General features: G+C 32.0%; 9 protein-coding genes across 12 annotated transcripts in view; 5 read left to right on the top strand and 4 right to left on the bottom strand.

The window, feature by feature from the left end:
- The window catches only part of LOC115706101 (polyadenylate-binding protein 1), a 3976-nt gene extending 716 nt beyond the window's left edge, over positions 1 to 3260 (bottom strand). The window contains exons 1-5 of one of the 2 annotated variants that reach the window (XM_030633626.2): positions 2928 to 3260; positions 2743 to 2845; positions 1907 to 1977; positions 453 to 644; positions 217 to 338 (exon numbers count right to left, since the gene is read on the bottom strand). In XM_030633626.2, coding sequence (XP_030489486.1) covers positions 217 to 338; positions 453 to 644; positions 1907 to 1977; positions 2743 to 2845; positions 2928 to 3053 — 614 coding nt within the window. In that variant the 5' untranslated portion in view covers positions 3054 to 3260. Of the gene's footprint in view, positions 1 to 216; positions 339 to 452; positions 645 to 1198; positions 1271 to 1906; positions 1978 to 2742; positions 2846 to 2927 lie in introns of those variants that run through there. The other variant, XM_030633627.2, reaches the window with a different exon arrangement.
- A 2436-nt stretch (positions 3261 to 5696) lies between these two features.
- Positions 5697 to 7430, top strand: LOC115704724 (protein disulfide-isomerase-like). 3 transcript variants are annotated; one of them, XM_061118881.1, is made up of 7 exons: positions 5697 to 5835; positions 5989 to 6074; positions 6165 to 6255; positions 6431 to 6489; positions 6591 to 6779; positions 6828 to 7016; positions 7123 to 7430. In XM_061118881.1, the coding sequence occupies exons 4-7, from the start codon at positions 6487 to 6489 to the stop codon at positions 7210 to 7212; spliced, it is 471 nt and encodes a 156-aa protein (XP_060974864.1). In that variant the 5' UTR covers positions 5697 to 5835; positions 5989 to 6074; positions 6165 to 6255; positions 6431 to 6486; the 3' UTR covers positions 7213 to 7430. The 3 variants fall into 3 exon arrangements, with proteins under 3 accessions (XP_060974864.1, XP_060974865.1, XP_030487791.2); XM_061118882.1 differs by having other exon boundaries at positions 5989 to 6489; XM_030631931.2 differs by lacking the exons at positions 5697 to 5835; positions 5989 to 6074; positions 6165 to 6255; positions 6431 to 6489 and having other exon boundaries at positions 6515 to 6779.
- A 13854-nt stretch (positions 7431 to 21284) lies between these two features.
- Positions 21285 to 24164, top strand: LOC115708098 (cell division cycle 20.3, cofactor of APC complex-like). Its single transcript, XM_030636284.2, has 8 exons — positions 21285 to 21550; positions 21668 to 21766; positions 21880 to 22071; positions 22192 to 22458; positions 22538 to 22640; positions 22751 to 23067; positions 23189 to 23350; positions 23451 to 24164. Exons 1-8 carry the CDS (start codon positions 21452 to 21454, stop codon positions 23592 to 23594), a joined length of 1383 nt encoding a protein of 460 aa, XP_030492144.1. The 5' UTR covers positions 21285 to 21451; the 3' UTR covers positions 23595 to 24164.
- On the bottom strand, positions 23703 to 26648 carry LOC115708099 (superoxide dismutase [Fe], chloroplastic). Its single transcript, XM_030636286.2, has 9 exons — positions 26342 to 26648; positions 26223 to 26275; positions 26043 to 26117; positions 25352 to 25540; positions 24807 to 24978; positions 24586 to 24704; positions 24438 to 24464; positions 24317 to 24340; positions 23703 to 24186 (listed from the first exon to the last, which is right to left on the bottom strand). The coding sequence occupies exons 1-9, from the start codon at positions 26541 to 26543 to the stop codon at positions 23983 to 23985; spliced, it is 1065 nt and encodes a 354-aa protein (XP_030492146.1). The 5' UTR covers positions 26544 to 26648; the 3' UTR covers positions 23703 to 23982.
- Positions 26649 to 45559: 18911 nt separating this feature from the next.
- On the top strand, positions 45560 to 47103 carry LOC115707426 (uncharacterized). The gene is made up of 2 exons (XM_030635388.2): positions 45560 to 46827; positions 46924 to 47103. The coding sequence occupies exons 1-2, from the start codon at positions 46120 to 46122 to the stop codon at positions 47002 to 47004; spliced, it is 789 nt and encodes a 262-aa protein (XP_030491248.1). The 5' UTR covers positions 45560 to 46119; the 3' UTR covers positions 47005 to 47103.
- Positions 47104 to 47193: 90 nt separating this feature from the next.
- Positions 47194 to 49383, bottom strand: LOC115704757 (metacaspase-1). The gene is made up of 5 exons (XM_030631962.2): positions 48766 to 49383; positions 48113 to 48443; positions 47880 to 48000; positions 47544 to 47750; positions 47194 to 47419 (listed from the first exon to the last, which is right to left on the bottom strand). The coding sequence occupies exons 1-5, from the start codon at positions 49130 to 49132 to the stop codon at positions 47360 to 47362; spliced, it is 1086 nt and encodes a 361-aa protein (XP_030487822.1). The 5' UTR covers positions 49133 to 49383; the 3' UTR covers positions 47194 to 47359.
- A 3622-nt stretch (positions 49384 to 53005) lies between these two features.
- Positions 53006 to 53428, top strand: LOC133033733 (uncharacterized). The gene has a single exon (XM_061108803.1). The coding sequence runs from the start codon at positions 53006 to 53008 to the stop codon at positions 53426 to 53428; it is 423 nt and encodes a 140-aa protein (XP_060964786.1).
- A 2612-nt stretch (positions 53429 to 56040) lies between these two features.
- Positions 56041 to 58432, top strand: LOC115706484 (putative pectinesterase 63). The gene is made up of 4 exons (XM_030634145.2): positions 56041 to 56813; positions 56948 to 57154; positions 57775 to 58016; positions 58109 to 58432. Exons 1-4 carry the CDS (start codon positions 56301 to 56303, stop codon positions 58266 to 58268), a joined length of 1122 nt encoding a protein of 373 aa, XP_030490005.2. The 5' UTR covers positions 56041 to 56300; the 3' UTR covers positions 58269 to 58432.
- Positions 58433 to 61817: 3385 nt separating this feature from the next.
- LOC115705836 (protein S-acyltransferase 21) lies at positions 61818 to 66175 on the bottom strand. The gene is made up of 10 exons (XM_030633280.2): positions 65776 to 66175; positions 65210 to 65323; positions 64985 to 65105; positions 64573 to 64769; positions 64423 to 64491; positions 64094 to 64165; positions 63862 to 63990; positions 63633 to 63713; positions 63343 to 63549; positions 61818 to 62989 (listed from the first exon to the last, which is right to left on the bottom strand). Exons 1-10 carry the CDS (start codon positions 65818 to 65820, stop codon positions 62066 to 62068), a joined length of 1959 nt encoding a protein of 652 aa, XP_030489140.1. The 5' UTR covers positions 65821 to 66175; the 3' UTR covers positions 61818 to 62065.
- Positions 66176 to 71012: the final 4837 nt, after the last annotated feature.

Here is a 71012-nt window from a genome sequence, read left to right as displayed (position 1 = left end):
ATATTCTACATGCTACATAGTCAATAGCAACATAATATTGTAATTGGTCTAGCTAGCAGACAGTAGCCTTAAAATGGGGTCAAATCACACCACCAAATAATTGAGATAACTCTATTTAGTAGATGATCTTAATAATTAGACAATCACAAGGTAGTAAGTATACTTTAATTAACTTCTATACAGAAACAGAAGCAGTAAAAACAATCTAGTGCTCACCCATAACCATATGAAGGATAGAATGGAGAAGCAGGCGCAAATGGCCTTCGAGATCTGAAGGGGCCAGCTCTCCTTCCTCGAAACTGTTTCATTCCAGGAACATTTGTCCGCTTGGCTGAAACCTATAAGTTAATTAAAGAAAATTATAACAAAAAGAGTAAAGCATAACAAAAAAAATACGTGAAAAAAAAAAAACAATCCAAGCACTTCAATTGACAGTTTAAAAAAGAAAAAACCTTTAACTGACGACCATGCAATTCTGATTCATTTAACAGAAGAGCATTCTGAACAGCTTCAACCTCAACAAACTCAACATAAGCAAATCCTTTTGGCTGGCCAAACTTATCTGTCAAAATTGTAACTCTGTTGACAGTTCCACAAGATTGAAAATGCTGCTGGACTTCCTCAGGAGTGCATGCATAGTCAACCTGAAGTAACAAAAAATAAATAAAAAAATTAGGCCTGGCTTCAATACTTTGCACTGGTATCATTATCAAGCAACAAACATTCTGAAACTCACAAAGAGTCAATCCCAATGAACTTCGATGAAACTTGGAAAGAGCCTGATCAATTAAAAAACTTATTTAAGTTTTTAACATAAGTATTTTAGGGTTATTTCTTTACCTTGCCTTCAGTCAAACTTTATTTGTAATCAATATTACAAACAAACGTACACACAGGGAAGCACCTAAACAATTTTTCGTTTTATTTTTTAAGTAGTATGACCTGTGACACTTTTATTATAAGAAACAGTTATTAAAAACATTACTCAAATTAGCTCAGGTTGGGGTTTGATGCCCACACTCTTACTTCAACACACCCACCCAACCACTTGAGCTAAAATCAAGTGGCGAATGACCTGGGACACTAGATTGCTAAGAGATAAACGAAGACCTACCAACTGATCAGATGAAACCTTCAATAATTTGTAGATGAATATAAACAATTATATTTGCCTACAAATAAATTGCAATATGCGTACCCAAGAGGGGCTAAAATGGTTAGACATATGGTTTGCTCCCACAAGGTCTTAGGTTCGAGTCCCACCTGGGTACCTACATAGCAATCGTTATAGTTTCCTCGTCCCCAAATATTGTAGGGTTAGGCGGGATCCTAGTTTTTTTTCTTAAAAAAAAAAAGAAGAAGAAGAAGAAATTCTATAAGCATGAATAATTACAGAAATTTTCTTTTCATTCAAGGAAAATGAATGAAAATATATGTTTAGTGAATAAACAAAGAAAATTCGGAATACAAAACTACATAGACTAATGCAGAGTGAATTGCCAAAAAAAGAAGATTTTTTTTTAAAAAAAAAAAGTATATGTAGTGAATAAACATAGCAAATTCAGAATACCAAACTAGTAACTACATAGACTAATGCAGAGTTGAATTGCCAACTATGTGGGTCTAACATTTGGTGAAGCTGATCATGATAGCATGAACAACGTACTTGCAATGTTTCCCAATGTTGTGAGAAAGTAGCAGACTCCTTTTACACACATCAAGTGACAGAGACCTTGAAACTAAAGCAAACAACCAGACAGGGAAAACCTATATCAAAATATCAAGTCATTCTTAAAAATATGTAATGACACATAATACTTGCATAAATTTCTTAGAGACTGCGCAAGAGTAAATAATCAACAAAATCCAAAATGCAAAAGAATAAGTACAATGATAGAAACCTTACATTGCCAACATAAATAGAGCGGGAATCCACCTCCTCTTTCTCAGCTTGGGTTGCAGAAGTACTAGAGGAATCTGCATACATATTCAATAGGATAAAATGAACAAAAGTTTCTCTTGAGACTAAACCTAGAAGTGAGATTCAATTTGCACAATCCAACTAGTTCAGAAAAATTGGACAAAAGAAATTTTGGACCGGGTCAACACTAATGTGTACAATTCAAGATAATAGTTAACGCAAGTCATTCATCCAGCTTCACGACTTTCTAATAGCTAATTGCCACATGTCTTAATAAAATTCCTCTCAAATGGGTTCAGAAATTAAAGACACCATATTTCACTCGAACTGTTTTAACCAACAACCACCATAATAGTTTGCAACATACTTAGGTGGAAGAACTCTGAGCAACGAAATACATGGTAGAAATCTCACATTACTGATAGTAAGCCTATATCATATCATATCACATTTAATTTTTTGGGTTTCCAGTAAGCAAAGCAATGAAACTAGTTCCAACATACAAAATTGATATTCTCAAATTTCATCAATATAAGATACTTCTTAGTTATCAGTGTTCTACAACTTCAATTTAGCAGTAACAGCTATAGTATTCTCCAAAAGTTGAATAAAAGAAAACCCTTTCCTACATGTGACTTTTAGATCACCATAAATATGGCAAAAAGAAAACGACACTCAAAACCATAAAAGAAACTAAATTCAAGTTAAAACCTAAAGAATAACAAAAATAGAATTCAAATAGGTCAAAGTAATAGCATAAAACTAGATAAATATAGGAAAATACAGACACGATACAGGAAGCAATAACAAAAAGTAGTGACCTTGAACAGCGCCCATCTCCTTCTCAACCTTAGCCTGCATCTCGCGGAGAGCACCTGCTTCTTCCTCCATCTCCTTAAGCCTCTTCTTCATATCCTCCAACTCCTGCGAAACCAAACCAAATCAAGCTGAGCACCAAGAGCAGATCAAGAAAAAAGATAACAGGAATAAGTAAAAGTGGCGGTACCTTAGAATTAGGGTCGTCGACGTCGTAGTCCTGGCCGTCGCCGTCGATGTCGGCATCCATATCTCCATCGTCTCCGGGGATCTCTCCGCCATAGACCTCGTGCTCTTGCTCGTCGTGCTCGTCCATAACTATCTAAATAATATACCTATATTTATTTAGTATAGATAATAAATATATAAATACATATATATATATAGAGAGAGAGAGAGTGAGTGAGAGTGGGAGCTTCAATGGTGTATCGATTTCTTTGCTAGGTCCAGTTTTGAGGTTTTCCTCTCGTTTTGGGAACATATATCTGGGACCTAGTGCTGCGTTTGGGATGTCGAAGGAAGAAGGGCGTTTTTGGAATTTCATAATCGGCGGGGCTATTTTTGACATGAGAAATTTTATTTACACTCCAAAAATTTGTAAAGACACCTCCATTTTAATAATTTTTATTTTATAAAAAATTTATATTTTTAGTTGTACTAAATTTTTTTAACTTTTTTCTTCCCATTCATATTTACATATCAAACAAAATTAAATTATATTTTAAATTATTTCAAAAAAAATTATATTTTAAATATTATGACAAAAAAATAAAAATAAAAAATATATTTATATATGAGTTAGAAAAAATTATGAAAATAAATAAAATAAGTATTGAAATTAATATAAAATAATGTGAGGAAAAAATTTTAAAAAAACATTAAGTGTGATTTATAAAAATTATTTAAGTTTGTATTTTTTTTTAATAATGGGGTGTAATTATAATTTTATGTGGTGCAAATAGAACTCCCCTTTTGACATTTCAAGCTCATTCTAGTAAAATTTTATTTACACCCCAAAAATTTCTAAACACACTCAATTTTAATAATTTTTATTTTATATAAAATTTATATGTTTAATTATACTAAGTATTTTTAACTTTTTTTCTTTCAATTCATATTTTTAAAAAATATTAGAAAAAAGCTACGTGCAAAGCATTAGTTACCATTACATTTAAAGTTGATTATTTTATAATAATATTTGGGATGATTATAGAGTGTCACATCATCGTCTTATACTTCTCATTTATATATATAGATAGATTATAAATAATATAAGAAATAATTATATATAATTTAATTTATTATTATGATCTAATTGAATTTTCTTAATAAAAAGTGATTAAGACAATAAAAAGTAATATAATTATTTTGTGAAGTTATTGTAATGTATATTCAATACATGTAAATAATTAATTCTTGGATGAAGAATATTCTATCATTCTTTATAAAAAATGTATCTTCTAATGCATATAATATGTTGTTTGCCAAGTAATAAAATATTTACTCTAGTGTATTAATGTCTTAAATGTTCTGTCTAAAAAGAAACACACAGTATTTCATAATTTGTGCATATACATATACATATATGGAACACTTCTTAATGGGTATTACCCATAAATGGTTACTGAGCAAATTTAACTATAAATATTAATTTTAAAAATGTCAAACCATCCAATTTTGATCTAACAACGAATAATGAAATCACAAATTTGAATTTCTATGCTTAATTTAACTACTTAATTAAAAAAAAATATTAAAAAATATCTCTTTTGACACTATATCAAAAATATGTTCATACAAAAATATTTAACTCAAACTCAACTTTTTCTTTTCTTATTTTTCTTGCTAAAAAACTTTTTTTTTTCAAATTTTTTTTATTTCTATCAAAAAGAAATATCTTTATATATTAAAAGTGCCTATCTAACGGCAATTCTTGGTTTAACGATTCTTGGTTTAACGATTTTTTTTTTATTTTGAAAATAGACGGAACGTAAACGGAAGGGTAACGTGAGCGTCTCAATTGAAACCTCCTGAAGAATAGCTCAATCAGTTCTGTAAATTGATCGGCCGCACACAATATTTTATCCAGAACGTTAACCTTCTCTTTCAAATCGCCTCCTAAAATTGCTCTTTTTCTCCATCTCCTGAAATAGAAATTGAAATTGATAAATGAATTTCTCATTTAGAATGGATTTTCAAATTTTAATTTTTAACACTCAAATGAGAAATTGCATCACCACTGGCCTCTGCCCAATCTCTTCACCACACTTCGGTCTGATCTGGTCTTCCCTCTCGCGCTCTCTGTCTCGGTCTCATTCTTAATCGCTACTTTCTAATCGAAAGAATCCAAAAACTGTGGCATTTTGAAATCGACTCATCTTATTCTCTGCCCGAGTCTCCTTTAAAACCCCACTTAGTGAGAGAAGCTTTTCTCAGAAGCTAGAGAGAGAAACAAAATCAACAGAGTAGAGAGAGAGCTTCGATAGACAATGGCGTATAGGGTTTGTATTTCCTTTCTCATTTGCATTCTCTTTGTTTCATCGTTGAATGTGATTTCAGCTGAGGAGAATGAATCGAAAGAATCAAAAAAGGAGTTCATTCTCACTTTGGATCAGTCTATCTTCTCCGATACTATTAGAATTTTCGGGTCTGGAGGATAATTCAGGTATTATGTGGCTTCCGTTGTTGTTGACTGATCAATGTAATTGCTCGTGGTTTTGATCGCAAGAGAATAATTATTATGTTTGCTTGGAACTTAATAGGTAATGAACTTAGGTGTGTTTGTTTGTACAAGAATTGCGTGTGAATTATAGTGTATATATGTTTATATATACTTGATGAGAATATGTTAAGACTCATGTTACTGTTATGACATTCAAGCTATTTACATTGTACATTAATTATAAACTATTTTGAATTTTTGATTTTATGGGGATTTTTTTTTTTGGAATTTTGATCAATATTCATGAGTCATGGCATATGTGGAATATAGTTTAAATGATCAATTTTATGCATATTCTAATAAAGAAAAAATTGTTATTGATTGTGCTTATTGTCAGGCAAATGATGCTCAACTTAGTACAATGGTTGTTGAGCAGGTGAGTATTCAAACTTAAACTCGAAGCTTAAAAGAACTCCAATTAAATATTTAATTCAGATTATATGATCTCTTATAATTTGAGTTGAGAACTTTGGTAATTGAATAATGGCAAGCCCATAAATTTAGTAACATAATCCTTTTTCGACAACAGGTTGAGCAAGCAGCTGGGCTTGAATCATTAGTTTTATCTGTGAAGACAATAAATCAGCTTCGTGAAAGTTTTGTTTCTATTGATAAGTATGTGTTCAATTAAACATGTCTGAGGGTCTATGTTTAGCACCATTCAATTGTTATTTATTTTTGACTTAATTAATTTATTTGTATCAGTTTGTGTCAAGAATGTCAGAATTTAATAGACAATCATGACCAGATAAAGCTCCTTAGCAATGCAAGGAATAACTTAAATACAACTCTTAAGGTAGGTGAGCTTGACCTTGCCGAAGTTTTAAGTAAATGCATAACACATCTAATTTTATGCGCATGTGCTTGTAAGCATGTTATCTTTTCTTGTTTGAGCTGTATGTGAATTAAATTTAATTGCTAAGATGAGGTCGCATTTTTCTTTTTCATGCTCATTTTTTTTTTGTCCACAGTTCTCTTTAAAGTGCTGCAGTACTGGTCACTACAATGATGCCTGCACAAGAAACTTATGGTAGGAAAGAAATGAGATACTTTTGAACTAGAAGCCTACTAATCTATGTGTTGATTTTAACTTAATTTGGTAAAACAGTCTATTTTTTCATTAAATTTCAGAACATGACATCAAGGGTTTCCCCACACTTAAGATTTTTAGGAATGGTGGTAAGAATGTTCAGGAATACAAGGGACCACGTGAAGGTTGGTATTGTTGAATATTTGAAGAAACAGAGTGGCCCCGCTTCTGCTGAAATTAAGACTGTTGAAGATGCCAGTGGTATCATTGAAGACAAGAAGATAGTCATTGTAAGTGCTCGCTGCTTATGTTATACCCTTATATTTTTGCATTTGCAGGTTGGAGTGTTCCCCAAATTTTCCGGTGAGGAGTTTGAGAATTTCATGGCTGTTGTCGACAAATTGCGTGCAGACTATGACTTTGCTCATACTACAGACGCCAAGCTTGTCCCACGTGGTGAATCATCAGTCACTGGGGCTTTGGTTAGACTTTTGAAGCCATTTGACGAACTTTTTGTTGATTCTAAGGTACTTTTTATTACAAATTTTGAAAAAGTTCAATCATTCTTCAAAATTCTCCATGAATGAAGTGCACCTCATCTTGCATTTTATGCTCTTTGTTGCCTCTTACTAGGTACTATTGGTGGACTTCAAGTCGGGCTCATTTCATAATCCAGTTCTTCTCGAGATTGATGTCATTTCATATGTACTACTTTGTCACTAAACTAATCTATTACACAACTCTCATTTTAGTACATAAACTTTATATTACGTGTTAAATCATTTTGGCCTGTAATTTTAACTACTTAGGCGGCCTACCTAGCCCCTAAGAATAAAGACCACTACTTTTGATTCTAAGTTGACCAAGTCCTAATTTCTATAAGTAGCAAGTTCAACAACATTTGTTATGGCATTTTCATTATTCTTGTGAAGTTTTTTTCTCCTCAAGAGGTTCCCTATTTCTTATTGTGATGTTTCTTTCTCTAATTCGATATGTATATATATATATATATATATAATTATATCCACACATTTGATTCATCTTATTTTTTTGTACTATAAATTCTCTATGTAGCTATAGACCTCTCAGGAGTGTGGCTGATTTTTGTAGTTTGGAAGAACATCAATTATTGTGTTCATTCTTTATGGTGTGATCTTTTCCTCATAGTAATTCTCCTATAGCCTATATACAGTAGAACCTCTATTCAAGAATAGACTTTGGACCAAGCAAATTATATTCTAATTGAGAGGTTATAACTAAATAGAGTTATACTAGAAAAAAAAATTAAAATACTAAAAAATATCAATCTAACCATAATAACAATAAATAATTATTAATACTATATTATAATAAAATTATTTTAGAGTAAATATAATGGTAATACATATGTTACAATTTGGAATAAAATTATTAATTTTATGTAAATAAATTTACAAAACATATGTATATATTTTATTAAGATGTAATTATTCTTATATAGAGGTATATTTTGTTAATACGGGACTTAGAAAATGTATAACTAATTACAATTTAGAGGTTATTCTTATTTATAACTGGCCCAAATCGGGACTTGATTTTTTTATAACAAATTAGAGGTTATTCTTGAATAGAGTATTCTTAAATAGAGGTTCTACTGTATATGGACAATTACAAGCATTGATTTTGGACAAATCAAGCTTAAATTGGTGTTGGAATGAGTTAGAGGTTGTGTATATTAGGAGTACGCATATTGAGATTAATGTCCTGTTTTTTTATTAATAAATATACTTAACATTTCTTTTATAAAACATTATGTTTTACTTATTAAATACTCGGTTTGTCTTTACAAGTACAATCGTTCATATGATAATATCATTTTACACAGTTTTTATAAATTTAAATTTACATTACAATGCTATGCTAAAAAAAAAAAACTAAATAGAACAATCTAACATTTCAATATTAGTTACATTAAAATAACATTTAGAGTATAAATATTTTTTTTCAAACAAGATATATTCCTTAAACAAAAAATATAGACAAAATTTAAAAAAAAAACCAAGACCAAAACCCCAAATAAAACTAACAATACGTGCCTCGGCACGTAACATTCAACTAGTATATATATATATATATATTTAATGAAACACATTGTAAAAGATACCTAAGTTGATGTGACGTGCAATACGCGTATAATTAGTTTTTTTTTTTTAATTAGGTGATGTTAAGTGCAATACATGTATGTTTAATTTTTTTTAATTAGGTAATGTATTTTTTTTATTTTTAAATGGGGTTTGAGATTTTGATCTTTTAAAAAAAAATTAGCTATTGTTTAATTTTTTTTTAATTAGGTAATGTATTTTTTTTTTAATTTTTAAATGGAGTTTGAGATTTTGATCTTTAAGAAAAAAAAAATTAGCTAGTGCTACATTAGAATATCATTTGGTTATGATTATATAAATATATATATTTTTAAAAGTTTTCAATTTTTTTTTAATTAGGTAACGTATCTAATAATGCATATACTGTAATTTACTATATTCTTAACTAAAACTCACATAATTAAATTTGAGTGTATTTATACATAGATTAGATTCGTAAATTTGATATAAATGTTTTTTATTCCTTAACTTTACGAAAAATATGGTGTGTGAATCAGTTTACCATAACTAAAATGGAAAGCAATCAATTCCTTAGTACAACCATTTTAATTTAAAATATAAAATAAATAATAATGAAGTTAAAAATATTTATAATATTTTAAATTTAAATTTCTTTATATAAAATATTTACATAATTTTTTTTATTTTAATTCAAAGTTAAACCAATAAATTTAAAAATATGATTAAAAATATCTATAACATTTTAAGTATTTTAAATTCAAATTAAAATTTCTATATATAAAATATCTATATAAATTTTATTTTTAAATATATATAATAATATTATAAAATTAATAAAGAATAATCTGTTAATTAATAGGATATTCTGTTAAAGTTAACGTAGAAACTCAAAAAGCATTGTTAAACCAAGAATTTTGTTACATAGTTACATTTTATATGGAATAGATACCTTTCAAACAAAAATAAATTATATTTTAAATATTATAACAAAAAAATTAAAATAAAAAATTATACGAAATTTTCTTAGAAAAAATAAAAAATATATATATAATTATGAAAATGAAATCAAAATAAATATTAAAATTAACATAAAATAATGTGAGGAAAAAAATTTTAAAAAAATATTAAGAGTAATTTTTAAAAATTATTTAAGCTTATAATTTTTTTTTTTTAATAATATGATGTATTTATCATTTTATAGGTTGCAAATAAAACTCCCCACATTCTATTCTAAAGAAGGAAAAAATAGTTGGAACATGATCCTTTATATTCTATATAAAATAAGAACAAGATGATGAAAAAATCATATTAATCATCTTTGAACGCTAAACCACTTATCCCCCCCCCCCCATTCGTCACAGCTTTTTTAAAAGTTTAAAGTTATTTTTTTAAAAAAATATATATATTATGATAAAATTATGTTTAGTAAGCAGTTAAAATTAAAAGCTAAAAGCTACTATAAAAGTTATTTTAATTAAAAGACTATAATAAATTTATTTATTTTTAAATTATATTTACTTATCTATTATACTAGTTAAATATTACGTGCAAGACATGTATACTTAATTATATTTTAGATTTTTTTAAGTGTTTTAATTTTTAAAGGTTAGAATAAAAATATCATATATAATTTAATTAAATAAATAATATTATTTTAGTAGAAAAATATTTATTTTAAAGCTTTATAAAAGGAAATATAATAGTATATTTTTGAAGAAAAAAAATAAATTAATTTTTATGTATCAATATCATATTACTATCATCAATTTTATGTATGGGAACTATATATTAATTTTTATATTAATATATGCGTTATATAGTATGATAATAATATTATTTATTACTATTGATGTGGAAATTATTATCATCTATATTATGAATAAAAGGAATTTGGAATCTATTTTCTAATAGTGATTTTGAGAAAACACAATTCACTCTCTCTGTTCCCCTCACCCCCATATTATATAGGATGCAGGTGATAGTACTCATCCATTGCTCATCTTTGATTATATCAGTACCTCCCAGAAACGTTGGAGGCTGCAGCTTCACAAAGCGCTCAAATACCGAATCTCTATGCGGCAATATAAATCCCTGGTTACACACCACTGGCACAGGAGCTGGTGATAACACTTATTCTACAAGGGCTGCCGGTGTTGGTTGCCTCAACCGACATAATTCTTCTTCTTGACGAAGTATGACACCTCGTATTTCTTGAAACATCTACTGCCAATCAGCAGGTGGATTCGCATTGCCAACCCCCGCATTATCCCCGGATTTTGCGGAGGCACAAGCATTTTCGGTGGATTGGTTTGGTCTACATTAGGCTCTACTTGCTCACCCTGTGGTCTAGATGATTGCTGAGGGTCCATTCTCATAAATAACCCTGTAATCAACAACCCCAGCAAGTCAGGCACCAATACCACACTTACGCACTTATTAATTTTAAACACTAACTCGACCATTCAATTTCATAAAAATAAACATTTATTAATTTAATATACTAAACATGGCTTTCATATCACATAAATACTAAATGCTCACATACTGCCTAAATTGGAAAGCAGTAAATAAGTAATCACATAAGCAGTTAAGCATTTACTCTCAACACTTACTACACCACGAGTCGAGCTTATCTTTGACGATGATTGTACATGTTCAGCCGGTCTATAGGAAGTTTAAAAACATTGGCGCTCTAATACCATACTGTAACGCCCTAACAATTAGGCACGCTACGACATTCGATATAGAAACCCTAATCTCGCTAATCTAGGATTTCTAGAATGAAAAGCGCGGGTAAATTTAAACTTTATTAACGATGGAATGAAAATATAACTTGTAATGATTTTTTTAAGTTTACAATAAACCCAAAAGATACAAGTTTTGGGATCCCATAAATATTTTCACAAAATATTACAAGTTTACTTCACGTGCCGACCTAAGCGGCAAAATCAAAGGTTACAAAACACAATCACTGGTAGACGCCAACCCGCTTGGTCTAGTGTGACCCGAACATGTACAAGCACCACCAAGCTCTCGCACTCATGGCTGATCACAGACTGATTTACCCTTTCCTGCACATTAGAGCACCCGTGAGCCAAGCCCAACAAGACAATATAAATATCAATAATCACAATATACATTTCACATATGTAATAATTGTTGAGTTTTATGCCCTAAATAAAACTCTTTACAATCTGATTAGTTATCAATATAAGAAATTTGAAGTGATTTATGTTTGCATGAATTTTACATGCTAATGGTTTAATATGTTTATTACATTTATACACAAAATCAGTTAAATCTAGATCATATGTTTATTCACAATTACAGTATCGTCAACACAGTGAAATGTGATTGTGATCATATGAATCAAAAGACTAAATCCCTATTTCATCAGTGTTTTGGATTTACACTAATGTGATAATCAACGATGATGTGTACTTACACTTGGAGTAAGTGTTATGTTATTTCCAGGACATTAGTAAAGTATACTAGTTTCGAATGTATGGAGTATACATTGGACTGGACCGATATTGCAACTTAGTTAAGATATTATAATCTTACCGTTATATCTTTCCAAGTCAATATCAGTAGTTGATCTTAAGATTAAAAGAATCTAAATCCTGATATGCTTAGGCTTAACTCAGGAGTACTATTCATGTTCTTTGATTTATTAGTTAAGCCTACTTTTGGGTCAGGGTGATACGTATATTTTGGGAACATGATAGTATGATTGAGTGGGAGTGCTGAACATAAATATGGAATCTATAGCTTCTACTGGTGTATAGAAATTAAGTGATGATTCCCTTCGAGCTTAGCAAATAGAAGTAAATGGATGAGCTCTTGTTTAAGTGACTAATTCTTAGATCGCTAAACATCATTTACAGGTAGCTAAGTGTTTTAAGGGGCAAAATACTTTGAGGGGTGAGAACAGTAAAATTATCCCATCTCGATGTAAATCATCTATATAGAGGATCTTTGATCACAATAAGATTATAACAATGGTTAAATGAGATAGCATATCTATATCGTGGAACATATAATATGCTCTATATAAGTCTGAGAGTGCAATTCTAAGTTCTAAAAGTGGATTCAACGAAGAATTAATAAGTAGGAATTTACTTAGTAAATTCGGTTCACTTATTGGAAGCTCAGCATAAAGATCCATGGTCCCCATTCTAGTTGAGAACATACTGCTTGTAAGACTCAATAATTGATTTGTGATTAATCAATTATAATTCTAAAGTTAGACTATGTCTAATTTGTGAATTTTCACTAAGCAGGGGCAAAATTGTAAAGAAAAGAGATTCTAGGTTTATTTTTTTATTAATAGACTTTATATGTCTAATTAATAATTAAATTAAATGACAATATTATTTAATAATCTATTTTAGTTATTAAATAATTAGTTTTGGCATTTAAATGGTTAGAATTGGAAAATTGACATTTTTGAGAAAATAGAAATAAAATTTGTGAAAATTGCAAAACCAAGTGGGGCCCATTACACACACCATGGTCGGCCACTTTAAGTGGTTTTTTCAAATTGATATATTCATTATTTTAATGCCAAATAATTCCTAACCTAAACCTAGTACTTGCCTATAAATAGAAAGTGATAGCTCAGTCAAATCATAAGTTTTCATAAGCTTTTCTGTCAGAAAATTTTCTCTTCAGAAAAACTGAGCCTTCCCTTTCTCTTCTTTGGTCGAAATCTCTCTCTCTCTTTTCTTCTTCTAAATTTCTAACCTTAGTGATAGAGTAAGTGCCCACACACAACAAGTGGTAACTCAATCATAGATTGGAAGACTGTGAAGGATCACACACAAAGAGAAGGACATTCGGGCTCAGATCTTGATAATACTCTGCGACAGAAAGGATACAAGGGTTAGAGATCTGAGTGGAAGGAGATATTAATTCAGCTGCATCAATGTAAGGTTTTCTTAACTTTATATGTGTTTATTTTATCGTTTTAGAAAGTTCATATTTAGGGTGTTAAACAACATACTTGTGAGTAGATCTAAGATCCTAGTAAATTAAATTCCAACAATAATAATGCCATTACAATTATTGTCTATTTGACATAAACCTGTGTGTTACGCTCACATGCCTAATTACGTCTATGTGACATAGACCCACGTGTTAAGCTCATACGTCTATTTACAATAAGACCTTAGATCGGTTCATCTTGGCTCTAATTATCGAGTCCAACCAAATTATGTCTTGAACGCATAATTCTTTAAATCAATATATAAAACATGGCATAGCATTTAAAAATCCATAATCACTAGGGTAATAACCCTAGACCATATAACCGCTCACTTTAGGGTAATAACCCTAATCCCGATTCTTAATTAATCACATTTATAATATTCAACATGAGCACCACCACGCTTAACTCTACGTGCTAACTACTATCTTACCTAATGTCCCAAGTACATGGAGATTCCAAATCCCCGAGTGCTCATGAACAAGTGCCGATAATCCTAGTCACAATTCTTAGGATTTCACAAATAGAGTTAATCCTAAAATTCACTTTCAATAATCACATAATTATAATTCCATTTATAGATTAACATATAGAGCTCAAAATGAGCTTCCCAACGATATAAAGAACGTCCAAAACAGAGTCCCGAGTCAAAAGTTATGGCTAAAATAAAATCGCGAAAATGGGATTGCTCTCTGCTAGGTTTTGGCCGCGACGACTAAAAATTTAGCCGCGGCCACTGGGTTCAGAAAACCCAGAAATCCCATTTTTAAGGTCTAAAAATGCCAATTTTTTCATATCTTCGAATTTCAACCAAAACATCCCCAAAACTCAAACAAAATCATACAAAATCCAATTTTTCAACTTAAACCAAACCAATATAACATTGGTGATTATATGAGCATCACACCAAGCTTAAAAATCAAAACAACAAAAAAAAATCAAGCATACATCAAATACCAAGGTTGCACACATATGCTCAAGTTTGAAGTTCAAAGCTTTAAGATAAAACCCAGAACTTCAAAGCCTTACACCAGAATTTGAACAACATATACCAACCCTAAAATCAACCAAAACCATCTAGATGCAATATACACAATCCTAATAGCTCAAAACTCACAACAAACACCAAAATCACCTTCAATTTCACATCCATAATTTAAAGGACATCAAGAACACCTTAATTCATTACATAACATCAGAAATTAATAAATAAAAAAGCTAAGGATCATTACCACAAGTTCCTCAAGTTTCTCCAAGCAAGAACATCCACAAAGTTACACAAATTCAAGCCTTTTCTTCCACAATTGAAATTTGAAAATACCAATTCAAGAGAGAAAGACAGAGAGTTGGTCATGGGGGTTCAAACCCAGAAATTGTTTTTCTAATTAAATAAAAATCAGATTTTTCCTTTTTGTTGAAAATGGATTAGATGGTCAAATGACCAAATTGCCCTCAAGACACTCAAATAAGCATAAACACAATAAAAAGGTATACATGTCATTTCAAACACACACATACAAATCATACGCATTATAATTTCAGATTTTCAAAATTATCATATTAATGCCAAATTAAACCCTGAAAATATATTTTGGGCCCCAAACCCAAATCAGCTCAAAATATCTGATTGTGACTATACCGCGTCAATGTGTCAAAAAATACATGTTGAAAGACAGAACGAATATACTATATAATAATATAGCCCATAAGCACGATATAACATTAAAATTACGGTTTTACCATTCTCGGGTCAAAATTACAAAAAATGCCCCTAGCTCACCAACGGGGTCTTAACATGTCATTTATCAATATAATTCATATATATATATATTAAATTATATAATAATATAATTTTACATTAATATACATTTAACTACTTAGAGTTTTGATAATCTATTTTCTAATGTATTACAAATAAATTCTCAAAAAATATTAAAACTAAACAATTACCAACATCTTGAGTTCAAGCCATTTATCACTACTGTTAAACGTATTAATAAATTTGTAAGAGAATACAAGGAATTTAATTAAGAATATCGCCCAAAAGTTCTACATTCTCAGTACCTAAAGGAAACTGCTCCATTGAAACATTTACAAGGGTTCATATAACTTGAACAGCTAAATTCTCTATTTTATGAACTTAAACATGTTGGGTTTTATGCCCTAAATAAAACTCCAATTCAATGTAATCCATTTTATTCAACATCAATAAAGAAACAGAAGTATTTTTCATTCATTTGTGTATGTTTTGGTTCACCTTATCAATTGCTTGTCTATTTGATTTATAAATTCATCCGAAACCCTTTTCACATACTTGATCCTGTTTACTGTGTTGTCAACACATTGGAAAGTAAACATGACTATGTGAATAAAGATTCCTAGATTTATCAGAACACGGGGTTTTACTGATATGACAATCTACAACAGAGTTTACTTGCATTTGGAGAAATGCTATGTTCTTTCCAGAGCATTGGTTAAAGTAAAGCTCAGGTTGGGTGCATGGAGTGTGCATCGGAAGGGACCAATATTGAACTTTGACATAGATTTATTAAACTTACCGTAATATCTATTCAAGTCAATATCGCCTAGTTGATCCTAGATCAAATGATCTTAATCCTAATATGATTAGGCTCAATCTCAAGAGTGTTATTCATGTTCTTTGATTTGTTAGTTAAGCCTACTTTTGGGTGAGGGTGATACGTACATTTTAGGAACACGGTAGTGCAATTGAGTGGGAGCGCTAACATAAATATGGAATCTATAGCTTCTATCTGGCGAATAGAAGTAAAGGATGATTTCCTTCGAGCTTGACCAAACGAAAATAAATGGTGGAGTACTCATTTCACATAGATGAAATATCATTTATACGGGGTTAACTGTTTTAAGGATAAAATACATTGTAGGGTGTTACGGTAATCAAATCCCTTTACAGTGTAGATCATTCATATAGAGGATCATTGATCAAATTAGGATTATAACAATGGATAACTAATGACGTGTCTATATGGTGGAACATATAGAGCTTTTTATATACTGAGAGTGCACTTCTAAGTTCTATGCGTGGATTCAACGAAGAATTAATAAGTCAGTGAATTTAGGTTATAAATTCTTGATCTGCTTATTAGAAGCTCGGTTATATAGACCCATGGTCTTCCCACTAGTTGAGACAATATTACTTGTAAGACTCATTTAATTGGTTTTGATTAATCAATTATAATTCTCAAATTAGACTATGTCTATTTGTGAATTTTTCACTAAGTAAGGGCGAAATTGTAAAGAAAGAGTTTTTAGGGCATATTTGTTAATTAAGATACTTTGTTTGGTTCAATTAATAAATATGATAAATGACAATATTATTTAATAATTATTTATAGTTATTAAATAGTTAGAATTGGCATTTAAATGGTTGAATTTGAAACTTGGCATTTTTGAGAAAGTAAGATGCAGAATTGATAAAACTGCAAAATTTGTAAAAGTGAGGCCCAAATCCATAAAGCCTTGGCCGGCCACTTTTATAGGAAATATCATCTGATATTTTTATTATTTTAATACCAAATAATTCAAGCCTAACCCTATGTGGTATGCTATAAATAGATAGTGAAGGCTTCAGGAAATATACACTTTCACATCTTGTTTCCTTCAGAGAAAAACCTGAGCCTTCTCTCTCTATACCTAGCCGCCACCTACCTCCTCTTCTTCTTCATTGTAAATTTCGAACCTCTTAGTGATAGAGTAGTGCCCACACACAGCAAGTGATACCTCAATCATAGTGAGGAAGATCGTGAAGAAAGACATTCAACAAGAAGGAGATTCAACACTAAAGAAAGGAGAGAAAGAGATCCAGGTTCAGATCTTGATAATACTCTGCGACAGAAAGGATACAAGGGTTAGAGATCTGAACGGAATGAGACATTTTATTCCGCTGCACCCAATGTAAGGTTTCTCATACTTTATATGTGTTTAATTTTATAATCGTTTTAGAAGTTCATATTTAGGGTGTTAATCAACATACTTGTGAGTAGATCTAAGATCCTGGTAAAATAATATCCAACAAAACACACATTTCAATACTACTACATAATGGCTGCACAAGAAAATTGCAATTTCAATCATAACCAGAACTCCTCTAACCACAACCATAAAGTTGGTAAAAATTAGCCTATTTCAGGACCCCAAAAAGAAAAATCTCAAAGCACTAAACCTTCTAATACCAACTCGATCAAATCCAACAATTACCATAAACAACTATAACAACAATCAACACTGCCAGCCAGGACTGACCATAGAATCTGAAAAATACTAAATCAATTTCTTTTCGATACATTTATTCGAATTCGCACTTCGCAGCGTAAAAAGTATTTATGGATAGAAAGAGATGGTACCGAGTGAAGGATTTGGAGGATGAAGATGAGAGGAGACGAGCTCGTAACAGTGCAAGAGTCTGCGAGATTATGGACTGTTGAAGTCGCGAAAGCACCATTTTTATTTGTTGGGGTTTTAGACGAAGAAAAAAGAAGAAAGGAAGGTTTATTCGTCAGCTATGGTTTTCTGTTTATTTTTTTCTTCAATCGTCCTTGGCCAACTAGATCTTGTTGTAGACTAGACTAACACTGTCGTCGATCCCTGATTGGAGGTTTGGTCTTCCACGAATCTCGTCGTATATTAGTGGAAGGTTTTGTACAACACGAATGTGGCTGAGGTGGAACTAGTGGTTGGTTTGGGTCTCAGGCGAAAGTGAAAGAGAACGAGAACGAGAGAGACAGAGGGAATTGTTGTTCAAAACTGAAAAACTATAAAATAAAAAATAGAGTAAATGGCGGCAAAACCCCCAATACTTTCGTTTTAGTTTCATTAAACCCCCACAACCCAAATTTCTGCGGGTAAATCCCCAAAACCAGGAAACTGTTAGCAATTTAACACTTCCGTCCAAATTTAGCTGTTAACTGCCAGGTTGGATTGTCCACGTGGACACAATAAACAAGTGGCACAATTTTATTGGTCCACGTAAATAATTATTTAAAAAAAAATAAAAATTTAAAAAAAATTATAAATAAAAAAATAAATAATTTTCTTTTTTTTTTTCCTTTTTTTCTTTTTCTTTTTTTTTCTTTTCTTTCTCTTTCTTTTTCCTATGAAACGATTCCCTCTCTCTCTCTCTCTCTCTCTCTCTCTCTCTCTATCACTCTCGCTCTATCACTCTCTCTCGATCTCCTCTCTCTTTCTCTCTCAGTCCAGATCAACTTCTCAACCTAATAAACTTCTCAACCTCATCATCTTCATCCTCCTCTTCATCTTCATCACCAAGGCTCTGGGACGAACGCCACCACTGCCGGAGATGGAAGCAGCATGCGACTGAGGAACGCCACCACTGCTGGAGTTCGAGATCTCAGATCTCACGACAGACTCCTTACGATTTTCAGTGAGCTCTCTCTCTCACCCTTGCGATTTTCTTTCTCTTTAATCTGAAGTTTTTTTTTTCTTGTGGATTTAATTTGTGTTTATTTATTTTTATGGAATCGGGATCCGAATTTGGGTAGGTGTTTAGGTCTCTTTGATGCGTTTGGATCTGAGATGTGGGGTTTTGGTGGTGGTGGGCAGTTCGGTTGTGGTGGTTTGGGTGGAGGAAGGGTGATCTGGGCGGTGGTCTGGGCAGATGTTGCCTGCCTCTGCATATTAGAGAGAGAGAGAGAGAGAGAGAGAGAGAGAGAGAGAGAGAGAGAGAGAGAGAGAGAGAGAGAGAGAGAGAGAGAGAGAGAGAGAGAGAGAGAGAGAGAGAAGAAAGAAGAAAAAAAAGAAAGAAAAGAAAAAAAGAAAGAAAAAAAAGAAATATTATTTAATTTTTTTTAATTTTAAATTATTTTTTTAAATAATTATTTACGTGGACCAATAAAATTGTGCCACGTGTTTATTGTGTCCACGTTGACAATCCAACATGGCAGTTAACAGCTAAATTTGGACGGAAGTGTTAAATTGCTAACAGTTTCCTAGTTTTGGGGGTTTACCCGCAGAAATTTGGGTTGTGGGGGTTTAATGAAACCAAAACGAAAGTATTGGGGGTTTTGCCGCCATTTACCCTATAAAATATGGTATTTGAAAACTTTATTACAAAACTATGGCATAGAAAATCCCATAAAAATGTAAAAAGAACAAAAAGTCTATAACCCCAATAAATTAAAAAAGAGATTATTTGACAATTATACAAAAACAATAAAAAAAATTACAAAAATACGGTTTTACGGAATTTTAAGTATTTTTACAATTTTTTGATTTATTTATAGAAAATACGATCTTTTTATGTTGTACTCTTGTTAATTTATTGTTGATTTTTTTTTATCTGTATGTTATTTTTTCTTATAATTTTAATGTTATTTTCATGTTACTTTTATGTAGTTTTTTTTGTTGTTTTTGTGTTATTTTTATAAAAAACCGTAAAAATATATATATAAAAAATTTAAACGTAAAAATGTAATTTTTTTACAAAAAAAAATAGTACATTTATGTAATTATTCCATAAACAAATATGCATGAAAAAGTAAAGTTTAAATTTTTAATTATGTACGGTGCCGTTTGGTAACACTTTTGTTTTTTAATTTTTTAATCACAAAATGAAAGTAAAATTTTTGTTTTTAAAAAAAATAATTTTTTAAAAACAAAAATGCGTTTTATAACCACTTTTGTTTTTCAATTTTAAAAACAGAAAACAAAAGTGTGTTCTGTAAAGTTCATTTTTATTTTTATTTTTATTTTTTGATTTTATTTAAGTCGGGTCTAGGTTCGGGGTCGGATTCGGATTCGGGTTCAAGTCAAAAGTCGGGTTTAGCGCCAGGGCCGTAGGAAGGAGATTTGGGTCCGGGTCTGGTCGTAATCTAAAAGATTGATTAAGAAAAAAAACTGTTTAAAAAAATATTGAAAGTGATTTTTTTTGTTTTTAAAATTTTGATTTCTAATTATAAAATTGAAAAGTAAAAACAGTTTTATTGAACATGTTTTTGAAAAATATTTTCACTTTTCTACTTTTAAAAACAAAAAATTGATTAAAAAAGTGTTACCAAATGCCACCGTAATTTCTAATTAATATAGGGAAATTTACATAGTATACTAACTTTTGTCATTTTTTTACAAAAATATTGTCAGGCGGTATTTTTTACTTTTTTACTGTGTTTTTTTATAAGTTTCATACTGCAGTATACTGTGTTAAGTTTTACTTGTGTTCTAATGGTGTTTTACTAGTGTTCTACTGTTGTTTTGAGTTATATTGCTTTGAGTTTTACTGGTGTTTTATAAAAACATAGTATTTTTGAAAAAAATTTCGTGTGACAGTATTTTTGTAAAAGTTAACCCAAATTTTAGTATTTTTGTAAATTTCACTATATATATTGGGGTAAGTTGAAAAATGCCTCTTTTATTCATCAATTAATCAAATTTACCTTTAATTTTATATTTATTTGAAACATACCTCTTTTTATATGTATTATACCCAAAATACCCTTACATAAGAGAATCACATGGATAGTATCTTGAAGTGATAGGGGCAAAATTGGTACAATGTTTAAAAAAAGAGGTAAAAATGATAGATTTTAAAAAAGAAGGTAAAAGTAAAAGAGGACAATATAAAAAGGGTATAGAGTGTAATTTCCTCATATATATTCGTTGGTTTATTTGGGCCTGGATGTCGTTTGGGCCTATAATGGCCCATCTCAAATCGAACCGTTACCAGCGCGCTCCTGAGTCGTCCGTTGACAAATTACCTCTTCTCATATATACAACTAATTTTGGCGGGAGATGTACTTCTTCTTCTTCACCTCCCAACTTCCACGTCCTTTTTTGTTTTCCTCTTCAGTAAAAGAAACAAGTGTTGAATTCCTTAGTCAAAATGACGCAAACAACGGAGCCATACATGTGGGAACTTCAGTCAGATTGGTTCTCACCTACTCGCCTTCGTAGCAATCCCAACACCCCATACGATTTTCCGGTTTAAACTTTTTTGCCTTAATTCTTGTAACACTTCTTTCTTTTTCCTTCTTTACAAGTTTGGTTACTGATTTTATTTTCCTTCTTGATTGCATTTCTTCAACAACTAAAAAAAAAGGGAGATCGGTTTATACCAAATAGGAGTTTGATGGATCTTGATCAAGCCCACAGTTTGTTGACAAACAGGACCAAACCCCATCACAATTCGAAATTCAGTGTACATTTCAAAATGGACTTTCGTGTGTTTAATCGAATTTCATTGAAGGGTTTTTGAGTTCTTTTGTCTTTATGTCATGGGGAGTCTGATTTTCTTGGTGAATGTATTTTCAGGAATCATACCGGCAAAAAGTAGAGGACAATCTGACTTTGGATTCACAAGGTAATCCGTTTAGGATGTTGGTTTTCAGAGGGAGTCCAAAATCTAATCGAAGATCGATTCGATGTGTCGATGAGAAGCGGCGAGATGAGGAAGAGGAACAGCATAGTCATAACAAGAAGTTTCATATTCGAAGTTTGCCAAAGGTGTAGGGAAGAAGCAAGTTCACCTAAAGAACACAACAACTGTTTTTATATTTTTGTTTAGCTTTGGTTTTTTGTGTGGATTATTAGATTACTTTATTAAGTTTTAGTCTGCGTGTGTAGGGAGAAACCAGGATTTTAGATGCACCAAGAATTGTAAATGACTTCTATATGAATATCATGGATTGGGGGAAGAACAACGTTCTTGCAGTGGCATTGGGATCAGAATTATACCTCTGGGACTCCAAGACTCTGAAAGTAGAGAAGCTATTTCAAGATGTTGAGAATGATCTTCCTACAAGTCTAGCCTGGTCTAATGATGCCAAACTTTTGGCAGTTGGATATATGAGCTCCAAACTTCAACTCTGGGATCATGAGACTTCTAAACTTGTAAAGTTCTTGACCATTACCATTAGAAGTTTTTCTTTTACTTAGAAAACTCGTTGTTGAAGCTGTTATTCTTTGACAGGTTAGAAGCTTGGATTATCATACAGATAGGATATCAACTGTTGCATGGAATGGTCACATTCTTACATCTGGAAGTCAAGACAAGTCCATCATTAACCATGATGGTAAATATTGTTCACCTATCTTCAGCTACTTTGATCTGGTTTTTAATGGATTTGTTGATTGAACTTTTTTCACAATTTGTATATTCTGAAATCATTTTAATTATTTGCAGTAAGGGTAGCAAACAAACTGGTTTCCCGATTAGAGGTACACAAAGAAGAAGTTTGTGGTTTGAAATGGTCAGAAGGCGGCAAAATGTTGGCGAGTGGTGGCAATGAAAATCTCATACACATATGGGAATCTTCTAAAATGATCTCATCACAGTTCTTGCACCGTTTCAAAGACCATTGTGCTGCAGTGAAGGCTCTTGCGTGGTGTCCGTATCAGTCTGAATTGCTTGCATCAGGAGGAGGCACCAATGATGGAACTATTAAGCTATGGAATACGCAAAACGGCACCTGCATCAAGAGCATAGAGACCTATGCTCAGGTAAGTTATGGTGTACTTTCATTGTTCTCATTCGTGTTTAAACAATTATTTTTTGGCCGAGAATGCATCGCTATCTTTTTCTGGCTGTGTAAATCATGGCGTTGTTGCTGTGTGGTTCCAGATATGTGGACTTGAGTGGAACAGGCATCACAAGGAGCTGCTGAGTGGACATGGCTTCGGTTATGGCGGCCTTGGTAATCAGCTATGTTTGTGGAGGTATCCATCCTTAACTAAAGTGGGAGACTTAAAGCGGCATGCATCCCGAATTCTCCATCTTTCGCAGGTTTGGATATACTACAACCGATGTTTTATTAAAATCTAGCTGAGATTTCTTTAAAGATTCAGAACATGGAACTTACTTTCTTTTTCTGGTTTGCCTGCAGAGCCCAGATGGGTTAACTGTGGTATCAGCGGGTGCAGATGAGACACTTCGATTTTGGGACCTGTTTGGACCGCCTCGTGCTGACCATACAAAGCTTTCAGATTTAGATGGCCTTTTATCTCTCAAGACTTCTCTTATAAGATAATGAAATCCTACAAACAGGATTATTTATTGCTCTCCAATACAGAGAAGATTAGATTCAATAGTGAATTTTGGTAGTAGATTATTTGATTTTTAAAAAGCAGCCGAACAAGAAGCTCAAGACAGTTACATGATTAAGATTAATATTTTGTACATGACATGTTCAGAGAATGAAATAGTGTTCTCAAATTTATTTCAAATGACAACAGAGAACTACATACTCAAGCATAGACATTCACAATACAATAGAAATAACAAAATCTTGGTATGAGTATCTCATGAGTCCTGAGTAGTGACACACACTGACCTCTATATCACCTTCACATATAATATTTTTTTTACCAGGAATTTCTAAGATTACTATTCTCACGTCACGGCAAAATAGAAAGAAATCATTCAGCTTCTGAGTCATCACTAATACTGTCTACTAATAATTCGTCATCTTCACTGTCTGATGGATTGTTCTCCTCCTTTTTCCTCTCTTTTTCTAACTCTCTTTCAGCAGCTTGAGCCTTTGCTGCTTCAAGTCTAGAACTGACGGAATCCCATGACACAAGTTTCTCCATGAAGAGTGATATGTAATCTGGTCGTCGGTTCTACATGAATAATAAAAGAAAATTTTGTCAGATTTTGCAGCATTAGACACTTTCCAAAGATTTTACAATGAAAAGAAAGGGCAGACTGTTTTTCGTTTACAATTCACGATAAGTCAATAAGAAATCTCACCTGAAAATCAAGGTAGTAAGCATGCTGTTGAGGAAGAAAAAAAAAACAAATCCAGAGGTCAGTAATCAGTAACTAACATTTTTCGATTCAATTAAAAATGAAGACAAAAAAAATTGAATACCTCCCAAACGTCAATGGTAAGAAGGGGCTGCATGAAATAAATAAATAAAATATCATTACACACAAAAGTAACTGGGAATATCAAATTTATGATGCATATCTGTTAATAAATTGAATCATGAAATGGTTTTGTCGATAATAAAACTCACATAGTAATCCCAAACAAGTGGGTTTACAGCATTAGGGCTCTTCACAATCACAAGCTTTTTATCTTGCTCTGTTGGCTTAGGGTTTTCTGCATTTCCGACATCAAGTGTATTTGTTTTGTCTATATCAAAATGCAAGGAAAACCATGAAAGTTAATACAAAAACAGAACTTTTATATTGAACAAACTGCTGATATGATAGCAAAGCTTAATATAACACTCACATGCTAGCCAAGCCCAGCCAGATCCAAATTGTGTAGCTGCAGCTGTCTTGAATTCTCCAACAAACTTATCGAATGATCCAAAATCTCTTTCGATTAGCTCTAGAAGCTCCCCGGATGGCTTTCCTCCCCCACCTGGTTTCATGGATTCCCAAAAGAAATCATGGTTCCAAATCTGCAGCATATAAGCAACTGGAAACTTCAACAAAGGCTACTGAAAATATATAAATTACTTATTGTGCATGTTTGTCTATGAGAGCGAGAGAAACGATGTGAAAGTAAGTCAATGTGTTAAGGTTACTACAATCAAAGCTCTTATGGCATTCATAGCACCTTCTATCAACTACCAAAAGAATACAGACTATATGCCTAATGAGAAAAGTAACTGAAATCATATTTTGAAGAACCAAGTTAAATTAATAAAATAGGAGTTTAACAAAACAGATTCTTCCAATGCTAAATACAAGTTCACAACCATATGATACTCTTGTTTGAATACATTTTCCTAATCCAATCAAAACACTAGCTATCAACTCAAAAACTCTTACCTGCGCTGCATTGTTGAAAGGAGGAAGAATATTCCCCTTGTTGTAGGTAGTGACTATAACATCTTCTAAAGACATTCCTTCTAGTTCTGTTCCTACAATTTGCTTATTCAGGTTATCCACATAAGCCCTATGGTGCTTCCCCCAGTGGAAATCAAAGGTGTTCTTGCTCATATGCGGTTCCAAAGCATTCTGCCACATAATGTATGATGATGAAATTTAGCAAAGTTATTTAACACTGTAATATAGTTTCATTAAGCAACCATGATATCTACAATTGTTTCTTTTTATTTTTTTGGAATAAACTTGCTAGAGTTATCATCATTATGAAAGTTCTCAATACAATCAATAATAATAAAAAAAATGGGATTTACTTGAAAATCTTTAACTTCCCAGTTTCCACTACTAAACAAATTGTACAAAAACAATATTACCTTTAAACTCTATTTCTTTTATTTGTTACACAAAATTCTCCTTTAAGAACATTTGACAAACACCTGAGTGACTAGTTGGGGAGTCAAAAGTTTACTCATGTAGAAGGACAAAATGATATTGAAACTCAACCCAAAATTTAGTGTCCCCAAAGGAAAAAACCAAAGAGGTCCAAACCAAAATAACCTTAAACATGTCAAAGAACAAAAACGAAAGAAAACATCATACGAGAGGTAGCAAGAGAAACTTTATATTAACTTACCAATGGATATGGGGGAGGCTTTAGCTCAAACTGGGCAGTGACTTTATTAAAACTGGCCTTCCTAGTACACTGTCTCTGCTTATTAAAAGTAATTTAGTAAAAAAGAAACTGGAATATTCTCGAAAACCAAACGAGAGAAAATTCAACTTGTCCCAGTACAAAAATAAGGGAAAAGCTCACTTCTTTCCTTGGCCATTGCAAGGTACGAGTTGAACCCAAATTTCCACGAAGTCCTGTTGATATTGAAATCCCATTAAACCATGTTAAGAAAGAAAAGAAAGAGAACAATGGTGAACTACCTTGACATGATGGAACAAGTGAAGAAGGTAGTGGTGAATAAGGCCTAGCAGTGGTAGTGGTTGCTGCTGCTACTGGCGCCACCATTTGTGATATGAGAAACGAGATTGACAGAGTTGCGGGAGTGAGAGGTAGGCGTTTGGGGAAGGTAGTAGGAGGAGTAAATGGAGTAGAGAAATATTCCGTCGTTATCGGTACTAACATGTACTGCACTTACTAAAACAAAGGTACTAGTTCTGGTACTAAACCTTATTGGGTGCGTTTAAATTCTAAGACTTTTTTTTAGGCTTTTCTCTCGCTCCCCCATTTTCTATATCTCACAAAATATTTAAAGTTTCTATTTTTAATAATATAACCCCATTTGTGAGGATAGGGGATAGAATAGGTTACCAATATAGTAATTTTTAAGAAAAAATATAAGGTGATTTTAATGTGCATCTCCTATTTAAGATATGTATTGGTGTACTTTCTATAACTATAGGTATTTAAAAAAAAAATAGAAAAAAAATTAGTCTATTTTTTTTTCTTCATATTTATGTACACTATAGCTATTTAAGACATGTTATAAAATTTTGAAAAATTCAAAATAATTTATAATATAAAAAATAATATTTAAACAATTTATTTTAGGGAAAAAAACAGAAAAATACAAAAAAGGAAAAAAAATTACAAAAATACTTTGGGCCGGCCCATTAAACATTTATACAGTCCACATACAAATATTTACAAAAATACCACATGCACTAAGCCTTCAGCTGTACAGAGCGAACCATGAAGATGAAAATACGCGCTCGTTTCAAAACCGCAAAACAACCAAAATGAAACCAAAACGAGAAAAATACAACTATTAATTCTGGCAAAATCAACTGAAAAAGAAGACCTGCAATGATTTAAACTGAAAATGACGAAAAAAAAAATCGGAAAAACTGTGAAGAAACTGAAATTACACATTTGTTTTCTGTTTTATTCGATCAAAACAACTCCCCCTAATATCGAAATCCAGATTCATGAAATGTAGATCTGTAACAAACAGATCTGGAGCTCCCACCAAATTCAAAACAATGTATGATGTGAAAATTTTTAAAAAAACCTCATGAATAATACATCTACGTTATATACAGTTACATTTTGATTGATTACTGGTTTTCAATATAAATATATTTTTTGAAAAATAAAATAAAAAGAGTAAAATCGAATTAAGGTACAACCAATTATGTATAAGTTTGTTTATTTTTTGTTTTGGTTGCCTTATAGTTGCATTATCGTTTTATGATAATTTATATATTATGCAAGAATTTAATTTGATGGGGACTAAGAAATAGTAGTTATACATAGTAAGTTTTGTGCAAATAGTTGCATATTAATTTTATAGTGAAATAACATATGCAAGTAGCAAAACTATAATAAAACTACAAAACAACTGTATGCAAGTGCAAATAGTTGCCTTATAGTTGCATTATCGTTTTATGATAGTTTATATATTATGCAAGAATTTAATTTGATGGGGACTAAGAAATAGTAGTTATACATAGTAAGTTTTGTGTAAATAATTGCATATTAATTTTATAGTGAAATAACATATGCAAGTAGCAAAACTATAATAAAACTACAAAACAACTGTATACAAACTAAAATACAGGAAAAACTCTTTGAACATCAACATCCATGATAAATCTCATTGTTACCCATTGATGATATAAAAATGGACAGGAAACAACTAGATAAAAAACATATTAAAAAAAATACATACAGAAGGTGTAAAATTTCAAATATGGGAGAAAACCAAAAAGAAACCGAAAACAAACCTCGGTTCGAACATCAGCACCAACATTAGCTTTTTTCCCAGAAACGTCTTCATCCATGATCAACTTCAACCTTCCTTTTCCTATTCTCAGAAGTTGGGGAAATTTTCTAAGAAATATAAACTTTAAATTTCTTCTTCGCAGGTCCACAACCCCCGTTTCAATACAGGCAGAGCAAAGTCGGAGTCATCATCTTCTACAACTGGGTATTTTCCTTTGGGGAAAACTAAAAAGAAACAGAAAACAAACCTCCAACCCGTAATCATCTTCAACCTGCTCATTCTTATTATCAGAAGATGGGGAAATTTTTTGAGGAACATCAACTTTAGCTTTCTTCTTTGTAGGTCCACGATCACGTTTCAATAAAGGAGGAGCAAACTCGGAGTCATCAGCTTCTCCAACTTGTCATTTTTCTTTAGACCTATTAGCTACAGATTTAACACCCATTTTAGAACTTTTTTTTTTTGGCATGGAGAAGGGATGGATGAAGAACGATTAATTAGCCATGATTATATATAGATTCACAGCAATATAAAGAGAGTGAAAACAGTTATAGAAATCGGTTAATGGGAGTTTGGAAAAAAATGGCAGAAAAGAAAGTAGGGGAAAATGGTTTTGGATCGTGGAGGGAGACGAGTTCAGTTATGGAGAATTTAATTTTTAAAAATAAAAAATGAAATAAAATTAAAATAAAAAGAAAAAAAGAGAGGGAAATGATAGATTGATTGATAGAAGTCAATCCTAGACCCCTGACGTGTAAGCAACAAGTGTGATGCATGAAATGTGTGTGCAAGTGGTAAAAGTGTAATAAAATAAACTTGATGAGTAAAAAAGTAACAATAACCGTGTGAGGGTATTTCAGTAATAAAGAATGCATTTTGTATTTTTGGTGTAAAAATTTCTTTATTTTACATGCGTATAAAATAAAATAGTTACTTGTGCAACACACTATTTGAATGTAGTTTTCGGCGTGTTAAACTTTTCTGAATTTGTTAAAATTTTACAGGATGTCTTAAATAACTATAATTTACATGACTATGAAAGAAAATTGGTTAAAAAATTATTTCGGATACTAAAACAAATAGAAATATATCGGTGCATCCCTTTTAAAGAAGTGCATTATAAATTTTTTCAAAAATATATATAGCTAACCTCTTTAAAATCAATTTTTTTTGTAACAATTAATCCCCAATTAAAATTTTCTTAGATTAAAATTTTCTTAGCAATACCTCGCAATCTAAAATTTTGTTGACAAACTTATTTCTATTAAATGCTGTTCTAATAATTTAAATATTATAAAAATTATTTTAAAGTCATTTCAAAAGAAAACTAATTTAAAATTACTTAAAATTAATTTTAAAATGATTTTTTAATTTCAAAAATTATTATTGCTCTATTTATATATATATTTTAAAAAATAGTATTTGGTTTATTTTTAAACCATCAGTTGTAATAAAAATAATTCCAAAGGTAATGTAATAAAAAAAACTATTATAATTGTTTTTCTATTACAAATAATATTATTATTTGTATTGTATCTTCTGGAAAAATCAATCATTTGATTTAAGAACTGAAGCTTAATAATTTTAAAAAAAGAAAAAGCTCAATTTTAATGACACCAAATATTAATTATTACATAACTAAACAAAAAACAAAGTGGTTCAAATTTTAATTGGGAAATTTGAAAAACTATCCATAAAACACTCTAAAATTATTTTCCTAAATCTATATCTATTAAAATTGCCCATATAAGACTACATTTGATTTTTCCCCATAATACCCCTCCCATTTGAAAAATAAATCCCAAACAAAAATCAAAACTTCTCTCTCTCCCTCTTGCTGAAACCTAGACCACGCCCGACCCAACCCCATCAAACACCAGCGGCTTCAGCGCCCGACCACGGCCGGCCACCGACGACCACCCACCACCACCCGACCACGCACGACCACCACCCGCAGTCGCGAATATGTCGAAGGTTAGTTTCCTCGGTCGGTTTTGGGTTTTTTCAGATTTGAAGTTGAAGACATCGGACCTCCTATTGGTCCGATGCCGTCCGATCGTCCGATGGGGTACATGGGGTAGGGTCCAATGGGATCCGATGGGTTATGTGGTTTGGGGTCCGATGGTCGTCTCGTGGGGTTATGTGGGTTGGGGTCCGATGGGTTATGTGGGGGGTCCGATGGTCCGATGGGTTATGTGGGTTGGGTCCGATGGGTTATGTGGGTTGGGGTCCGATGGGTTATGTGGGGGGTCCGATGGTTCGATGGGTTATGTGGGTTGGGGTCCGATGGGTTATGTGGGTTGGGTCTGATGGTGTTGTGGGTTGAAGTTTGAGATTGAAGATTGTTCGGTTAGTGGGTGTCTGTGGGAGTCGTCTCGGTCAGATCGGGGCTATGGGTCTCCGTCAGAGTCGTCTCGGTCGGAGGTGTTGGAAATTATTTTACCAGGATCTTAGATCTACTCACAAGTATGTTTATTAACATCCTAAATATGAACTTTCTAAAACGATGAAATAAACACATATAAAGTTTAAGAAACCTTACATTGGGTGCAGCGGAATATAATGACTCCTTGGATTCGGATATCTAGCCCACTTGATTCCTTTACGTAGCGAGCATTATCAATATACGAACACGGATCTCTTCTCTGAATCTTTGATGCTGAAGCTCCTTTGCTGATGATCTTTCTTCACGATCTTCCTCACTATGATTGAGGTATCACTTGATGTGTGTGGGCACTACTCATACACTAAGGATTTCGAAATTATCAAGGAAGAAGAGAGAGAGAGTGGTCAGCTAAAGATAGGGAGAGAGAAGGCTCAGTTTTTCTGAATAGAAAAAGTCAGAAGAAAAGTGTAATTTTCCTGAAGCCTTCACTATCTATTTATAGCATTCCTACTAGGGTTAGATTTGAATTATATGGCATTAAAATAATGAAAAAATCAGTTTAAATTTCCTACAAAAGTGGCTGGCCCTACACTTAGTGGATTGGGCCTTGCTTTTTGCAATTTTGCAATTTTAACACCTTTTGTATCGATTTTTCTCAAAAATACGATTTCCTAATTCAACCATTTAAATGCCAATTCTAACTATTTAATAACTATAAATAATTATTAAATAATATTGTCATTTATCATATTTATTAATTGAACCATACAAAGTATCATAATTAACAAATATGCCCCTATAAACTCTTTCTTTACAATTTCGCCCTTACTTAGTGAAAAATTCACAAATAGACATAGTCTAATTTGAGAATTATAATTGATTAATCAAAACCAATTACATGAGTCTTACAAACAATATTATCTCAACTAGTGGGGGGACCATGGGTCTATATAGAAAGGCTTCCAATAAGTAGATGAAATTTATGCACTAAAATTCACTAACTTATTAATTCTTCGTTGAATCCACGCATAGAACTTAGAATTGCACTCCCGGTATATAGAATGCTCTATATGTTCCACCATATAGACACATCATTAGTTATCCATTGTTATAATCCTAATGTGATCAATGATCCTCTATATGAATGATACACCTTTGTAAAGGGATTAAATTACGTTACACCTACAATGTATTTATTCCTTAAAACACTTGACCCGTATAAATGATATTTCAGCTTATGTGAAATGAGTACTCCACCATTTATGTTCGTTTGGTCAAGCTCGAAGGAGATCATCCTTTGCTTACTATTCGCAGAGATAGAAGCTATAGATTCCATGTTTATGATAGCGCTCCCACTCAATTGCCTACAGTGTTCCCAAAATGTACGTATCACCACGACCTAAAAGTAGGCTTAACTAACAAATCAAAGAACACGAATAGCCTTTCAAGATTGAGCCTAATCATATCGGGATTAAGATCATTTGATCTAGGATCAACTAGGCGATATTGACTTAAATAGATATTACGGTAAGTTTAATAAATCTAAGTCAAAGTTCAATATCGGTCCCTTCGATGCATACTCCATGCATCCACTTTGAGCTTTACTTTAACCATATTCTGGAAAGAACATAGTATTTCTCCAAATACAAGTAAACTCTTGTTGTAGATTATCATATCGGTAAAACCACGTGTACGATAAATCTAGGAAACTTTATTCACATAGTCATGTTTACTTTCCAATGTGTTGACGGCACGAATAAACGGGATCAAGTATGTGAAAAGGGTTTCAGATGAATTTATACATTATGTACATATAATCATGAAATAAATCATGTGAACCATGCAACATTAAATGTTATTTACGATCTATATTAATAAGTAAATGCGATTATATTGAAATGAGTTTTATTTAGGGCATAAAACCCAACAAACTCCCACTTGCACTAATATAAAACAAAAAGTGCGTTTCGAAATAATCTCGACACCTTGATATACAAATCAAGTGTAGTAGTAGTAAACTCCTCGTAATAGGATACGAAAGGTTGAATTAACCACAACCTTTTCTCCACCATTACTCTTCCTTTAATCACAAAATCATTGATAATGTGAAATTCCTCTACATATGTCTACTCTCTTGGGATGCGGATTCTATACCTTTGGCAACTACTTTTGGTTAATCGGAAATTAACACTTAGTAGTTTAAGGCAATTTGGAATGGTGCCAAAGATGTATAGAACTTTCCTTCGTGGCTGAATAAGTAACTTTCACTGCGGCTTTAACATTCGGTCTCTCTCGGTAGACTTAGAGAATTCGGATAGGTTTTTACACTTCTCCAAAATCACTATTCCACCCAGGAGTAACCACCATCTTATCGGAAAGATTTACTTAGCACATAGGCAAATTTCGAAATGCGATATGGTGTAGTCTAAGAGTTTTAAACACACCCTTGTAGACTAACATATAGTTCCTCTTCTTAATCTTAAAATTTACTTGATTGTCATCAAATGTTCTTCTCTGGATTAATCGATACCTACTCATTACTCCCACTCACTTGAGATGTCGGTCTAAGGCATACAAAGCATATCTAAGACCTACTCCTTGTTGATATAAGAAATTGTTTCATGGCTTTATCTTTTAAGGACAGTTAAGACTTTTCCTTAGATAAATAAAATCTATACCTAAGAAGTTGTGAAGCTTCTATAGATTGCCATTAGAAAGAAAATGCTTGACATTTTACTAAAGTAAGTTGCTTGCATTAGAGTAAGTAATTACCAGGTATACCATAAGCCATAGGTTTAGATAAACTCAAACCTATAATGCTAGGAACAGGAAGTTTGTTAAGTCCATAGAATAGACTTATTAACTAAAATTTCCTTTTATGTCCTTGTAATAGAAAACTTTAGGTTACTCCATGTGAATGGATTAAACCATAGTTCTATTGGCTTTCTTCTTAGTTTCTTATCTTGACAATCCATTACTTGTTTAAACTCACAATGGATTTTAATCACTAGTGTCTCCCAAGTCATAAGAAGGTGAGTTCCTAGAAACTCTCCCCTTACGACAAGGCAAGTGAATTATGTCTAAGAAAACTAAATGGTATTGATCTCTTCGGTTGTGACAAGACAACGAGAGGCAGTGGGATCATCATATGTTATATAAGATGATAGAACACTTTTGGAATCAAGAATTAAATATCTCCTTTATTTGCTACTTGTTTTTCAGACTTAGTCATTTTCTTAGAAAAGTAGTATTTGTTTGAACAAACACTTTCTTATCTATTGACAATGGGATGGTCCACCCCTAATCACTTAGAATAGCTAAGAAACCATGGTTAACAGTTCTAGCTTTTCTTAAGATTTTGATTAGGTCATCCATGAATCTAGTAATGATTTACATTAAGTATACAACCATTACATCATTCGAAATTGTATTACCATAGAAGGATTTAGGCAACGACTAGTAACTTTAATCATCAACATGCAACTCGAAATTTAAGGGAGGTAAGTTTGGATATAATTCAAAAATCAATGTAATGATCTTTGAACTGCATATCTACTAACTATTTCTCCACCACATCGGTTCGCAAGATCTTTAACCACATACCTTAATGGTGTTTAACCATTCTTTAGAAATTGATGAAATTTTTCAAACATTTCAAATTTCTTTGCATAAGGTATAATCTAGAGTCATCGTTTTAAGAATACAACGAAAAACTCATATCCACCTGAATGTACATCCATACGAATGAGATGAACTACTTTCGGTGGATATGAGCATATTAACTCTTTGCGAGAGATTGATCTTGTCAAAACCACTATGAACAAGATACAAATGCCATAGATTAAAAAAAATGGTAGTGTCTTTGGATGATATAGGTTTAGTTACATCGAAGAGTTCTTAGAATACTTCAAAGTGGATCACGGTCACAGAATACCTAACTCACATTCCATACGGTTTTAATCCATTAATAAAAGATGGATATTAAACACTTGAGAAAGTGTATTTGTATTGTATTACGGAATTAGAAATTTAAGAAAATTTCTATTTGGAATCTAAAATTAAAGTCAAAGACTTAAATTTATACCAAATATAATGAGTAATTCTATCTTGGACCGGCAAACCTTTACTAATACAAACTCTAAGTCGGATTTGCCCATACAAGTAGGAGATTTCTAAGATTGAGGATTTATATCAATTGGGAATAGAATTTCGGGATTATAATCATATGCGTCATATAAAATGACATGAAATGATTTATAGACCATTCATCCAATGATATGTTTTGAAAGCTAATTCGAAATGAATAAGCTAAGAGGAATTAGGATAATTTCGTTTAAAATAAGAATCCAACGATGCTTCGATTAGCGAAAGTCAAAGTAATCTTATTTATATAATCTTCTTGTTTCATATCGTAAAAATACTAGTCTAAGGTGTCATCAATTGATGAACAACTAGATGTCGCATGTACAATATTTATCTTTCGAAATCTAACACTATTATGTATGTCTAATGGTGAAAATCCACTAAAGGGATTTATCTCATTAGATAAACAAGCCAAGTTAGACCAACAATGAAGATTCGAAATTAAACTACAACTTAATAACGAGAAAATAACAAGGTTGATATAAATTCATACACAATTCGAAATTATAAGCATATAGCAAGTAGGAATGACTAGTGAAAATACTAAAACATACAATCCTAAATAATTTCCAAGGTTTTCAACAACCGATACGGTGTCCGGTAGGCGAGAGTCAAAGCATCATTTATTGAATAGAGTTGTCGGCTCATCTAAAATAGAAACCATTCTAGCAACCTTTTATTCGATCAAAATAAGAATCCAACGTTGTCCGGTAGGCGAGAGTCAAGGTTATTCTCATTTTATGAGCTTCCACCATTGTTTCATGTTTCATAAGTTTATCTCTAGTAGTCACGAAGTAGAGGAGAGTCTAATAGAGACGAAAACTTACAAAACACTTATCAAATGAAATCTTACGGTGTTAAATGCGTTCAACGAATAACCATCCATAGGGGGACGAAGTACGCGTCTCGAGGTTATATTGAAAACATTTAACTTTTGTAAGACCAACAATGGAGATCGAATATCTTAATAATAATCAAGCTCATTATTTAAAGTGAGTTGTATTTTCTTTGATTCTCTTTATTTAATCTATTTATTTTAAATATATATTTATTTAAAATTTCCAATTTAGAATGAAAAATTCTAAATATAAATTTTAATTTAATATTTATAAATTTTACTTAGATGGATATGAAAATAACATGAATTATTTCCATCTTAGTAATAATTTCCAATAAATATTTAGAAAAAAATATTTAAGTTGTTACAAAATTAATTTAAATTAATTTACAACTCAAATTTAATTTTCTATAAATATATATTGCATTTCGAAAAATTAAAGTATATAAGAATACAATTTTCGAAAAATGCATATTAAAATAAAAAATAAATCCTGGAAAAATTATTCTAATTTAATGTTAGCCCAAAATTAATTAATAAAATTAATTTACAACAAAAAATATAATTTTCCTATTTAATTAAATATATAAGAAAAATTACAAATATTTAAGTATGATGATAAAAATCAACTTAAATATTAATTTTCTATTTAATTAAATACACTAGAAAAATACTTCAAGCAAAAATATCACCTATCTAGATTTTCCTTTGACTAATTAATTCAATTTCTAATAATATACTTTAATTCAATTTATTTTAAATTAATCAATAAATGAAAAAATCATTGATTTAAGTTGATCCAAGAATTAATTAAAATAAATAATTAATTTACAACTTAATCTATTTTTCAAGATAAAATTCGAAATTCTAGCATTTAAGAAATGCGATTTCGAAAATTGATTAACAATAAAAAAATATATTTTGAAAATTATTTAAATTTAGTTGAAAAAATAAATTTCAACTAAAAATAATTTTCTATTTAATTAAATGTCATGAAAAAGAAATATTTAAGTATCATGATGAAAATCAACTTAGATATTTAATTTTCAAATTAATTAAATGTATTAAATTCAAGAAATAAATAATTAAGTGTAGAGAAGGCTTAATTATTAATCTCTAGTTTAATACTAGGAAAAATATACTTAAAATAAATTGTACCAAAATTAATTATATAAATAATTAATTTCACAATTTATAATATTTTCCTATTTAATATTAGAAATAATAAGTAGTCTAGAAATAACTATCTAGAAAATATCTTATTTGACTAAGTATCTTTTCCACAAAATTTGAAAAAATATCTAATTTAAGTTGTACTAGAAAAATCTAGAACTTAAATATTTTCAAATTTAAATTTAATTAAATATCAAAAATTAAGTTGTAACCACTTAATTTGAAAATATTCCATTTTAAGTTAATATTTGAAAAGATATTAACTTAAAAAAAAAATATCTAAAGAATCTTAATAACCAATGCCTAAAATTCCTCAACTTAATTTTGAAATTTTGAATTCAAAAGATATTCAGATTTAAGTTGGTTAGTTGAAGATAACTAAATATCAACTTAAATAGGAATATTTAATGAAAAAATTTAAATTAAGTTAGAAGAATCTAGATGGTTATAATTACATATTTAATTAAATACGAAAAAATACATATAGTTTAGCTTAGAATATAAAATTCCTTAAACTATATTTTTCTTAAATTAATTTCAAAATAAATGAAATTAATTATGTTGCTAATCAATTTTATTAGGTTAAACTAGTTTAATTAACCTAGTACGATCATTCAAATCGAGCAAATGGGCACGCGGTGGGGTGGTTTGTGTGAGGGGGAGTCTTGGGTTCGGTATGTCGTACCCATACATGGCTCCCACGACTCACCTGAGGCCCAAAAGAGAGGAATTTAACCTTAATAAGAACAAGCGTATTAATTGAATAAACCCCGAAACTAAATGGGCCTAAATAAAATCTATCGATGACTATGATATTTTATTTAGCAACATTAACCTATATGCATCTATAATAAAATTAAACACATAGGCTCACACAGTACACTTTTGGATGGGTCCTATCATGTTGTGAGGTCATACACGGATGAAAGAAGATTGTAAATATACATTTACAAATTATTATCTTGACCAAGGGAGCCATCGAGATCATTAGATCTGGCAAAAAGTAACCATGGCTATTTGCGATCAAGTAATAATAGGTTTTAAAAAACTTACACATAGTAAAACACATACTCATACCAAAGGTTAGTTGGATAGTTGGATGTAGGATTTATTTAATTTTAAATTAAATATTTAATTTCGAAAATAATTAATTAAATAAAAAAAATAATTTTTCGAAAAATTTAAAAAAAAAATTTGAAAAATTCGAAATTTTTTAAAAAATTAAAATTTAAAATTAAACCTACAATTTTTGAAAAATTAGGTTTCAACCAACCTAAATATCATTTCAAAAAAAAATTTGCTAACTACTTTTAAATTTTAAATGTTATTTTATAAATAAAAATTAAATAAAAAATTAGAAAAGATAAATAAATATCTTTTTCAAATTTTAAATTTAATTTAAATAAATAAAATAACAAAATTTAAAAAAAATTAGCAAAATATCTTATATCATTTAAAAATTACATGATTATAAATATCTTATTTTAAATTTAAATATGGTCAAAATATCTAAAAAGATTTAATTAAAAAATCTTAAAAGATAAGATATTTTTAAAATATCTTAAAAGATATTATAAATATCTTAAAAGATATTATAAATATCTTAAAATATCTGACCTTAAATTTAAAAAAAATATAATCAAATTTAAAAATAAGATAGATTTTTAAGCAAAAAGATAAATACTAATTCTATTCAAATTCAAATTACACTAATATCTTGAATTAAATTAAAAAAAATTTAAATTAATTCAAAATGATAATTAAATTGAATTAGGAATAGTAATAGTATATATCTGGCAAAACCATACAAAAAATTGGAAGTTAATTCCATGAAAAAGTATGAAAAATTGAAGAAAATTGAAAAAAATTCGAAGCTTGTACGGACAGTTCTGCGATCATGAGCTATCAGTAATGCGATTTTGTCAAATCTTCAAAAAATCATAACTAATTCAAATAAAATCCAAATTGAGTTCTGTAAAAGGCTAACTTGCTTAATTTTTTCCATACTATCCAATAAAAATAATGCCAGAACCGAAATAACAATTATTTTTTACGAAAATTTCACAATCATCAATCAATCATCAAATAACCTTTCAATCTGACATGATACCAATCCAAAGAACATACAAACAATCGTTTTAAAGTCAAATTACATGTAAGTAAATCAATTACCATGGCTACGAGGCCGGTTATTGGAAATTATTTTACCGGGATCTTAGATACACTCACAAGTATGTTTATTAACATCTACAAATATGAACTTTCTAAAACGATGAAATAAACACATATAAAGTTTAAGAAACCTTACATTGGGTGCAGCGGAATATAATGACTCCTTAGTTCAGATATCTAGCCCTTGATTCCTTTACTGTGAGCATTATCAATATACGAACACGGATCTCTTTCTACGAATCTTTGATGCGAAGCTCTTTCTTGATGATCTTTCTTCACGATCTTCCTCACTATGATTGAGGTATCACTTGATGTGTGTGGGCACTACTCATACACTAAGGATTTCGAAATTATCAAGGAAGAAGAGAGAGAGAGTGGTCGGTAAAGATAGGGAGAGAGAAGGCTCGGTTTTCGAATAGAAAAGTCGGAAGAAAAGTGTAATTTTCACGAAGCCTTCACTATCTATTTATAGCATTTCCTACTAGGGTTAGGATTGAATTATTTGGCATTAAAATAATGAAAAAATCAGTTTAAATTTCCTACAAAAGTGGCTGGCCCTACACTTAGTGGATTGGGCCTTGCTTTTTTGCAATTTTGCAATTTTAACACCTTTTGTATACGATTTTCTCAAAAATACGATTTCCTAATTCAACCATTTAAATGCCAATTCTAACTATTTAATAACTATAAATAATTATTAAATAATATTGTCATTTATCATATTTATTAATTGAACCATACAAAGTATCATAATTAATAAATATGCCTTTATAAACTCTTTCTTTACAATTTCGCCCTTACTTAGTGAAAAATTCACAAATAGACATAGTCTAATTTGAGAATTATAATTGATTAATCAAAACCAATTACATGAATCTTACAAGCAATATTATCTCAACTAGTGGGGGGACCATGGGTACATATAAGAGCTTCCAATAAGTAGATCAAGAATTTAGCACTAAAATTCACTAACTTATTAATTCTTCGTTGAATCCACGCATAGAACTTAGAATTGCACTCCCAGTATATAGAATGCTCTATATGTTCCACCATATAGACACATCATTAGTTATCCATTGTTATAATCCTAATGTGATCAATGATCCTACATATGAATGATACACCTTTGTAAAGGGATTAAATTACGTTACACCCTACAATGTATTTATTCCTTAAAACACTTGACCATAGTATAAATGATATTTCGGCTTATGTGAAATGAGTACTCCACCATTTATGTTCGTTTGGTCAAGCTCGAAGGAGATCATCCTTTGCTTACTATTCGCCAGATAGAAGCTATAGATTCCATGTTTATGATCGCGCTCCCACTCAGTTGCCACTACGTGTTCCCAAAATGTACGTATCACCCTGACCTAAAAGTAGGCTTAACTAACAAATCAAAGAACACGAATAGCCTTTCAAGATTGAGCCTAATCATATCAGGATTAAGATCATTTGATCTAGGATCAACTAGGCGATATTGACTTAAATAGATATTACGGTAAGTTTAATAAATCTAAGTCAAAGTTCAATATCGGTCCACTTCGATGCATACTCCATGCATCCTTTGAACTTTACTTTAACCAATGTTGGAAAGAACATAGTATTTCTCCAAATACAAGTAAACTCTTGTTGTAGATTATCATATCGGTAAAACCACATGTACGATAAATCTAGGAAACTTTATTCACATAGTCATGTTTACTTTCCAATGTGTTGACGGCACAATAAACAGGATCAAGTATGTGAAAAGGGTTTCAGATGAATTTATACATTATGTACATATAATCATGAAATAAATCATGTGAACCATGCAACATTAAATGTTATTTCTGATCTATATTAATAAGTAAATCTGATTATATTGAAATGAGTTTTATTTAGGGCATAAAACCCAACAGGAGGAGGGGGTCGTCTCGTGGTCGGTGTGGGGGTGAGGGGGCTGGGTCGGCTCGTACGATGAGGTGAGGGTGTTGAGGGTTCGGTTGGGTTGAGAGAGAAGCGAGAGAGATAGAGGAAGAGAGAGAGTTGGGTTGTGTGTTATGTGAGGGTTATTCTCGGGTTTTTTTTTTTTTTATAAAAGTGTCATATATATTTTATTTTGAAATGTATTAGTTTAAGAATAAAATATTAGAGCTTTTAAAGTATAGTTTTAACGAGAACGTATACTATGCCAATTCTTTTGTTAAAAATGGTTATGAGTTATATTTTATAGTATTAAATATGATTTAAAACTAGAACAATAAGGAATTTGGGTTCAAATTTTAAGCTGAACATTTTTTATAAAAAATTAATATACACATATTTTTTTTTTTAAAAAAAAACTCTTGTTAAAATTTAAATTTTATCCTTAACATATATGTAAATTAACTTCAGTCATCAAAGAAAAAAAACTTTTTATTACAGGCTTTAAAATGTGTTATAATTCCATTGAAAAAAATGTGTTTGTTATAAATTAATATAAAATAATATAAAGTAGATGAGAAGAAAGAAGAAGAAGATGAAGAGAGAAAGAGAAAGTGAATGAGAATTTCTGAGTTATTTATTCCAATGGGGTGAACCCCTATTTATACAAATACAAGAGTGAGATATTAAGAAACTAAGAAAAAGGAAAACTAAGAAAAAAAAGAATGTTGATTACAATTAATGGTAATAAATAAAAGATTTGGACATCCACATAATTATTAATATTTATAACACTCCCCCTTGGATGTCCATAATAACTGCCTTATTAAAAATCTTGTTGAAAACTTGATCAAAAGAAAAAGAGTATAGTGTAAACTAACTCCCCCTCATTTAGACATTTGTGGAGATCTTCTAATCGACGAATTTCGATCTTGTCTGCCGTCTTCTCAAATGTTGATGTTGGTAATAACTTTGTGAATAAGTTTGCAAGATTGACACTTGATTAAAAATGTTGAACACCGATATGTATTTTCTTGAAGCGTATAAAGAATAATTTGGTGAAATATGTTCGAACTCTATCTCCTTCAATGTACCCTCCTTTTAGTTGACCGATGCAAGCAGTATTATCCATAGAGAATTGCTTAGGTTGATACTTCTTTATTGAGTGCAATCCATATGTTTCCCGAATATGATATGTCAATGATCTCACTCACACACATTCTCTACTTGCTTCATAAAATGCAAGTATGTTAACATGATTTATAGTTCCCTCGTTAAAAACCTTGCCAGAAAAACCCAGTGGGACAAAATCTGAGCTAAGGAAAAAAAGAGTACAATATATATTTCATATTCATAACTATTTGCAAGTTGCCTCGTTAAAAACCTTGCCAGGAAAATCCAGTGGGACAAAACCTGAGCTAAGGGAAAAAGAGTGCAACATGAATATGTCTCCCTCTCATGCACATATGATCCATAATTCTTTTGGTGATAATAGATCTCATAAGATTATTGTTATCTTTTAAAATATCACCATATATAATCTTTGATCATATATTTTCTATAACTCTTACAGAGTATGTATGGACTTCTAAATTATAGATGAGGGGTTCATGGAACATTAGTCTTTATCCAACTAATTGTATCATTCATGTGTATATAAAATCTTGTTCATACTAAAATTTAACATTTCAAGTAGATATGAACATAACACATTAATGATAATATAAATTTTCATTTGTGACAATGATGGTACTCCAAAACCATATATTTGTTCCATCTTGTTGTATGATCTTAATTTCCATATCAAATGATCATATATCTATAATTCTTGATACATATGAAGTACTTCAAGATTTCAATACTAATGAACAAACTTTATACATTTAATATTTCTCGATATACAAAAGAAATAAAAATTTGTTTTGCAATTAATCAAAAACTCTTCAAGAGTCTATCACAACGTATAATTTACGTATTTATACTGCATAGACAACCATACGTATTTTTCAAACAATAATTTACTTACATGTCTATATTTTATACAAAGATCTTTGTCATATAGTGCGCGCGACTTAGAATTTATATCACTTAAGACATGTATTAAATTCTTCTAGAATTTTTAGATAAGGCTTATTTCAAATTTTCACTATATTAGGAGCTCCAAATAAATAATCTTTTGTTGCAATATTTATGTGACGCTTATAAATCCTCATAAAATATATTTCAGGCTATAATCAAATCATGATTATATTTTCTCAATATTTAAGCCTTACTTCAATCAATCTCATGTCTATGCAAACTTTGTACAACAATTCATTATGTACAAATACATATATGCAATTTCTCATTAGAAATATTTCTTTGCACACCCTACAGGTCTTACTTCACTTTATGTGAGTAAACTTACCTGGACTGCGTCATAATATTTTGGCCAAAAACAAAATATATGTCGATGATTCTCGACAAATCTAATACCATGATCCTTGCTATCTCATGTTAGTTTATTGCATATGCACACATTCAATATTTATTGTCGACAAAAATTATATGATAATTTCCTCCCATATTGACATAACTTATAGAGATCTCTTTAATTTATAGGTACCTATATATAATCACTTCAGGGATTCAATTATGATCAAATGTGTTATGTCTAACTTCTCTTGGGAGTCTCTTCAAGTACCGTTTTCATCACGGTTATCATTTTAATACTTTATGACATTAAGGTATCTCCATGAGTACCTCTAGATTTAACAACTTCAGGGCAAATCAAATGAACATTTACTAACAATTTCTATATTGTTCATTTACGCTTCAGGCATTTTCAACTCATTCTAACTCAACTTTGAATAATATTGATTTGCAGTTGGTATATATCATTTTAAACTATATCGTTCTTATATACTTTGTGCAAGGATCATTTTTCAAAAATTATCATCGATCCCAACTGCTTCTCTCCCCCTGATCGAGAGAATTTTTAAAATTGTGATATCTAATAACATTAATACACCTGTAGGGATTTCAATATATCACAATGAATCAATATTTATTTAAACCCATATATACTATATGACATTGAACTTCAGGTTCAAGTTCAATATTTATGAACTTAATTCATTTCTAAGAATGAGTCACACGTGTATAATAAGAAATACATAAATTTACTCATTTTGTAAATGCATGATCATAAAATCTTATCACATCGATAAGAAACTATGCAATTAAAATCTAACAATGACTCAAGATTGTTAAAGAAATATAATTTAAATATTTTCTATGTGCAAATTCTTCTTTTGAGCTTTATAAATTAACAATGAGAAGAATCTTCTGGTTCTTCAACAAAATTTAGTCAAATCATTTAATAATTTATTGCATATGATTGATCATGTCAAAATAATTCAATTCATGAACTTCAAGTTCACTATAATTTGTATTTCAATGAAACTTTCAAAAGGTAATGTAAATTCATTACAACATAATCATTACAAGTTTCATTTTTATATACCCGAATAATATAATTATATTATTCTCCAAAACATATACACTCTTTAGGAGTCACTATTATATTTATCAAACTTTATATTTCGTCAGGAATCACTATCATCAATTCAATCATGTGTATAATTTAAAAGATACATGACGACTTCATCATGTTATTGTAATGGTCAAATAGATATAACCATAATATATCATTCATTTTTCCTGGTATCTTTTTAACAAGTCGTCTAATTTATTAATAGACGATTCATCAGTCTAATTATCATGACTTGATATATTATATATTTAAATGTACAACAAGTACATATAATAAGTTATTTATTATCACTTTCATAACTAGATAAAAGTTATACATCTAGGTACATACAAAGATATTTCACTACTCAAAGTAGCAATTGTATGTAAGACTTTTTCAGGAAGCTTTTCAAATAATCATTTTGTGATTCTTTATCACTTTGATTATATTGGATCACTAACAAATATTAGTAAATTATATATCCACTTTTAGGAATATGTAAATTGAATTATATAGTAACTATATATTTACATATCCAGTACTAACAATAGTTTGAAACTATTGATTTCAAGAAATAATAAAATATGTATATATTAATTTACTTCTGGCATTGCCAATATATGTGAAATCTATATTCTTTGAAATAGAATTTCATGTCTATTCATTCTCTTTAGGGAATGATATTTAAATATTCTAAATGTACAATAAATTTGTACAATTTACATTCTATTCAGTAATCAAATATACTTTTATCTTGATTATAAGTGTGTCCGTACTACAGGTACGCGACTACTATTATTCAATTCCACACATGATATATAGATTTCATGCACTTTGATTGTGTGTGGTATCTCATCTTTTGGTTGTTTCCAATTTCTTCTGGAAATATTTGAGTAGCAAACAATGCCATTGATTATTTAAAATCATGACATTCACTTCGGGGAATGAAGTTGAACAAGTAGAACATTATTATAAATTTCTTAAAAATTTATTACTTGTTCGTGCTGATAACGTGTTATAAAATAATATAAAGTAGATGAGAAGAAAGAAGAAGAAGATGAAGAGAGAAAGAGAAAGTGAATGAGAATTTCTGAGTTATTTATTCCAATGGGGTGAACCCCTATTTATACAAATACAAGAGTGAGATATTAAGAAACTAAGAAAAAGGAAAACTAAGAAAAAAATGAATATTGATTATAATTAATGGTAATAAATAAAAGATTTGGACATCTACATAATTATTAAATATATTTATAACAGTGTTATAATTCTTTAATAAAAAAAAAAGTGTTATAATTAATATATATTATTTTCATTTTTTTACAGAGTAGCAACCAACGACCCTTCTTTCTTTATGTGAGTTCGCCCCTAGCCAAACACATCAATTGCTAGTTACCTTTCTTTTCGTCTCAATATGTCAAGATGAGTTATATCATTGATATAGTTTTCTAACTTGATTGTTTGTGTTTCTCGATTAGCTAATCTATTTATATTAATATTCATATACAAGGATTGAAAAGAATTAATGTAAGCTTTATACTAGTTAAACCAACATACACTTCATATATAAAAAAACTAGCAATGAGCAATGATTGACATTAGTTTTCATTAAATAAACATGCATTAAACGAATACGGTCGTTGTGTGATAGTGACAATGGAGTGGTCGCAACTTTTGAAAACCAAGTTCAAAACGACTCTATTGTAAGTGTCGTTTACATTTGATTTTCAAAGATTGCAACGGTTCCACTAATATGAAGTACTATTCTATTTATTTACGTCCCGTTTCCTTCTTCATGTAACTTCAATTTATATTGTTTGGTTTCTCATTTCCCTTCATTCGTTAATGGCGGACATGGATTTACAGGGACTAAACCAGTCAATAAATACACCACCACCACCATCAACACCAACCCCATTAGTGTCTCCCATGGCTCTTCAATTATCTGGTTTTTTAAATGGGGACACAATCCAAGTTCAAGGCGATGCAGGGGACTTGCAATTCTCGGTTCAATTGAATATTGCCAAGAAACTTTTTCACGAGAACGTTGAGCCACAGCCACTTCACTCTCCTGGGACAGTTCCATATAACCCAGAAAATTTTTCTGTTGAAGATTCGAGTTTCTCTTCTTATGTGACCCCAAATGCCTCTGAAGAGTTAAGGAGACGAAGTCGTTTTGCAGAGCCAGTAGTTGATGAAAATTGCCGTTTTGGTGAAGAGGGTGATGAGTCTGAGGAGATTAAGAGTAGGGAGTGTGTTGTTACGAGGCTGAGAAGTGGGGTCATATCTCCAGTGAAATATTATCCTCTTCGGATTTCAACTGAGAATTTGTTAAGGCCTATTGAGAAAGTGAAAACAAGGAAGAGAAATTCAGAGAAGAAGATTGATGTGTTTGAGAGATTGTTTAGAAGGCGTAGTTGTCCTGTGAAGCCATGTACTTCTTATGCTTTCTTTGTTATGGCTACTTGGGGTGTGGTCAAATCATCTTCTTTTGGTGAAACCAGCAAGAGAATTGGTCAAATGTGGTACAAACTCTCTCACAATGAGAAAAAGGTACATGATATGCTTTCTATCTTTCTCATTTCTTTACCTCATAGAGCTTTTTATCAAGAGAGAATAATGTAATGGAATTTCTTATGTGGGGTGTAGTTATACCAGGAGATGGCTTTGAAGGACAATGCAAGATACAAGAAGCAATGCAAGTTATTAAAGATGAAGAAAACTTTGTAGAGAACAGATTATTATTTCTTTATATAACATTTAAGCTGAGACGATTGTACTAAGCTGTAATGAAAATGCTCATAATAATACTAGTAACTGGTTTGTTCTTATTTATTTATTTATTTTTGCAAGAACTGGTTTTGTTGTTGCTACTGATGTTTTATATAATATTATATTTTCTTTATAACAAAACACAAATCCAATAAAAAAATCCTTTATTTAAATTTAATATACAACACATGATTTCAATGAATTGAGTTTTCTCCAGAACTGTACATAAACTCAAAGAATTAGTGTGTGAAATTGTAACCAAGACAATTGCAAAGATTAAAGAACAGAGATATTTTACTTTGACTGTGACTACTTAAATAGAGAAAGTCTTTGAATACACGTCGAAAGGTACATTGGCAGTCAACTGCGGCTCCTGCAACATAAAACAATAAAACCAATTCAAATTCAGGATTATCATTAGAGACATATTGTCTTCTTTTAGTTAGTCAATAATAGCTACCAATTCAACTAAAATGATGAAATAACTAAGGTAGTACCTGTCTCATCCCGCCTGAAAGGCTTCCCCCAGATAAGAGCATGGTGAGTAGGGATGTCACAATACCACCCCCAAGATCATTAGCTGTGTTTCTAATTGTAGATCGCATTGAGTTTAGCATATTCCCATACGTAGTTGCATGTCCACGCTCGATGGCTTGGATGAAAGAATAAGTCATGGCACCAGTTGAGGTGATCTTGGACATAGCCTGTGCACATAAATAAGAAGAACAATAAGGCTTTTGTGTCTTTTTTCAACTTAAACCAAAAGAAAAGTAAGCCTTTTCTTTCATTCTTTAGATGAATAGACATGAAAAATGTCCTAACTTCTAACTTACTGAGGTATCAGCTGAGGTTTGATTATCATCACAGCCACTGAAGGAAATGACTTCCCCGCCGTTCGTTCCCTTCCAAACACCTGTTCTAGGCCGATGATCCTCCCAAGCATACTTCCCACTTCTACATTTACAGATCAGAATGAAGTATAAGAAAAAACAAAAAGTTGAGTAGCTCTGTAGGAGAAATGTGCACAATCTATCTAAGACTTCACAAACTAAAACATCCCACAAACCTGTCCATTCTACATAGAAAGGGCAAATCAAGCACAGTTCCACTATGACAAGCGTCTATAATGGCATGAAGCTTGACACCAGCAGGAAGAGGCTTGACAATTGTGGCATTGATTTCATCATCAACTATCATCCCTTGAGATGCATAATCCATGGGACAAAGCGTCTCATCATAACCGTCGATCTCATCTCCGTTGTAGTCCTTCTGTTGGGATCCATGACCAGAGAAATGGAATACTAAAGAGTCTCCTGGTTGACAACCTTTCACAAGCCAATACAGGGCCATTCTCATGTTCTGTTTGGTTGGACGTTTGTACGGATCAGTTTCTTCTTCTACAAAATTACTTGCAACAACAGGCCAATATCAATACCAGAAATTCGCCAAACTAACATGAAAGTGTAAAATTTACAAACTAAGCCACTTTGAACTCTTCCTATCACACCAAATTTGTTTTCTAAATTTTGTGGAATTGATATAGAGATAAATAATTGGTAAAATATGATATAATTAAAATTTAACCATATCATTACAGTAGCAAAATAAGTTCCATGAGTTTTCAACTTCATCAATGGTCAAGTTATATATAATCAACAGCAATAAATAAAAATAACTTTAGATTAAAAGAAATCAAAGAAATTTTTTCTTTCTTTATACCAGTAAGCATGACAATCGAGGACTCAGGGAAGCTGAACTTGTTGATCAGCAAATACTTCATGCACTTAGCATCGTTTATACACCCCTTAAGCTCTTGCTTCGTGTTCTTATACGAAACGCCGCATATCAGAGCACGCTTCCGCCCATGTGCCGACGGCAACGTACCCGCCGGGACGCGATTGTACGGCGAGGGAACCGTATACGGCGGAAGAGCAGGTCTTTGATGCAGGCCGACGGATGAGGCGGCGGCAGCGCGTGGCTGAGCTACACGCGTGACGCCGCGGCATAAGGCGCAGCATATGGAAGTGGCTCCCGGCGGAAGTTGCAGCGGCGTACGGCAGTTGGAGCAATCTACGAGCAAGAACATTGTTACTTGGGAAAATTAGTCAGATCGAGCGAGAAGGTGTTATATATTTTTTTTTTCTGGGTGATGAAGCAGATTTTGGAATGGGGAATGGAGCTATATGATGGAGGAAAAGGAGTAGAGAGATTGTGATTTGAGTTTGTGTAGAGGAAGTTGTGTAGGAAACTGATGATGAAGAAGAGGCGAATCCCATTGGCAAAAGAAGGACGACGACTTTGACTTCCTGTAAATTTTCTTCTCTGCCAAAATCACTACTAGCGGGAAAATATTATACTTAATTTTGGGTTGTTATCTATTCAATTGTTAAAAATAAATTTCTGTGGCTTTTTGTAAAGAACAATTAATAATTTTGTTCCTCAACTTATCACACTAAGCTTGTTAATATTTTAAGATATAAGTCTGTTAATATAAATATTAATAGACATAAGTTTTTTTTACAAAATTTTTGTTTTTGTTTAAGATATGTATTTATAAATAAAATAAAAGGAAATTGCTTTATGTACCGTTTTTTTAATTGTTTTTTTTAATTTATAGTTTGGATTTCTAAAGTGTTGCAACGTTAGTTGTAATAGGCAGTGACAGACCCAGAAATTTTACTTTGTGGGAGCTTATTTATCATTCAAAAATATTTATACCTATATTATAATTATTCTTACTAGATTTATTTAATTTTATGGGAGCTTTTTTTTTATGATTTTGATTTATAATTATTAAATTTAAAAAATTACATTTAATTTTATAAAAGGCAATATTTTTGCCCAAACTAATACACTTGGGTCCGTCCCTAGTAATAGGGGTTCTATACGATTTTTTATTGCAATTTACATTCCAACGCTAGTTGCAATAGGGGTGTCTATGTAGAATTCTGTAAAAATACAAAAAAAAAAATTATTTTAAAGTGTAAAAATGAAAAAGTTCCTAAAATAAAATTTGAAAATATTCTTTTTTTAAAAAAAAAAAAATAATTTTTTTCTTTAATATTTTTTTTTTTATCAAATTAATACTTTTATCATGTTTTTTTTAATAATTTTCTTTTATGAGAATTAGTAAATATTAATTTTTAACAGTAAAAGTTACAAAATTTAACATAAGAGGTATGATTACATAGCTATTATAGTTTAGGAGGTTATAGAAAGTTGAAGAAATTAATCATTCTTTTGTAAATGTCTTCAGTTGATTTTTTGGTCAACTATTTCCTCCTCTAAATAAATTATTTGAGTGCGCATGCCTACAAAAAGAAAAAGTTAACATAGTGCATATATGCACTATTGCCAATTTTTAATCTTACCATTAATTAGAAGTTTGACTTCTAATTTTCTTTTTGTTTGTTTTGCATTCTTCAGCATGAAATGTGGGTCGGAGAGATTAGTGGATTATGGTGAAGTACTGACATTTAATTAGTATTTCTAATGAAGATGAGGAACATAAAAAGTGTTATTAATTTCTAATAAGGGGAGTTTATTTATTTATTTTTATTTTTGTGGAAGTATATTAAGTGGAGTGTTGATAAGTACATAAACATTATATAATATTGTCAAGAGATACACATTAGTTGTTTTTATTGATAGGCATGTCTTTGTTGATTCAAATGATAAATTGTTATATGTTTACAAAGTAGAATAAAATGAAGAAAAAAAAACATTATTTATTTTCTTCATGCAATCAATTAGCTTTATATATATGTTCCATATTAAAAGTGTATTCCCAAATTATAAAAGTAGGAGGTTTCTCAAAATTAATTACAACTTATAAATATTATTAATATTGATGTGAAACTCTCTAATAATATATATTTTTATTTATAAATATATATACCTATCTAAGAATAGATATAAGAGATTAAAAGCTTGTCTAATAAGATGTATTTTTTTTTTAATGTATTACTTAATAGTTTCAAACAAATAGTTTATCAATTATATATGTAAATGCAAAAAAAGAAAAGAAAAAAAAGGTGTGACACAACTACAAAAATTAGTATTTAATATAAAATTTTCCTTAGTGTCTCCTCTAAAAGCAGACACTAGCTGGTATTGGAAGAAGTTATGCAGGCTGAGAATGGATTACACTCAACAGGACATCGATTCTGCTGGTGTGAGGGAAACTTTTAGAGTTTTTAAACTCTATAATTCGTCCTTTAATCAATTTATAGACCCCGCTGCCAAAGCGATCTGGTGCAGCCTTAATGTTCCGAAGCATGGTTTCATTCTTTGGCAGGCGGTTCATTCGAACCTTCTCACTAGAGACATGCTTAGCAGGTTTCAGATTGTTGTTGAAAATACTTGTTGTGCTGTTTGTGGAACAGGTTTGGAGAGTCATCATCACCTATTTTTTGATTGCAGGCTGTCTAGTTTGGTTCTTACCAAACTGTTTAGTTGGCTGGGTTTCAATGGTTGGGATTCTTCCTTTAGCGGCTGGTGCTGCTGGTTATCTTCTTTCCAGCCGAGCTTCATAGGTCGGTTGCTGGTGGTTTTATTGGCAGCAACTATATACCATTTTTGGAGGAATAGGAACAATTGTATATACTCGAATTATTCTAAAACAGTGAATTGTATTGTTCAAAGCATTAAAGAAGATGTAAAGTATAGATTGAGCATGATCAAGAAAAGAAAAGGGACAAGAATAGAGATTGATTTACTTGAGAGAATGATTTGTAATTAATTGTTGTTGTGAGGTTGGTCTTTCTTTGAGAAAGATTGAGGGTGTATTTGTCTTGTTCGATTAATGAAGTTTTTTCTTCTCGATCAAAGTATATGTTTTGTTTGGCACAACTTTTACTTCTACTTTTAGACAATAAATTAGTGTTTAAATATTTTATTTTAAATAAAATATGAGAGATTAGCTTTAGAGAGGATTCTAAATTGAATAAATCAATAATCAATAAATACATTTGGGATATATATATTTGTTCTAAATACTAATGTTTTTTTTTTTGAGTTAAATTAAATTATTTATTTAAAAGGGTAAGACTTTTGGCAACTTAGGACTAGAGGAGACTTTAGTTGGTATTTAAAGAAAGTCCTCAAGCTTAGATTGAATATATGTCACTCCATGATATATGATGTTGTTGTAAATAGAAGATTTTGTTGGGTTTTATGCCTTAAATAAAATTTAATTTCAATTTAATATTATTTTATTTTAATAAAATTCAAAAATCACATTTTGACTTTATCAATCGCTTGATTTATATGTTTATTTACGTGATTATATATTTAATATATAAATTCTATTAAATTCAGAACATATAGTTATTCATAGTTATAGTGACGCCATCACAATGAAAAATAATTATGATTATATGCTTTGACTATTTTTAGTCTCGAGATTTATTAGTGAACCGAATTTACACTAAAGTGATAATCGACAATGTGGTCTACTTAAATTATGGAAAGTGGTATATTTTTTTTTTCTTTCTAAATATTGGTAAAGTAGACTTGTATGAATCATAGGTTTACATTGGACTAGACATATCATAATCTTACCATTATATATATTATCAGTCAATAACATTGAGTTGATATAGATTCATTTGACTTGAATCCTAACATGGTTAAGTCTTAAGCTAATTATGCTACTCGAGTTCTTTAGTTTGTCCGTTACTAACTTACCCCGGTATAGCCCATACTTACATCTTGAGATCTCGATAGTATAATTGAGTGGTAGTGTTAATCAAAGATATGAACATCTATAGTTTTTGTATTAGAAGTGATCATATGGTTTCTTTGAGCTTGGTTATGTCTTGATCATATTGACTATGATAGAATTCAAAGACTAACCAAATGTGTCCATTCACAATGAAGCTCTCTTGCAACCGATCCATGATGAAGAAGTAAAGTAGGCTGTGTTTTCTATGCATCCAGAACTCCCGGGCCTGACATTATGGGACCTGGTTTCTTTCCACACCATTGGGATATTGTTGGTGCTGATGTAATCAGCTTAGTGAAAGAGTTTTTCGGCTCCGAAGAAATGCGTTGTGGTCTTAATGACACCAATCTTGTTTTGATCCCAAAAAAGAAAAACTTTGTTGTTATGGGTCATCTTAGGCCAATATCCTTTTGTAATGTTCTTTATAAGATCATCTCAAAAGTTTTGGCAAACCGTATGAGAGATTTGATTGACTGTATTATCTCTGACACCCAAAGTTCTTTTATTCTTAACCATCTTATCTCAGACAATGTTATGGTTGCCTTTGAGGTTATGCACTACCTGAAACGAAAAAGAAGAGGTAAAAAAGGCTTCATGGCTCTTAAACTCGATATGAGCAAAGCCTACGATCAGGTTGAATGGAGCTTAATTTCTTAGAGCGGTTATGAATCGTATGGGTTTTGCTAGGAAATGGATTGATCTTATTATGGTCTGTGTCTCTACGGTTCGCTACAAAGTTGTTCATAATGGCCATGTACTTGAGTCTATCTCCCGTCAAGAGGAATCCGTCAAGGCAATCCACTTTCTACTTATCTACTTATCTCTTCATTATATGTGCCGAAGGTTTTCAGCTCTAATCCAAAAATTTGAAGCCAATAGACTCATTCAAGGATGTCGTGTTGCTCAACGTGCACCTTCAATAACACATATGTTCTTCGCAGACGACAGCTACTTGTTTTGCCAAGCAACACGAGGTGTTGCTAATAGCATCTCCAACCTACTGCATCTCTTCGAAAATGCATCAAGCCAGAAAGTTAATTACTCAAAGTCTTCGATCTTCTTCAGTCCCAACACTAATGCCACAACCCGTGCACAGGTTTGCTCTACACTCCACATGTCTAAAGCTCTTGACGACAGCCTTTATCTTGGCCGCAATAAAAATATTGTGCTTGGCTTTATTAAAAACAAAGTCATTGCTTGCATTAATAGTTAGGATGGCAAGTTTCTGTCTCGTGCAGGGAAGGAAATTTTACTTAAAGCTGTCATTCAATCCTTGCCCACATATGCTATGAGTGTCTTTCTTCTACCGATTGGAACTTGTAATGAGATTTAAAAACGAATAGCTAGTTTCTGGTGGAAGACAAACTCCAGTAAAGGTCGCGGTATTATTTGGATGTCGTGGGATCATCTAGCAACTCCAAAAGAAGAAGGTGGAATGGGTTTTAGGCACCTCCATGACTTTAATCTTGCCATGCTTGCCAAACAAGGATGGTGTTTATTGTGTAATCCTGACTCTCTTGCTGGTAGAGTCTACAAAGCGAAGTATTTCCCAAATTTTGACTTCATTTCATCTGAACTTAGAAATAATCCAAGCTTTGTGTGGCGTAGTATTTAGGGTGCTAAAGACTTGGTTCGGCTTGGGGTTGCACGTGTTATTGGCGATGGTAGAACTACTAGCATTATAGGTTCTCCTTGGCTGCCATCAACAAGCAACAAATATGTCTCTTCTAATCATCCTGGCCTAAGTAACCATATTGTAAGTTCCCTACTTCAACCAAACAATAACTGTTTGGATGCTGATGTGGTTCGTGACTTGTTTTCTCCTCAAGAAGCTGATTTAATTCTTGGCATTCCACTTAGCAATGCTGCAAGACCTGGTTGTTGGTCTTGGACAGCAGATCACAAACGGGAATTCATCTGTGCAAAGTGCCTATAACCTGCTGCAGAGTCGAAAACCAGTCAGTTTACGACCAAACAATTTTGGTTTTTGGCGTAAATTCTGGCATTTGAAGATACCTCCCAAAGTCTTGAATTTTTTGTGGCATGGTATAGCAGGTTCTCTCCCTACCTGTGTAAACCTTGTCACGAAACATGTCCCCATCTCTTCACAGTGTCCTGTTTGCCATACTACTGCAGAAACAACAACACATGCTCTACTGACTTGCGACTTTGCTAGAGCATGTTGGTCTGTCTTTGGTTGGCCTGTCATGATAGACTCCTCATCCACGTTTGGTCACTGGTTTGAGTTGCTGCAGAATACCAGCGACATAGACTTTATTTGTCATGATGCAACTCTATGTTGGGCTTTGTGGAAAGCTTGAAATAAAATTGTCTGGAACAAATGCAATTCTACTGTCAAAGAAGTTCTGGCCACATCTTCAATTACTCTTGAACATTGGAGGAAAGCTCAAGATAAAAGTGCTCTTTTATCACTATCGTTTAATAATAGTGATGACGGGGGTGAGCTCTAGACACCACCTGCAACAAACAACATCAAGATTAATGTAGATGCGGTCTTTCAACAAGACAACTCATATGGCTACGAATTAGTGGTAATTAAGTGATCACTTTGGCAAGTTCATAGAGGCCAAAACATGTCTGTGCAATGGTAACTATCCTGCTGAAGTGGTTGAGGCTTTGGGGATCAAGGAAGCGCTCAGTTAGATAAAGAACAAGAAATGGCATAATGTTGAGCTTGAGTCTGACAATCTTCTATCTGTGCAAGCAATTAAAAGCAACCAAAAGATGTCTTCTACTTTTGGTATTATTATAGAGGATTGCCATTTTTTTTTATCTCTTTTAAAGGATGTTAAGTTACGTTTTGTAAAACGATCAGCAAATCGAGTTGCCCATGTTATTGCAAGGCACTTTCGATTTATTCCTGGTGGTTGCATTTTAGAGCAAGATATCTGGCCCGATTTGAAGAATATCTTGTTTTCTGAATGTTCTTAATTTAATGAAGTTGATATTTCATAAAATTAAAAAAAAAAAGCCACATTCTATATAACTTAATATAATAACAACACACAACACACCTGGACAGTCGAATAGCAATAACAATACACTACTTTTAGATATTAGACAATGCCCGAACCGAGGTTCTTTCAAAAAAAAAAAAAATATTAGACAATGTGCTCAATAGAGTAGCAATGCTCAAGAAACATAACAACACACATGAACATGTGTCAGTCTTATACATTGTACATATATAAATTATAACCTAGGATATTGTCTAATTATATGCACATACCCTTTCAACACAAAAATGCAATCCCTAAATAGTAAATAAACTACCACCCAAGAAAACAAAAAAACAATCTATTATTATCATAAAAAAAAAAACAAATAAAAGTGGAAATATAGTTGAAAGAACCAAAGACTTCGTCAACATCTAAATTTATTTTTAGTACATATCTTATGGAATATAAAAATCCACTCTCCTCATCACTAACCCAAAATAACATACAATATACTTTAATTTTCTTCTTCAAACAAAATATAAAATATAAAATTTAAAGAAAAAAAAGCCATGATACGTACTAATAGTAATAACGTTAAAGCTACATTTTTAACGGTTAATCTCAGTTTCGTATTATTATTAGCAACGACGACAGTCGTGTTGGGTGGCGACACGCCAATACCGGAAAGCCCTTACGGAGTTGACAATTGGTTCAGCAGTAATGTTAAGCAGTCAACGGTTAGAAAGTCAACCCTTGATCCTGTCCTTTTCCAGGCAGAGAGCGTCCCAGTTAAGGTGATCACGGTCAGTAAAGATGGGAAGGGAAACTTTAATAATATAAAGGCAGCCATTGATAGTGTCCCAAACGGCAACACAAGAAGAATCGTTATCTCAATCGGACCAGGTGAGTACAAGGAGAAGATTACAATCGACCGGAGCAAGCAATTCATCAGCTTCTACGGAAACCCAAAAGCCATGCCCACTTTGGTCTTCGACGGCACCGCAGCGCAGTACGGAACTGTCGACAGCGCCACCTTAATCGTCTACCCCGACTATTTTTCTGCCGCTAATGTTATTTTTAAGGCACGTCCATCGTATGATTTTCTTTCGAATAATAAGAGTTTTAATTATTATTGAAGAATTCAACACACACACATATGTATATATGTGAGTAGCTAATTTGAAGAAGTTTTTGTTGTTGTTGTTGAATTAAAAAGAATTCTGCACCAGAACCAGATGGGAAGAGAAGGAATGCTCAGGCAATTGCTTTGAGGATTTCCGGGAATAAGTCATCCTTCTACAACTGTAGGTTCATTGGTTTTCAGGACACTCTTTGCGATGACAGAGGTCTTCATTTTTTCAAGGATTGTTATATTGAAGGCACTGTTGATTTCATATTCGGAAGTGGAACCTCTCTTTATCTGGTATATATATATATATATAATGCATGCAAACATTTTATTTATATATGCTATATATATAACATATAATGTTATTGCCGGCCCACTATTAGTGGCCATAGAAAAAAAATTATTTTAGGCCCTTATTTAGGAAAAAATATGGTATTTTTCAAAATCAGTAAAAAAATGGTATAATTTTAAAAGGTAAATACTTTTTTTTTTGGCCCTTGGGATAGGTGGGCCCTAGGCACAGGCCTAGCCCGCCTATGCCCAGGTTAAAAAAAAATTCAAAATTCAAACAAAAAAATGAATTTTAAAAACAAAATTCAAACACAGTATTTATTTTAAATTTCATTTTTTTTTTTGGGCCCTTGGGATAGATGGTCACATTATCACATCACTTTTTCTACCGTAAAAAAAATGAAATTTAAAATAAATTTATAATAATATATGTTAAAAACAAAATTCAAACATTCATCTCCATACATACCAAAATAAAAAATTGTTAAATAATTACTATAACTATAATGTGACCATCTTATAAAAGAAATTATAATGTCTTAAAAGTAAAATCTAGAGTAGCATATATTGTTAATTAATATGGGGTCGACTAATATAATATTGTTTAATTAATCAACGTACAGAGAAGCGAATTACACGTGATTGGAACGAGTGGAATGGCAGTGATGACAGCACAAGCAAGAGAGTCAGAGAAGGAGGAGACTGGATACTCATTCGTGCATTGCAAGGTTACAGGTAGTGGTAAGCATGCATTTCTAGGGAGAGCTTGGATGAGCAGACCCAGAGTCGTCTTTTCCTTCACCAACCTAAGCGACGTCGTTACCCCTCTTGGATGGAGCGACAATTTTCACCCTGAACGTGACAAGTAATTATTATTATTAATTAATTGATTACATAATTACCATATATATATATATAATTTTAATTATAACTGTTATTATTAATGGGTGCATGCAGCACTGTTTTCTTCGGAGAGTACAAGAACAGCGGACCAGGTGCGAGTACTGGTGGGCGATCTAAATTCACCAAGCTACTAACGTATGACCAAGCCAAGCCTTATATTAGTCTTGGTTTTATAAAGGGTTCCACCTGGTTGCTTCCTCCCCCTAAGCCCTAAATTAATGTATATTATTATGTATATTTCTGTATCCATAAAATGGATATGATGATTACTTAATTTAGGATTCAGATCTTTAGATATTTATGTCTGCATTGTATGCTTTGTATTACATCAAATTTCATTGCATTTCAGTCTTTCCAAGTTTGATTTCATTGTCCAAACACAGTAGTTTCGTGATCTGCCTACTTTTTCAGCTTTATTAATTAATTTTATCACACATTGCCTATTAATTAATGGGCACACTTTTTTTTCGTTGAAAATTATTAGATATATGATTTCTGATAAGAAGATACCATTGTAAATTTTTATTTCTTGTTTAACAATTAAATGCTCATTTCCATTTTTGTATAATTATTCCGCTACATAGGATTATATATATTTGTCTAACCTTCCTGGTTATTTTTAAACTTGCTGTCTTCTCACATAATTCACTTGATACTTTATTGTTTAGCCAATAGATGTAGATTTGGCAAGTTTAGTATTCGCATATATGTAGCACACTGAACATATTAAGATACATTTCGATAGCCAAAAACATAAATATTATCTTAACAAAACACATGGTCCAATTAGTAACTTTTGTAAAACAGAAGGTCCAAAATGGTATTTACCCTATTAAATATTATCTTAGATCAATTTTGTACGCTTAAGAGATTAATTAATTACTTATTAAAATTATTTTGAATTCTATAATTGTTTTTAAATCACTATTATAATAATTGGAATACCTAATAACGTTTAGAATATTTCATTATTAACTAACTTGCAGCTCATTCTTCTTCATTTTTCATTTCTCCATTAATATTGTTTTTGAAATTTAAGCAATACACCTCCTAAAGAGGTATTCTGATAGAATCCTTTGTTTTGGAATTCAAAAATATGAAAGAGTTAATGTGTGGAAAGATATAATAGAATGTACACTACAAAAAAAAATACTATCTTTAGTGACAATTTTTTAGTCACAACATAAATATTTTGTGACTAAATATGAGTAATTTGCAATATATACTAAGTTGAAGTTACATCATTCCGTGGGTGTAAGGGCCTAATCGAGGCTTGAAGCGGGGACGTTACAATATTAGTTTCTGGAAACATCATTTACAAGTAATGAAGTGTTTTAAGGATAAAATATATTGAAGAGTAAAACGATAATTTTGTCCCTACTAGATGTAAACCATCTATAGAGAATCAATAATTGGCGTGATTGAAAAAATGGATAATTCATATAGCGTATTTATACTTGGTGTATAGAGTATTCTATGGAATCATAGGTGCAATTTCGAATCTATAGTGGAGTCATGAGGAATTAATAAGTTAGAAAATTCACTCAGTAAATTTCAAGATCTGCTTATTAGGAGCTTGGTTACATAGGCCCATAGTCCCCACATTGTCTCAGATACTATCATTTTGTAGACTCAACTAATTGATTTAATAAGTCAATTAGAATTCAAAAATAACTGTCTTATTTGAGAATTTTTACCAAGTTTGGGTAATTTTGAGAAGAAAAGAGAAATAGAAGTTTATTCGTTAGAAATAGAATTAAAGTGTTGTGGCTAAAAAATAGAGATAAAAACACAAAGTGCTTTCACTATGAAGCTTCGGTCAGAAGGAAGAAGAATCCTAAATTGGGCCTCAAAGACTCAGGGATGTTGGCAAAGATGATGATCCATTATTGTTGAAAATTATTAGAGGTTGTTTTAATAATCTCTTCACCTCTAATAGACCATCTGAAAATGATATTTCAATAGCTACCCATTGTATTAATACAATAATTACTGAGGAAATAAACGAGGTGTTGATGAAACATTTCTCGAAGGAGGAGGTGATCAAAATTGTCATGAGTATGAACCCAACAGAGGCACCAAGTTCGAATGGCCTTCCTTCCATTTCTTACCAAAAATTCTGGTAGACTGCTAAAAATGATACTATCTTAGTTTGTTTGAATGCTCTTAACATGAATGGAAACTCAATGATATGCTCATTGCTCATATTCCCAAGATTGACAAACTTAATAAAATTGAAAACTTTATTAAGTTTGTGTAATGTTTTAAAAAAAAAAATTATCTCAAAGTATTTGGCTGACAAAATTCAAAGTACTTTGGGAGATATTATTTCTAAAAGTCAGATTGTGTTTGTTACAGGGATGTTTATACATGATAACACCATCAATGGCTTCGAAGGGCTACATTGTATGAAGAAAAATAGTTTTAGAAATGAGAAGAAGCTCGCTTTGAAGTTAGATATGACAAAGGCTTACAATAGAGTTGAATGTTGTTTCATTGAAAAAGTTATACTGAAGTTGGGCTACTATGATAGTGGGTAGAAAAGATTATGAGGTGCATGAAATATGTGAAGTTTTCCTTATTTCTTAATAGTAGTGCTAAAGGGGAGGTGATTCCTTCTAGAGGTCTTAGACAAGGGGACCCTTTGTCCCCTATTCTATTCATGTTTTGTGCCGAAGCTTTTTCTTGTCTCGTTCAAAAATAAGAAGAGGTAGGAAAGATAAAGGGTCTTAGGTTCGGCAAAAATTTGGTTTCAATTTCTCACCTTTTCTTTGTCGACGATAACATCTTTTTCTTGGGAGCTAATTAAGAAGAGTGTAAGGTGTTTAAAGACATTCTAAGTATTTACTCGAAAGCTTCAAGTTAGCTCATAAATTTCCAAAAGTCAAATCTTAATTGTTATAAGTGTATTGGATGAGAGGAAAAAATTAGCTTATTTTCTTAACATTAATTTGGTGGATGTTTATAAAAATTACTTGGGTTTACCATCTTTTGTTGAGCGAAATAAGAATGAGATCTTTACCAGCATTAAATATAAAGTGTGGAAAAGGTTAGAAAATATATATATTCTCTGCAGACCCATGTGATGAGCTGTTTCAAGCTTCCTAAGAATACCATAAACAACCTCCATAGTATGGCGAGTAGATTTTGGTGGTTATCTAAGGAGAAAATGTGTAAAATAATATAAAGTAGATGAGAAAAAAGAAGAAGAAGATGAAGAGAGAAAGAGAAAGTGTGAGAATTTTTCAGTTGTTTATTTTAATGGAGTGAACCCCTATTTATACAAATACAAGAGTCAAATATTAATAAACTAAGAAAAATGGAAATTAAGAAAAGAAGAATGTTGATTACAATTAATGGTAATAAATAAAAGATTTGAACATCTACATAATTATTAATATTTATAACAAATACTATAATTATTTTTATTTTATTACAAAATTAATATAATAATAAGTAATATTTTTTAGTGTAATTTTTGGTGTTGTGATTGGAGAGAAAAATAATTTTTGACACCAAATTTAGTGATAGTACGATAACAAATTTAGTGTACTCTGGAAAATGCTCTAAGTCTATTAATTTAACATTGAAACATACAAAAGAAATGAAGAGAGAGGTGGCAGCGTCAAGATGGTAGCGTTGGGAGGTGGTGCTTCTGCCTTCGGAATGTAAGTATAGATTATGTTGCCATGTTCTAAAAACAGTTTATAACAATATGCCCCAAATTCAAATAATATTATATTAGTTATTTATTGACTTCATATTTTGTAATTAAAATGGTATTTGATAATTTGAATTAATAATTGATTTAAGATTAACAAACCCAACAGTTCCCAGAAAATTGAATGGAATCCTTATAAAGTCAGCTAAAATAGTATTTACAACCCAACAGTTCGAAAAGACCATCACTACAAGTTAGAGAACGATTAACTCTTGCTAACTCTCAATACTAATATCTACGTGAAAAAAAGGAAAGAAAAAAAGAAAAAGAGAGATCAGTTGTTTTAGTAATCAAGGCAATCTAGATGGGAACTGGTTCTGTTGATAATCACTTGGGACGAACACCGGAAGCTGGCCACCGCCCTGTGATCTTCCCCATTGATAATTAGAGCTGCCTCTATCCACCGCATTGCTGCTGCTACTTCTTGTTCCTCTGTTGGTTTGTTGTTGTTGTTGTTCATTCACAATGGGTCCACCAAAGAATATGGATTGTCCTGTGTAAAGTATTTCTGCCCCAGACACTTGAGTAGAACCTGCTTCCCTGGAAGAGGAGACAAAACGTCCTGCCTCTTGATCCCAAACAACCGATGACGATGACGACGAGGATCGCACATTTCCTGCAGCACTGGAGTTGTTCTTTTTTGCAGGTATTTGCGAAGGAGCTTCATTCGGTTTGCTTTCTTCTTTTTCTAGATGCAGCAGGGATTGATCCGTCAATGAACGATAAATGGGGTTGTGTTGGTGATCTCTATTTGGAAACTTCTCAACTTGCAAGGGAACAGGGGCGAAGTTAGAAACCTGAGGGCTGCTTAAACTACTGACACTATGATGACATGTTTCACTATCTTCCCGACTAGCACGACTTGGAGGATATGGACTCCTAGTAGGGGATAGCTTGGAAGTCCCAGCTTTGGCATTTCTGTTGAAACCATGATCAGTACTGACAGGACTGCTCCTTCCACTGAAGCTGCTATTGGATAAATAATCAGCATGATATGGATGGAGCTGAGAGCTGACTGGTCGAAGCACAGATGATGATGCTCTAGCTTTCTCAGCAGCTTTAATTGCCTCGTTAGAGTCCAGTTTTGCAAGCTTCCATGCACTAATACGTGGTACACGCTGTGGGATCCTTTTCCCCTTGTCTGGCTGTGGTAATGCATCTGGGTCCACTGTGGAGGGCAAACGCCCTGGTTCCAAATGTGGTATTATTTCATCCTACCAAACAGAAATCAGAAGCAACAAGTTGAAACTCTTTTTTACAAGACTAGATGAAGCCTATTTCAATTCAACACTGTTTAGAGTTAGGATATCATGAGAAACCCATAATTTATGTTAGCCAAGAATCTACATGCATGCACATGCCGCATAATTATCTACATGCAATTGCTATGTAGGTTCCCAAGAATCACTCGAACTTCAGACTTTGTGGACATACCATTACCATATGCCAAACTTAGGGTAGTTAGGTTATGATAGTCAATATTTGGACCATAAATGCTAATATGCTCTATATTAAAAACAATGACTCCTACACTCTATGGCCATATAACACATACAGTTGGGAGTACCTGATGGTCCATAAATATTCTGGGAGGGGTACACCAAGCACCCTTATATTGCAAACTCATACCAAGAGAGCTTCTCCCACTAATTGCAGTCACAGCTGAACTAGTAGGTGATGAAGGAAGACTTTGATGATCGTCCCCATCTACAGATGGTCCACGTGGTTCGCTCTGTGCTCTCATGGCAACAACATATTCATATGTCGTGATGCCCTGGAAGATAGAGCATATTAAAATTACCTTGATCTAGAAAAACAAGGAGATAGAGAGAGGAGTGAGAAGTCCAAGGAGCATACCTTTCGAATCAAAATTATGTGGAAAAAGAACAATTCTCCCAGAGGAACAATAGCCAGAAATGATATAATAGTACACAAGCCCTAGATACATTACAAAAATCATTGTTATTTCACCACACTATCATCTCACCAAATAAATTTCAAATGAAAAATAAATGTTAAAAAATAGGAAAGTTAATTACGCAAATTTTTTTAAGAAAATACAAAGCTAAAAAGTCCTCAAACCTACCACCACAATAGCAAAGGGGATCTGTGAGAATCCAACTCCAAGTTTTTCAGCTATCTGATGATTCATACCCTTTCTATCAACAAAGCAACGAACAAAAACAGCAATGCCAACCCCACATTCGACAATAAGCTGAAAGAAGATAGACAAAGGAAAGAATAAACTAAATTTAATTTCAAGCAGTAAAGAAAAGAATGAATAGCACAATCTAAGTGAACTGAAACTTAAAGGTTACCCAAGCAAGGCTTGCTGCCATGAGGCATACAAATGTAATATAGTTCTTCCTCCCTACACAATTATTTAACCACTGCACCAATAAAGAGTAGATGACTTAGTCATTCCTGGTATAATTAATTAAGATGGTGTTTTACAGCATCACAATGATAAATAGAGCGAACTGCAAATGGAGACTAGTTAAGTGCATCGTCAACTAGAAAGCATAGAAAGAAGACAAAAGACAAGACATGCTTGCTATCATTGACAATGATGATATACAGAATACAGTAGCAGTACTTAGATGATGCCATAGTAAAAAGGTGAATGTCTACAACTCTTTAGACTTACTCGACAATGATGATCAAACCCATCAACACATTTATCACAACTTCTACAGTGTTTGCTGAATTTGCGTACCTACAGAAGAAAGGGTTGTAGTTACTGAAGGAAACCAGATTGTTCCACATTGGCACAAACATTACCACTAAGATATTATACCTCAGCATTGCATAATGTGCAGAACAATGCATCCTCTCCAGATTGTTGTGGAACATCATCTTTTCGGCAGTCTTCTAGCACAATACAACAACAAATAAAACCTCCAAGTCGTGCACAACATGCTGAACTATGCCTGCTATATTTTCCTCCATTATTTAGTTCCATTTTGCTGGGGTCTTCAACTGAGGAAGCATTCCCTATAGTAAGTAAGATATCACCAAGTTATGCAGTGAAGTTACTAAAAATTATAAATGAGTATCATTCTCCATTTAATCACAGTTTCATAGGAAAGAACCAATACGAGAATAAATAAATTCAGATACAGCTTCTTAAGCTACCGTAGAGATAACTCAGGTGTTTATTTTCTACAATGCCCATAAGCCAATAAAATTTTATGATGCAAAATACTGACCAGGCGTATCCAAATCATTGTGAGATTTATATGCAGACATCTTGTCGGGTTCGACCAGAATACCAGTATCGGCAGGATCAATGGCTGTACATCTAACATAAAGGATGAACACAGCCAATGCCTGAAGATTAAGAATGCAAGTCAGAGCATATCAAACCAAGCAGTCAATATTATACTGAGCAGGAAAGCATGAGTTAAAAGAGTATAAAACTATAAATAGCATACCAAGAAAGAATAAACACCAATAGCTGCATATTGGTAAATATAATTTCCAAGGAATGGAGCAAAGAAGGCATAATATGCCACAGATAGCAAGAAGAAAACTGTTATAGCCACAACCTGAACACAACAAAAAGAAGAGTGAGAATTTACATGTCATTGTCAACCATTAAAACCATAGAACCCTACAGAAATTCTCAATCCTGAGCTTGTTGATTCAAATGTCACTATGCCCACATCTTTTTTCCCCTTATTTACGGGTTACGCATATTATTAAAAAAATGCATTTGTTACTCCCTTCGTATCCAAAATGCCAACAAAAAAAAAAACTACAATATATGAGTTTATCTCAAAAACATAAAGAAAACTTCTTTTCCCCTTCAGATTTCCATGTACATTAACCGAACTGGAGTGCATTTTCGCTAAATGAAATCACAAATTCAAAAAAGCAAGTACATAGATCGGAACCCAAATGGGCAAAAACATACTCAAAGGACTGAAATGAACAGAAAGAAACCCTAAACAGCCCAACATTTAAAAATAATAATAAACACAAAAACGAAAAAGGAAACCTGGAAAGTGTGAGCAGGGAGTTCCCATCCATGACGACGAGCCATGACCGAGAACGAAGAACTCTAAACTGGTCAGTGGACCACACCATCTAACCCAAAAGAAACCCCGTTAGAAAACCCGATGTAAATGGAGCCAGAATCTCTGAAATGAACAGCTTGGTCATCAAAATTTAGATTAGGAAATCCCACATCGACAGTCTCTATATCTAGGTTTTATATGGTAAGAATTATGGTCAACATCACCATCTTCAGTTCAACCTAAGAAGAAGAAGAATGAGTTTGTGATGTCGTTTTGAGGAGAGTATATCGGTAAACGACATAATCTGTGTGAAAGAGTTAAGAGTTAGTTATTAGTGAATCATAATGCCGGCGACCCTGTTGATTTTGCTGAACCCGAATATATATGTTTTAAAATTTCAAAATTATAATCTTTTCTGTCAAATCATAACCGTCCATCAAGACATTATCTGATCTAAAGTGATAAGGTAATTTTAGAAAGATTTCCTTTTCAATATGTATCCGTTAAATGGTCAGAGTCTATTTAGCTATAGCTATACTATGCACACTCACTTAATCCTAAATTAATGGTCTCCAAACACCAATTAACATAAAAAAATATATTTTTTTTGAATGAAAAATATATATATTAATTGCATTATTCATCACAAAACAAAAAAAAAAAAAAATACTATTTATATGTATGAAACATAATTACATTTTATAATACAATAACTATACATTATAAAAGTTGCTCTAGAACAAAAAAAACACTGTGCATTTTAAAAGTATTCTGTTATAAAACTGTTATAAATATAGATGAAGAAAAGTAAAAAAAAAAAGAGATTAAGAGAGAAAGAGAAAGTGAGCTGAGAACTTTTTATTAGTTTATTCTAGGATTTGTTTGTTTGGTATAGAGTTTAGAAAAACTAAAAGTTTCTTTTTAAAAAGGTAGTGATAAAAAAATGTTTAGTAAGTAGTTAAAAAACAGCCCATTTTAAGAATTTATAGAGATGCTACAGTTAAAAGCTAAAGTTAGTACAATCCAACTTTTAAAAAAAATTATTTTGATTAAAAGGCTTTATAATAAATTATTTTATATTAAAATATATTTAATTATTTATTATATACTTGATTATTGTTACATGCATTACACGTATATTTTATTAGTGATGAAGAAACAAAATTCTTTTTATTAAAAAATAAAGTGAAATTGAATTGTTTTCATTACATTGCGAAAAAAGAGGAGTGACATATATATAGACACAGTAATAGACTAACTAATTTAACTAACTGAACCGACTTTAACTAACTGAGTTTTAATAGCCCCCTTCAAGATGAAGTGTATAAATTTTTTATATTCATCTTGGATACAATATAGTGAAACTGATTAGGGAACAAAGGTTTAGTAAAGATATCGGCTAAGTTGGATTTTGATGGGACATGGTTAGTCTTGATGGTGCCATTGTTGATCTTTTCCCTTATGAGATAACAGTCTATTTCAACATGTTTGGTACGCTCGTGGTAGACTAGATTCTATGCAATGTGAAGAGCAGCATTGTTGTCACAAAATAGAGTAGATGGCAGTCGAACATTGATGTTGAATTCTGAGATAATGGAGTGGAGCTAAGTAAGTTTGCAGGAAGCATTGGCCATGGATTCTCTGCTTCTGTAGAAGAGCGAGATACAGTTTGCTATTTCTTGGATTTCTAGGAAATGAGAGATTTTCTAAGGAAAATGCAGTAGCCTGAAATTGATCTTCGTGTGTCCAAGCATGATCCCCATTCCGCGTCTACAAATGTTTGAAAATGGAGTGGTGTAGGAGCTGTTTCATAGAAGAACAGGCCTTGTCTAGGGGTGCCTTTGAGGTATTGAAGGACACGGTTGGCAGCTGTGAGATGTGGAGCACGAGGTGTTTGAAGGTACTAGCTTAATTTGTTGACAGTAAAGGAGATATCAAGTTGATGGTGAGGTAGAGTAGCTTCCCAATGAGACTTCGATATTGAGTAGGATTGTCAAGTAGAGGTCATATTTCATTATTTAGCTTGATATTGGGATCCATAAGTGTTGTGACTGGTTTGGATCCGAAGTTCCCTGTTTCTTGTAGCAATTGGAGAGTGAATGGTCGTTGAGTGACAGATATGCCATTGTTGTTTCGAGCTATTTTAAGACCTAGAAAGAAATGAAATGAACCGAGATCTTTAAGTTTGAAATGTGAGTCAAGATTATTGATGAATTGATTGAGGGTAGGGATGTTATTTGTGGCAATAATGATGTCATCAACGTATATTAAAATTGCTAAGAATACATTATTTGAGTTTTTAATGAAGAGTGAATGGTCATTCTTGGACTGGATGAATTTTTGTTGGAGAAGAGTTGTGTTGAGTTTAGCAAACTACTGTCGTGAGGATTGTTTTAGTCCATACACTCTTCTTTAGTTTGCATACTGCATTGTTGGGAATAAGGCCTTTTGGTTTGTATCCTTGAGGTAATTTCATGTATATGTCCTCATGGAGATCACTATGTAAAAAAGTATTATTGATGTCCATGTGGTGGAGATGCCACTGTTTCATTGCAGCTAAGGCAAGTAGTAGCTTTAGTCTGTTGAATTTTACCACAGGGGCATAGGTTTCGAAGTAATCAATGCCTTGCTGTTGTGTGTAACCTTTGGCTACTAGGCGAGCTTTGCATCTTTCAATAGATCCATGTGGGTTATATTTGATTCTATAAATCCATTTATTACTAATAATGTGTTTTCCAAGAGGTAGTGGGATAACTATCCAAGTATTATTGGATTCTAGTGCATCAATTTTTGTGTCCATGGCTTGGTTCCATATTTTTTCTTTGCATGCTTGAGCATAAGAAGTTGGTTCAAGTAGCTGATATGTAGCAAGTACTGATGCCCTAAAAGCAGGAGATAGTTTATGATATAAAAAGTAATTTGTAAGAGGATAAAGGGAACTGCTTGTGTGTTTGGTGTTATTGCAGCTGAAGCCTTTGAGATGAGCAGGTGTAGAGATGGTTCTGCCTGATTTTGTGGAGACTTTTGGAGCCACTGGTTTTTCCTGGACATGTGGCATGTTATGTGCTAGTGTATTGAGTTGATTAGTAGGAAAAAATTGATCTATGGATGCATTTGGAGTGTTGTTTTGGAGAGGATAGATATCCTCATAGAATATGACATCTCTTAACTAAAATATATTATTTGCTTGTATGTCAAGGAGTGTATAGGCTTTCATGTGGTCAGGGTAGCCTATGAAAACACAAGATTTTGCTCGAGGAGCAAATTTATGGTTAGTGTGAACAGGTGAAACATAGGCTAAGCATCCAAAGTTTCTGAGATGGTTATAATTGGGTGGTTTTTTGTGTAGCAGTTCATAGGGAGTATTGTCTTTTAGTAGAACAAATGGTGTTCTATTGATGAGATAGATAGCAGTTTTAACCATATAATTCCAATATGATAGAGATATATTGGATTGGAAAGCAAGTGCCCTTGCTACATTGAGTATGTGCTGGTGTTTTCTTTCAACAACAACATTTTGTTGTGGTCTTGCCACACAAGAGTTTTGATGTGTGGTTCCTTGTTTTGCATAGAAGCTAGTGAGATTTAACTCTTTTGCATTGTCTGTCCTGACAAATTTAATATTCTGTTTGTAGTGAACATTGACAAAGGTGAAAAAATTGTGAATTATTGTAGGGGCATCTGATTTAGCCCGAAGTAGATATAGCCATGTGTACCTTGAATGGTCATTCACAATGGTGAGAAAGTATTTGTATCCTTCTGTAGAAGGAATGGGATATGGCCCCCAGATATCGAAATGTAAGAGATCAAATAATTTTGGTGAAAAGTTGTTATTGGACACAAAAGGTAATTTCTTTTGTTTTGAAAAATGGCAAGTTGGACAGTTATGTACATTAGATGCATCAAAAGGAAATTGCAGTCTTTATTCAATTTGTTTGTAATTAATACAGAATGGTGGTCAAGGCGTGTGTGCCATTAGTTTTTATTGTGTATATTACACGAGACTACAATGTATGCTTGGTAATGAGAAGCTTCTTGATCCAGATAGTAAAGCTTGCCAATTCTTCTAGCTGTCCCAATCGTCAATGTTTGAGAATGGTCCTCAATGTAACAGGTGTTAGACGTAAAATACACATTGTATATATTGTCATCAATTTAATGAGGTGATAGAAAGCAAATTTAATTGGAATTTAGGTACAAATAGGACATTATGAATTGTGATTGCAGAATTTATATGACAGTGCCAATGAGTTCTATTTGAACAGTGTTACCATTAGGGAGTGTGACAGATTTGTGTGTGGTTGATTTAGTGATGTGAGAAAAACATCTAATGTTCCAGCAAACATGGTGAGTAGCACCACTATCTATAACTCAAGAAATTGGAGGTTGAGAATTGTTAATACCAGAGAAATTATTAATTGTAGGGCCTTTTGATGTTGAAGCATCAGTTGTTGGTTGTAGCTGTTGACTGAGCATAGAAATCAGTTGTTGACATTGAGCTGTTATGAGTTAAGAAGTGGATGAGTCTCCTTGTGGAAGAGAAATATGATGAGTCCGAGGTGTAGTGTGACTGGTGGAACTAGTTTCCGGTTTCTTGCTATTGTTGGTGGAGGTGTCATTTGATCTTAGTTTTCCATAGCTAGGTGGAAAGCCATGTAGAAAATAGCACTTGTCATTGTAATGGCCAGGTTTTTGGTAGTGAGTGTAGTGAGGTCTTGGTCTTTTATTTTTAGAATTTTGATTGGCAGCAGGGTTGGGATTAGGTACTAGGGAAGGATTGGTGTTGGTGGCAGCAGTAATGGGAGGGGTTGATTGATTGCTAAGTGTTCTTTGTCTTTCTTGGTGAATAACCATAGAAAAGACTTTGTTGAGGGGTAGACAGGGGTCGATTAACGATATTTGTTCACGGGTATCATGATAAGTTTCATTCAATCCTTTGAGGAATTGTAAACTTGATCATGGTTGATGTGATCTTGAGTTTGAGCTACAGCTGCACAAGTACAATTAATTTTTGGACGAAGCTAGTTTATTTCGTCCCACATAGCTGTCAATTTTGTGAAATAGGCACTCACTGAATCGTCACCTTGATAGAGATAGGTCAAGGTTTCATTTAGCTCAAAGATTCTTTGGCCATTACCTTGATTGAACCTATTGCTAAGAACAATCCACATCTCGGCAACAGTGTCGAGATACATTAGACTGCTCTTAATCTCAGGTG

This window comes from Cannabis sativa, chromosome 1 (assembly GCF_029168945.1).
Source record: "Cannabis sativa cultivar Pink pepper isolate KNU-18-1 chromosome 1, ASM2916894v1, whole genome shotgun sequence".
In the NCBI taxonomy this organism is placed as follows: domain Eukaryota; kingdom Viridiplantae; phylum Streptophyta; class Magnoliopsida; order Rosales; family Cannabaceae; genus Cannabis; species Cannabis sativa.
This window is presented reverse-complemented; position numbering and strand designations above follow the sequence as displayed.

Bases quoted from the DNA above. Each gene is read 5' to 3' on its own strand.
- LOC115704724 (XM_061118881.1), top strand. The intron at 6,780-6,827 runs GTAAGTGCTCGC...TTGCATTTGCAG, and splicing joins AAGACAAGAAGATAGTCATT to GTTGGAGTGTTCCCCAAATT. The intron at 7,017-7,122 runs GTACTTTTTATT...GCCTCTTACTAG, and splicing joins AACTTTTTGTTGATTCTAAG to GTACTATTGGTGGACTTCAA.
- LOC115708098 (XM_030636284.2), top strand. From the start codon at position 21,452: ATGACGCAAACAACGGAGCCATACATGTGGGAACTTCAGTCAGATTGG. The intron at 22,072-22,191 runs GTGTAGGGAAGA...CTGCGTGTGTAG, and splicing joins ATATTCGAAGTTTGCCAAAG to GGAGAAACCAGGATTTTAGA. The intron at 23,351-23,450 runs GTTTGGATATAC...GTTTGCCTGCAG, and splicing joins GAATTCTCCATCTTTCGCAG to AGCCCAGATGGGTTAACTGT.
- LOC115708099 (XM_030636286.2), bottom strand. From the start codon at position 26,543: ATGTTAGTACCGATAACGACGGAATATTTCTCTACTCCATTTACTCCT. The intron at 24,465-24,585 runs GTGAGTTTTATT...TATTTCATGCAG, and splicing joins CACTTGTTTGGGATTACTAT to CCCCTTCTTACCATTGACGT. The intron at 24,187-24,316 runs GTGAGATTTCTT...TTATTCATGTAG, and splicing joins CTTACTACCTTGATTTTCAG to AACCGACGACCAGATTACAT.
- LOC115707426 (XM_030635388.2), top strand. From the start codon at position 46,120: ATGGCGGACATGGATTTACAGGGACTAAACCAGTCAATAAATACACCA. The intron at 46,828-46,923 runs GTACATGATATG...TGTGGGGTGTAG, and splicing joins TCTCTCACAATGAGAAAAAG to TTATACCAGGAGATGGCTTT.
- LOC115704757 (XM_030631962.2), bottom strand. From the start codon at position 49,132: ATGTTCTTGCTCGTAGATTGCTCCAACTGCCGTACGCCGCTGCAACTT. The intron at 47,751-47,879 runs GTAAGTTAGAAG...TTATGTGCACAG, and splicing joins AAACCTCAGCTGATACCTCA to GCTATGTCCAAGATCACCTC. The intron at 47,420-47,543 runs GTACTACCTTAG...TTTATGTTGCAG, and splicing joins TTTCAGGCGGGATGAGACAG to GAGCCGCAGTTGACTGCCAA.
- LOC133033733 (XM_061108803.1), top strand. From the start codon at position 53,006: ATGGGACCTGGTTTCTTTCCACACCATTGGGATATTGTTGGTGCTGAT.
- LOC115706484 (XM_030634145.2), top strand. From the start codon at position 56,301: ATGATACGTACTAATAGTAATAACGTTAAAGCTACATTTTTAACGGTT. The intron at 57,155-57,774 runs GTATATATATAT...ATCAACGTACAG, and splicing joins GTGGAACCTCTCTTTATCTG to AGAAGCGAATTACACGTGAT. The intron at 58,017-58,108 runs GTAATTATTATT...GGGTGCATGCAG, and splicing joins TTTCACCCTGAACGTGACAA to CACTGTTTTCTTCGGAGAGT.
- LOC115705836 (XM_030633280.2), bottom strand. From the start codon at position 65,820: ATGGCTCGTCGTCATGGATGGGAACTCCCTGCTCACACTTTCCAG. The intron at 64,770-64,984 runs GTCAGTATTTTG...TACTTACTATAG, and splicing joins CAATGATTTGGATACGCCTG to GGAATGCTTCCTCAGTTGAA. The intron at 64,492-64,572 runs GTATAATATCTT...TTTCTTCTGTAG, and splicing joins GCACATTATGCAATGCTGAG to GTACGCAAATTCAGCAAACA.